The sequence below is a fragment of the Phaseolus vulgaris genome, chromosome 2, assembly GCF_051622355.1.
Source record: "Phaseolus vulgaris cultivar YP4 chromosome 2, ASM5162235v1, whole genome shotgun sequence".
In the NCBI taxonomy this organism is placed as follows: domain Eukaryota; kingdom Viridiplantae; phylum Streptophyta; class Magnoliopsida; order Fabales; family Fabaceae; genus Phaseolus; species Phaseolus vulgaris.
In genome coordinates, this window is record NC_143499.1 from 21,457,071 (window position 1) to 21,529,159 (window position 72,089).

Here is a 72,089-nt window from a genome sequence, read left to right on the forward strand (position 1 = left end):
ATTTTTGTTGAAACATGCAAAGTGGTACCTAAAATGCTAACCTAAGTTTAACTAGGGTTTCCTACTCCTAATTAAACTTAGGTCCAGCCCACATTTAGCCTAAGTGGAGCGTAAGGTTCTAGAACTCCTAGCACATGGAAGAATTCTAGAACCTACCTCACATGTGCTGAATTTAGGAGCCACCTTCGCATGTGCCAACATTTGAATTTCCCTCCAATTCTCTTTTCATATTCAGCCCACTCTTTCTATATATAGAGGATTTTGGGTCATGTAAATGCAAGATTAATACATGAGTGAATTGCTGCCAAAATTGTGCCAATATCACTTTTTGCCCAAAACCTCCTAGGTTAGGCTCTTAATCTTCCTAAATCGTCCCCTTCCAAGTAGAGTTGGCCTCACCACTCTCAAATCCTACTTCTCATGCACCTTCAAGGTCACCACCACTCTTAGGAGGACCTTGTTCCATCTCCAATCCGTGTAGCTTCCGCATTCCATCAACAATTTCAAAAATATGAAGACACAAATCCATCAAAAAGGGTATATCTGCCATCAGTAGCAGAGTCTCATTCTTCTTCAGTCTCCTTGTCATTGACCTAGTGGTTGGTCTTGAGCTTGGCCTTCTGATGTCAGTTGATTTTAGGATTTTTAATTTTATGGTGTGACACTTTACTTAGATTGAGATTTTAGGAATTTAAGAGTGAAGACCTTAGGAAAATCCCCACTAGACATTAACTTCACCAAGTGGTTAAGTAGATGTGAAGGTTCATTTCACAAAGGCAAAAGGAAAAGACAATTATAAGGTGAAAATGATGTTAGCAGATGCGAAATTAAAGAACAAGAAAAAGAAACCAAAATAGAATTGTCGAATGGAAACAAGGAAAACCAAACAAGAACATGATACAAAGAGTAAAAATGGAATGACAATGGAAGAATAAATGAAGGAAGGAGAAAGCTTATCTGATGGATTTGAGAAGTGGATCACGCCACTTGGAGTGTGATTGGCCTCCAAGATAAGTGAAGATAGTCGCCACTTGAAAGCTCTCAATATTCAAAGATAAGACCTAAATGCTAAGAGGAATTCAAACCTCACTAACACCTCACACAATTTGTGTTGAGTAACTCTTCTTCTATTAATTTTATTAAAGGAGAAGAAAGAATAGGATAAATCCCTTGTGTATATTGAACACATAAGGTTATGTTTATATAGGAAAAAAAACATATGCGCTAAGCCCATTACATAAATATGAGATATCTAACAATATCTATAATATCTCATAATATCTCATAATATCAAATATATCTAATTATATCTAATAATATCTAACACTCCCCCTCAAGTTGGTGCATATAGATCATATGTACCCAGCTTCTTACAAATGTAATCAATCCTAGGCCCTCGTAAGGGTTTAGTAAAAATATCTGCTAATTGATTATTTGAATTAACAAACTCAGTCTTGATATCTCCCGATATAATCTTTTCTCGAATGAAATGACAATCAATCTCAATATGTTTTGTTCTTTCATGAAAAACTGGATTTGAGCTAATATGAAGAGCAGTCTGATTATCACATATAAGTGTCATTTGAGTTACCTCTCCAAATTGCAATTATTTAAGTAACTGTTTAATCCCAATAAGCTCACAAGTAACCGAGGCCATAGCTCTATATTCTGCTTCTGAACTAGATCTTGCCACAACACTTTGTTTCTTGCTCTTCCAAGAGATCAAGTTATCACCAATGGAGACACAATAACCAGAAGTTGATCTTCTATCATATGGAGATCCTGCCCAATCAGCATCTGAATAACAAACGACTTTAGTATGGTTATTATGACCATATAACAAACCTTTTCCTGGAGAGCCGTTAATGTACTTCACTATACGAATGACTGCATTCCAATGATCTTCACATGGAGAATTAAGAAATTGACTTACCACACTGACTGCAAAGGAAATATCAGGACCAGTAACAGTGAGATAGTTCAATTTTCCAACTAATCTCCTGTACTTTTCAGGATCTGAAAGAGGCTCCCCCTGATTGGGTTGAAGCTTGACATTGGGATCCATGGGAGTATCAACAGATTTCGTATTCATCAGCCCAATTTCCTCCAAAATATCTAATGCGTATTTTCTTTGAGAGATAACAATACCAGTATTGGATTGTGCTACCTCAATCCCCAAGAAATATCTGAGTTTGTCAAGATCTTTGGTCTGAAAGTGTTGACAAAGGTGTTGTTTTACTTGTGAGATGCCATGGTGATCACTGCCTGTAAGAATAATGTCATCAACATATACTACAAGATAGATACACCCAGCACTCGAGTGACGATAAAAACTGAAGGATCTCCTTCACTCCGAGTCATACCAAATTGTTGAACAACATTGCTAAATTTTCCAAACCAAGCCCTAGAAGACTGCTTGAGGCCATATAAGGATTTGCGAAGACGACATACCAATCCAGAAGACTCCCCCTGAGCAACAAAACCAGGAGGTTGCTCCACATAAATTTCTTCCTGCAAATCCCCATTAAGAAAAGCATTTTTAACATCCAGTTGATAAAGAGGCCATTGTTGAAGAGCAGCCTCAGCTATGAATAAGCGAACAGAGGCCATCTTTGCTACTGGAGAAAAAGTATCACCATAGTCTAAACCAAAAATTTGGGTATAACCCTTAGCCACAAGACGAGCTTTGAGACAATCAATAGTATCATCAGGACCAACTTTGATAGCAACAATCCACCTACAACCAACAACAGATTTCCTAGATGGTAAAGGAACAAGTTCCTAAGTTCCATTATTCTGAAGCGCATTCATTTCATCAAGCATGGCCTGACGCCAACCAGGATGAGCTAAGGCATCACCTACAGATTTTGGAATGGATACAGAAGAAATAGACGAAAGGCAAGTATAAAAGGGTTGAGATAGTCTATGGTAACTCAAAGCAGTATAATGTGGAGAGGGATTACGAGTAGAAAGTATACTTTTATGGATAGCAATAGGAAGATCAGGTTCAACAGTCAGAGGTTCAACTGTAGGAGTCGGAGGGGGATGAGGTGTTGGCACCGGAATAGAGTCTGCTGATGGACGATGAGATGTTTGATGACGACTATACACCTGAAGAGTTGGTGGCGGTGGTGAACGGTTAGGTGCACTAGGCACAACAAGAGGAATATTAACTTGATTAGATGAAGAAATTGAAGGAGAAGGACAAGTCTTAAAGTAAAGGGAAGATTCACTGAAGGTGACATCTGCTGAAATAAAATAACGGTTTAAAGACAGTTAGAGACATTTATATCCCTTTTGTGATCTAGTGAATCCTAAAAAGACACATTTGTGTGACTTAGGAGATAATTTATAAAGACCAGGACTAAAATTATGAACAAAACATGTGGACCCAAAAACTTTGGGAGGTAAAGAGTGGAAAGGGTCATGTGGAAATAAAATAGAATGAGGAATTTTGTTATCTAAAACTGAAGATGGCATGTGATTAATGAGATAACATACACTAAGAACAGCATCACCCTAAAAACACTGAGGAACATCACCATGGATTAAAATAGTACGAGTTGTTTCAACAAGATGTCTATTCTTGCACTCCGCTAGCCCATTTTGTTGAGGTGTATAAGCACATGAAGTTTGATGAAGAATACCATGAGAAACCATAAAATTTTTAAAAAAATGAGAAATATACTCACGTCCATTATCACTGCGCAAAATTTGGATGGAAATTCCAAATTGATTTTTAATTTCATTGTAAAATATTTGAAATATAGAAAACAAATCAGAACAGTTTTTCATTAAAAATACCCAAGTACATCTTGAATAATCATCAATAAAAGTAACAAAATACTGAAATCCTAAATTAGACTTAATACGACTTGGTCCCCAAATGTCAGAGTGAACTAAGGCAAAAGGAGATGAAGCACGTTGTGAGACACTACTAGGAAAAGAACTACGAATGTGCTTCCCTAATTGACACGACTCACATGATAAAGTAGACACATTAGACAAACTTGGAACAAGCTGTTGCAACTTGGCAAGACTAGGATGACCCAACCGAGCATGAATGAGAGATGGAGAATCCATAATTGCGCCAACATGTGAAGAGATCTGTAGTTGATAAAGTCCATGAGACTCACATCCGGTGCCAATCATCCGTCTCGAACTCCGGTTCTGTAAAGTAATAGAATCTTTGGTAAAAGAAATAACACAATCAAAGGAATGAGTGAGACGACTAATGGATAATAAGTTAAATGGAGACCCAGGGACATAAAGAACATTATCAATAGATAAAGAAGAAAAAGGATTAATAGTACCAACACCATGTGATGGTACCCTATATCCATTGGCTATGGTAACCAAAGGTAGATAATCCGTAGTAGATAGGGAAGAGAAAAAAGATTTATTACCAGTAATGTGATCAATGGCACCTGAATCTAGAACCCAAGGGCCATGGGAAGTGAAGTGAGTGAGGCCAACAAAAGATGTACCTGAATGTGCAACAGAAGTCGTGGAACTAGGGTTCTGACGATCCTCATACCATTTAAGAAATTCATTGAAAATAGCAGGCTGGCCTGGGGTATCAATTCAAGTATGGTCCATGGTAGAAGGTTGCACAAGGGCAATTTGAGAAACCGCAACAAATCTAGGAGGACGACCATGTAAGGCATAACATCTGTCAATTTTGTTGCCAAGTTTGCCACAATGGTCACACTTGTGACGCCCTTTTCCCGGCTTGTGAGGGCGAGTACAATCATTATGTTGAGAGACTAAAGTAGAAGAGTCATCAACATGATACGTTATATCAGTAGTGTGTTTACCTAGATATTCTGCCATTGTACCATCAAGACGTTTGGGAGCAACAATTGTGAGAAGATTTTGACACACACCATAAAGACTTTGAGTATCATTGGTGTATAATAATTTTTCTTGTTCCAAAACTTCTGAACATGTCTCATAGGTACGAAAAATTTGTTCTAAAGATGAGTGAATGGTCGATTTGATAACAATGCATAATTGAGCATCAATTTTCAACCAACGGAAAACCTCATTTTCAGCAAGAGTAGGATGAGTAAGATGATCAACATAACCTTGACTCTTAAGCCATAATTTAATATCTGATGCCCAAGTGTCATAATTCGTTCCATCCAATTTGTCAATGGAAAGATGAACATTGACGTAATTAGTATAAATAGATGAATCCGGCATAATGACTGCGGAAGAAGCCACACTAGTAGCGACAGCGGAAGAAGCCATAGTGACAGCGGAAGTGGAAGAAGCCATAGATGACAAGGACAAATTCAGTCACCGGTTAATTGGTGACAGCAACAAAGATGAAGGCTCCGACAGCGTCTCCAGCGGAGGTTCCGACGAGTTTCCGACGACAGCTCCGGCGAGTTTCCGGTGACTGCTCCGGCGGCGGCTCCAACGAGATTCCGACGACGGCTCCGACGGCTGCTCCGATGAGGTAGTGGTAGCTCCGGCGAGATAGTGGGGCGGTGGCAGCGGAAAAAGCCATAGTGGCAGCGGAAGCGGAAGAAGCCATAGACAATAAGGACAAATTCAGTCACCGGTTAATTGGCGACAGCAACAAAGATGAAGGCTCCGACAGCGTCTCCAGCGGAGGCTCCAACGAGTTTCCGGCGGCTGCTCCGACGAGGTAGTGGTAGCTCCAACGAGACAGTGAGGCAGTGGCTGGAAAATTCCAGTGAATAGTGGGTTGACCAATAAAAATTTAATCCTAAACCCTAAACCCTAACCTTATGCTCTAGATACCATATTAAAGGAAAAGAAAGAATAGGATAAACCCCTTGTGTATATTAAACACATAGGGTTATGTTTATATAGGAAAAAAAACATATGGGCTAAGCCCATTACATAAATATGAGATATCTAACAATATCTATAATATCTCATTATATCAAATATATCTAATTATATCTAATAATATCTAACAAATTTCAACTTGTAAAATACACTAGGTAAGCCTCTTATTTATAGGTGAATGAGCCTTGGAGAACAAGCTAAGGGGTAGGATGGGAAAAGGGAAAAAATGGGCAACCTTAGTCAAACTCACATCCTAGGCTTGTCCTTCTAGAAACTAGGTCAAAATGCCTTCCAAAAGGGATACGAACAAGCTAAAATACTACCCACACCCTCTATTATGCTAAAGGCACCTTATTCTAGCCTATTTTTGCTATTTGGACCCCTAAAGTGAGCCCAAATTATTTACAACATATTTGTTTCTTATAAGAAGACCAAAAGGAAGAACTTGAGATGCTCTGGTATTTGTCCATTTCTCCCTCTGGTGAGGTCTTCACTTAAATGTTGAGATTACCTTTCAAAGTGTGCATCCTTGGTCATCTTCTTGTTGTCTTGGTTTGTATCACCTTCTTCCATCATCCCATCCCTCTTGAAGAGGATTTTGTTGAACCAAGTGGTGTTCAATGTTTTGAAGAATCCAAATCCTTTGAAGGATGTTGAAGCCTCTGCTTTGCTTGTTGTTGCTGTGATGGTTTAAGCTTTGTTCTGGGGTAGTTTAATGTTCTAATCCACCCTTAGATTAAATCTCAAGCAATTAGCATCTCAATCTTTATCAAAGTAAAATGGTTTTCAAAGTAAGTTGAAACAACCGATTGTTTTGTCGAAATAACCGATTGTTTACACTTAGGTGTTTTGAGAAAGTTTGAAAACTGTTTTTTAATGGTTAAAACTGTTAAGTAACAAAACAACCGATTGATTCGAGGAAACAACCGATTGTTTGTTTTGTAACCATAACAGAAAAACGGTTTTCTTTGACTGAGCTTTAAATGCTTTAACTGAATGCGCTCCAGTCATTAAATGCTTTGACCAATCTATTTTAAATGCAATTAAGAGTTTGTTAAGATTTTATAACAAACTATATCTTTGTATAATTTCAGAAAAACTGTTTTTAAGGATTAAGAATCTTGAGACAAAGTTTTGACTAAGAGTTTTTCAAAGAGTTCTGAGATTGCTTAAGAGTTTAGAGATTGATCAAGGTGCTGGAATAGGATTCTACTTGTATTGATTTCAGATATTCATCTGTAACAAGTGTAATCTTTGTAAACTGCTGCATAATTCGTTTGTGTGTTTTGCTGAGATTGGCTGTGTGTTCTTGAGGTGTTCAAGATCAGCAATCTTAGTGTTGGCCAAGGAGAGTGTGTTTCTTGAGGTTTTCAAGGTCATTCTCTTGGTTGTGGTGTAAGTGATCAAGTGGTGATTGCTTAGTGGATATCCTCAGGGTTTCTGAGAAGACTGGATGTAGCTCTAGTTTGGAGTGAACCAGTATAAGCAACTATGTACAATCTCTCTATCTCTAACTCTTTAATTTCAGCTTGTTTGTTGTTTGCTGGTATAAACAACCGATTGTTTCGAAGAAACAACCGATTGTTTTTTCTAGTACTACAGTTTTTGCTTGCTGTTTTGGCTAACTGAATTGCTGAACCAATTGGTTTCTGAAATAAATTCATTCTAGCTTTGAAAAGTTTGCGAAAACCCCTTTAAACCATTCACCCCCCCCCCCCTTTAGTTTAAAGCCATCTTTTCTAACAGATTTGTCCTCAAATCACATGCCTCTGCCTCTTCATCTTCACTACCTACAAAAGGTGTTAGATCCATAACATTGAAGGTAGCATGTACTCCATATTCCTCAGGCAAGTCTAATTGATATGCATTATTATTGATTTTCTTGAGGACTTGGAAAGGACCATCTCTCAGGGGACTAAGCTTAGACTTCCTCTGATTAGGGAATCTATCTTTTCTATGGTGAAGCCAAACCCAGTCTCCCTCTTCAAAAACCATCTCTCTATTCCCCTTATTGCTATGTTTTATATACTTCTCTATTTCTTTATGTATTTGGTTTTTAATCCTCTCATGCATTTTCTTTACAAATTTGGATTTTGTTACTCCTTCCTTATACACAAATTCTTATGGATTAGGTGGAGGTCATTATTATTGCTAGTTGACATGCTCGTCGGTTGACTCCAGCGACAAGCTCTGACTCCGCCTATCTCTGTTGGAATCTGCTTTTCCCTTTGTTGTGTTGGAACGCGGCTCCGTTGAGATAGAGGGGGCCCTACCTGTTGATTGCACCCCGATGATCAAGTCAGTACAGGGCTTATAAGAAACAAGAAGTAGTAAGTTTCAGTCTTAGAAACATCGTACCTTAACCTGGGATCTCAAGTCCCTTTTATAGCTTACCTCTTGTAACAACTTTCTATCACGTGAATACAATCTCAACCGAAAGCATACTCAACAGGAAAATATTTTTCTCAAGGACACACCCTTACGGTTGCAACAGAACAGAATCTTTCCTCCAAGAAGTGCATAAAATAATAACAGAATAATCGCAAGGGTACCAACTCATGTACCAGCATCAGGGGTCCAATCTGTTTACGTAGCCACCCTCAGTGTGGCGCTACACTCCTCTTCTGAATACATGCAACCTAGCATTTACGTGCCCTAGCACACATGGGCTTAAGTTTAAAAGAAAATGTTTACTTAAGCTAGACCCCCTTCGCACTAAGCACACCCCTAGGTCCAAAACTACCCCTCGCAAGCCGCCTAGGCCTTATGCACAAAGGGTTATATGAAAAAGGAACTAATACATACATCTGGGACCTAATCACATGGCCCACCTGATATGAACCAAAAATACATGAAGATGACCAAGGATGTTATACTTGAAGGGTCATCTCAACAAGCAAATAAAGACCTCATTAAAAGGAGAAATGGACAAAGCCCAAAGTATTTGAAGTTCTTCTTATTAGTCTTCTCAAAAGATGAGGTCCAATCCAATTAATATCTTTTGTAAATAATATATGAGTAGCCTTAGGAAAGTGTCAAAGAGGAAAATCAAAAGACACCTCTCATGTAAGGCTCTTAGGCGCTACTTTAGAGAAGGAACTAGAAAGACTCTTCCAACTCCTTTCTCTCTTAGGCGCTATTTTAGAGAAGGAACTAGAAGAGTGACTCTTCCAACTCCCTTGCCTTGTATAAATAGAGGTACATGGTGCCTTGTATCACAAGTTGAAAGTTGAATATTGAAATTGAAAGTGAAGTTACTCTATTGAATTTGAGTGGTTTCTTTGTGAGACTTGTTCTCCTTCTCTTTGTCTTATCTTGTGGGTCTTGGGAATCCTCAAGTGGCGGCACTCTCACTCATCTTGGAGCCTTTCACCATCAAAGTGGCGTGATCACTCCCATTGTCTTAAACCATGTAAGTTTTTCAACTCTTCAACTTCTTCTTCCATACCCATTCTATATCAAAAACTCTAAAACATGTTTTGTTTCTTTTTCTTGATTTTCAATCGATCAAATGTTGCTATTGAATGTTTCTAATCAATAGTTTGTCATTGGTTCTTGTTTTAATTGGTTGAAATTACTTGTTGATGTTCTATTTAGTTCATGTTCTTGAAATGGGTTTCCCATGGGTTTCTTGATTTGTGTTCTTGAAATGGGTTTCCATTTGGTTCTCTTGTTCTTGTTATGTTCTTGAATTTCTTGTAGAATCTTGATCCAATTCTTGAAAGTTTCTATTAATGCTTCATCTCTTAATCAACTCACATCACCACCAATTTGGCCCAAGAGTCGAGCTGACCAGTCTACGGCAAGTGTTGAGGTCCGACCACCGAGCGTTGAGCTCTGAGCGCTCTGGTCCAGTACAATAACAAATCCAAAGGATTAAGAGGGTTAAATCCATACACAACCTCAAATGGAGAAATATTAGTAGTCTTATGAACTACTCTATTATTTGCAAACTCAATATGAGGAAAGTAATCATCCCAAGATTTGTGGTTCCCTTTCATGATTGACCTAAGCATAGTTTAGAGAGATCTATTTACAACTTTAGTTTGTTCATTCGTTTGAGAATGACAAGAAGTTGAGAAGTTCAACTTAGTTCCTAGCCTTTCCCATAGAGTTCTCTAGAAATGGCCAACAAATTTAGGATCTCTATCTGAAACTATGGTCTTAGGCAAACCATGAAATCTTACCACTTCTCTAAAGAAGATTCTATAGATGTTGTTAGCATCATCCATTTTATGACAGGGTATAAAATGAGCCATCTTGCTAAACCTATCCACTACCACAAAGATGGAATCAAAACCTCTTTGTGTCCTAGGAAGTCCTAATATGAAATCCATGCTTATATCTTCCCAATGAGCACTAGCAAAAGGTAAATGAGTGTAAAGTCTATGAGACATTATCTTAGAATTAGCTTTTAAACATGAAATGCATCTATGACAATGTCTTTGAACTTCTTTCCTCATGTGTGGCTAAAATAATTTTCCTTTTAAAATCTCAAGAGTTTTATCAACTCCAAAATGGCCCCTGAGTCCTCCTTCATGTGATTCTTTTACAAGGACTTTTCTATGTGTTCCTTAAGGTATACCAAGTTTTCCTTCTTTAAATAAATACCCCTCAAAAACATAAAAACTCCATTGTGCTCTATGTTGGCACTTAGCAAAAGTGGGTGTGAAATCTTGATCTTCTTTATAAAGTTTAGGTATGTTTTCAAATCCAAGTATTTGGGCTCCAACTTTAGAAAAGAGGGTTTGTCTCCTAGATAAAGCATCCGCCATAATATTTGTACTACCCTTGTATTTGATAACATATGGCAATTTCTTAGGAAATTCAATCCACTTTGCATGTCTTTTGTTCAACTTGTGTTTATCCTTCAAATGTTTCAAAGAATCACGATCACTATGTATGACAAATTCTTTTGAAACTAGATAGTGTTCCCATGTCTACAGGGCACTCACAAGTGCATAGAGCTCTTTGTCAATTGAGGGTTGCACCATGAAGTTTTTCACTAAAATGTGCAATGGTGCCCACCCTACAACGACACAGCACATATTCCTACTCTTGATGCATCACACTCTAACTCAAAAGTTTTTGAAAAGTTTGATAAAGCTAGAATGGGTGCATTAGTTAGTTGAGCTTTCAACCTTTGAAAGGCTTGCTCATGCTTCTCCGTACAACAAAATGGAGTGTCTTTCTTCACTAACTCATTGAGTGGTGAAGCTAGACTTAAGAACTTAGGAACAAATCTTCTATAAAAACTTGTGAAACATGGAAGCTCCTAACATCTCCTACATTTTGTGGTGTTGGTCATTCTTGGATGGCTTTGATTTTCTCGGGGTCAACATGAACCCCATTTTTGTTAACTATAAAACCTAAAAACACTACACTATCTACACAAAAAGTGCATTTATCTACATTAGAAAACAAATTATTATTCCTAAGGACTAATAGTGTTGAACCAAGTGGTGTTCAAGTTTTGAAGAATCCAAATCCTTTGAAGGATGTTGAAGCCTTGGCTGTGCTTGATGTTGCTGTGCTGGTTTAGCTTAGTTCTGGGGTAGTTTATATGTTGTAATCCACCCTTTGATTAAATCTAAAGCATTAGCATTCTCAATCTTTGTGAAAGTAAAATGTTTTCAAACTAAGTTAAAACAACCGATTGTTTTGTCGAAACAACCGATTGTTTATACTTAGGTGTTTTGAGAAAAAGATTGAAAACTGTTTTTAAATGGTTAAACTGTTAAGTACCAAAACAACCGATTGATTCGAGGAAACAACCGATTGTTTGTTTTGGGACCATAACAGAAAAATTGTTTTCTGTTTGACTGAGCTTTAAATGATTTAACTGCTTACGCTCCAGTCATTAAATGCTTTGACCAATATTTTAATGCAATTTAAGAGTTTGTTAAGATTTGATAACAAACTATATCTTTGAATATATTCAGAAAAACAAATTTGAGATTTAAGAATCTTTTGACAAGTTTTCTCCTAAGAGTTTTTGAGTTTTTCAAAGAACTGAGATTGCTAAGAGTTTGTGATTGATCAAAGTGTATGGAATAGGATTCTACTTGTATTGATTTCAGATTATCTTCTGTAACAAGTGTAATCCTTGTACTCTGTTGAACAAGTATTCGTTTCTGTGTTTGCTGAGATTGGTTGTGTGTTCTTGAGGGGATCAAGATCAGCAATCTTAGTGTTGGTGTGTTGACCAAGGAGAGTGTGTTTCTTGAGGTGTTCAAGGTCATTCTCTTGGTTGTTGTGTAAGTGATCAAGGTGTGATTGCTTAGTGGATTTCCTAAGGGTTCTGAGAAGATTGGATGTAGCTCTGGGTTTGGAGTGAAACAGTATAAACAACTGTGTACAATCTCTCTATCTCTCACTCTTTAAATTCAGTTTATTTTGTTGTTTACTGGTATAAACAACCGATTGTTTTTCTGGTACTACAGCTTTTGCTTGCTGTTTTGGCAAACTGAATTTCTGAATCAATTGTTTCCTGAGATAAATTCATTTTAGTTTTGAAAAGTTTGCGAAAACCTCTTTAAACAATTCACCTCCCCTCTAGTTTAAAGCCATTTTTTCTAACAAATAGAACCTCCCTAAGGTGACTTAGGTGGGACTCTAGACTTTGACTATATACTAATAGATCATCAAAGTAAAGTACTACATATTTACCTATGCAATCCCTAAAGTCATGATTCATAAGCCTCATGAAAGTGCTAGGTGCACTAGTGAGTCCAAAAGGCATCACTAACCACTCATATAGTCCAAATTTGGTCTTTAAAGCAGTTTTCCACTCATCACCCTCTTTGGTTATTATTTGGTGATATCCGCTTTTGAGATCAGTCTTGGAAAATGTAGTGGACCCATGTAATTCATCAAGCATATCATCAAGTCTGGGAATTGGATGTCTATATTTGATGGTGATGTTATTGATTGCTCTACAATCATAGCATATTATCCACTTGCCATCTTTCTTGGGCACCAACTAAACAGGTACAGCACAAGGACCTTAAACTCTTTTGAACTCATCCCTTCTCCAACAATTCCTGAACTTGTGATTCTATCTCCTTAGTCTCCTCAGGATTAGTTCTGTAAGTCGCACTATTTGGTAAACTAGCTCCCGGAACTAAATCTATTTGGTGTGCCATACCCCTAAAAGATGGAAGTCCAATGGGTCCTTCCTTAGGGAATACATCACCAAATTCTTTTATAAGATTTTTGACTTTAGCATGTTGCTCACTAACTTCAGAAAGTCTAGCAGTGCATGTAAGTGCCCTTTACACATAAGGAGGCCTGAATGTTGTTCAAATAGAATTATTTTTTTAACTTCATTTTTTTCAAATTTTTGTTTTATTTGAATGACCCTGTGGGAAAGGAACACTCTTCTCCCACGCCTCAGCATTGTCCCTAAGGACTTTCTCTTGATTTTCTAATAATTTTTTTTTCATTTTCTAATAATTTTTTTTTCATTTTCTAATAATTTTTTTTTCATTTTCTCTTTTTTGTTTTATTTGTACTTGGTCCTTTACCACTTATGAGGATGTTAAAGGATGGAGTACAAACTTCATTTCCCTATGGGTAAAAGTGATCTCGTTGGTAAGACCAGCATGGGTAGTTTTCTTGTCAAATTGTCATGGTCTTCCCAATAAGATGTGGCAGGCTTCGATGGGTACTACATCACATAAAATTTCATCTTTGTAACTCCCCACAGAAAGACTGACTTTTACCCGCTTATCTACAGTTAAGTCCCCATCTTCATTCAGCCATTGAAGTTTAAAAGGTTTTGGGTGGGGTATAACTTGTAGATCAAGCTTTTCAATCAACCTAGTGCTACTACAATTGCAGAAAGATCCACCATCCACAATGAGAGAACAAGTATTTTCTAAAACATTACATCTTGTATGAAAGATGTTCTCTCTTTGTGTTTCATGTTTCATGCTAGGTTGATTGTTGAAGGTTCTTCTAATCATCAATAATTCCCCCTCACATGGATATGCTCCCTCACTATTCTCTTTCTCTTCTTCCCCGCTAGACTCATCATCTTGGCTGCTATATTCATGCCTCCCTCTTAAGATCATGGTTCTCCTATTTGGGAATTGGGATGTTATAGGACCTCTAGCAAGACTTTTAAAGCATTGTATGTCTCTACTGCAGGTTTGTGGGCTAGACACATCCTTTCCCAGGCTCTTGGAAGTTTCTTTAGATTTATCTTTTGAAAAAAATTCCTCCCTTTCTTTTTTATATTCTTTCTTTGGGATAGGAATTAAAGTAAAAAATCTCCTTGAGATTTGACCTTTTTCTCAAAATTTGTTGTTCAAATTTTATGCAAAGTTGGATCAAGTCATTCAAGTCCATATAAGGCAAGAGTTCCACTTTATCTCTTATCTCAAGATTGAGACCACTAAAGAATCTAGCTATGGTGGTGGTTTCTTCCTCCCTAATAGAGGCTCTCATCATTTAAAGCTCCATCTTTTGCCTATAGTCTTCTACACTCATGCTCTTTTGTTGGAGTCTTTGGAGCTTGTCCATTAACTCCCTTTTGTAGTAAGAAGGAATATGGAGGCGTCTCAAGGCTCCCCTAGGGTCATTGCAATATTCTATGGGAGGATCCTTGTGGAGGTGCCTATCTCTCTCTAGAGTTGTCCACAAATACTTAGCATTTTCTTGAAAGCTTAAAGTGGCTAAGGGCAAAAAACTGTTGTACTTTCATTTCCCAATCTAAGTCTCAACATTTTCCTTCCCATAAAAATAAGTTAGGTCTACCCTAGTCTCTTTAGGTTGGCTTTCTCTTCTAGTTCTTCTAGGTAGAGGTTGATAATATTCATTTACTCTAAGACTTCCCTCAGCATTTGAGTCACTCGACCTAGAACTATATGCATGTGATTTTTTTAGTGTACTAATGTATTGATCTTTTTCTCTAACAATTTTCAATTCTTCTTCAAGTTTTGCAAGATCAACATCTTTTTCTTTCTTTTTTATGTAATTTGATTTTAGGATTGCACATTTATGGGTTGCACTTGTTTATGAGTTTTTGTTTTAAGCAGAATGTGAGAAACCCAAAGAAGATTCTCACTGGACACGAACTTAATCAAATGGTTAAGTAAGTGTGAAGGTTCACTTCTAGAGGGCAAATAGAAAAACACAGATATATGGTTTTATGCTGATGATTGCAGAAATAAATGAACAAAATAAAGAAAGGAATAAAGTGGTGTAGAGCCGTCACTTGAAGTGCACTACACTCAAGATAAGACCCAAATAAAATGAGTACTCAAACTCACAAAACACTCACGCAGAGTTTCTTTACTTCATTCAACTTCAATATCCCATTACATGGGGAAGGCGCCCTTTATATAGGGAGAAGTTTCTTGGAGAGCGAGAAGAGGGGACGGTAGAAAATGAATGAAGAGGGGCGGCCCTAGGGTTTGACCAAGGTCAATGCCGCCCCTTAAACCTAATTTCTATAAGTTAGGGTTTCCCTTCCTCAACCTAGGTGCTCATTAAGAGATGGCACAAGCCCAAGTTACTAATCACACTCTTATTTATGTTATGTAAACCCTAAACCCTAAAATCTATTATTCTGTTTGGACCCCCCAAAGTGAGTCCAATGTTTTACATAACTTCTCTTGTGGAAAGACAAGAAAGAAGAACTTCTGATATTCTGGTTTATATCTTGTTCTTCTTCTGCTAATGCTCTCTTGAGGTTTGGTGGGGCCTAGCTTTGTATACTGAGATGACTGTCATTTTTGTGAAGTGCTTGTTGTGTCCTTAGTCATCCGTTGGTTGCTGTGGTTTGTATCATTTTTCTTCCAAAATTTGAGCCTCATGTTGCAATTGTCTAAGTGATAGTAATTGAAAATATCTAGCAAATTGTTTAAAAGAGATTTTGTATATTTCCCATCACTTTCACTATGACTTGAAGAATGAGTAGACATGTTTAGAGTTATGTGATAAAATTAATTCCCAAAGAAAAAGATAGATGAGTGAAGTAGGTAGATTCCCAAGAAAGGGAGGTGGATCACTAGGATCACTAGGGAGGTTAATTACTTAAGTACCAAGCATGTCCTTTCCAGATACAATCCCACAACACTTTCACAAACCTTTCTCTAAGCAATTTACTTAGAGCACAATCAAAGATGAAAACAAAAATTTTATGCAAGAAATATGTAAAGCAATAAAAACAATTGAAAGAAATTGCTAACTAGAAAGTTTTAAACTAGTTGTTTCCTAGGTAAGGCTTCTTGGCACTTTGAACCTTGAAGACACACTCACCAAACTAGAACGAATTTAATCCACTAATTAAACAATGTGTTGCAAATTACAACTCAAAAGAAATACAATGAAAATTAGGTCAACAATTTTTTATGCACTCCACAACTTGTAGCTCCTTTTTGTTCTTGTATTTTCTGTATAATTCTTGTGAGGTTTGTTTTTGTCCCTTGCTTTGCCTCTTTAAGATATTCAACCTAAGATATTATTTTTTTACCTCTTTAGAAAAGTGGCTTGCAAAAAAAAAAAATTCAGCTCCATAACTTACCAAAGCAAATTAGGTGACTTTCCACCAAGAAAGGTCAAACAAATTTGAAACAAATTTGAAAGCAACAAAACTCAAATTTAAAAATAAGGACTAGTGCAAATGGAGTTGCAATTGACATGAATTGAAAGAGTTTTCAATAAATTGACAACCAAAAAAAGATAAGGCTCACAAGAAAAGGCAGCACACAAATTGAATCCTAGAGAATGGAACTAGAATAGATGAAGAAAACAAAAATTGCACTTCAGAATTTTTGTGTAAACATTTTCTCAACTTGTCGAATTTATGATGGACGAATTACTTCAAATTACGACTTGAAATCTGAACCACAGAAACTTCAATCTTTAAGCTCAATATAGGTACAAGAAATTCAAAAAAAACAATACGCCAAATAATTGCAATAATTTTTTCAAATTCACTATCAATTCAAATATTCCCGAGTCCGGTTTTTTTACACTCTATCTGTTTTGTTAGAATATATGGCCTTAAAAAGAAGGAGGTGAATTGTTTATGAAAGATTTTTGCAAACTTTGAAGGTATAATGAAGTTGAAAGCAGAAGCTCAAATATAGAAATCCAAAAAGCAATCAATCAAAAACTATTTAAGTTGATTATCAGAAAATCAATCGGTTGTTTTTGCGATTCAACCGGTTGTTTATATCAGCAGAGATAAAAAAAACAACTTAAAAGTAGAAATTAAATGAGTTTAGAGTAAGAGAAAAGCACACAAGCAATTTATATTGGGTCACTCTTATCCTAAGAGCTACATCCAGTCTCCAGAAACCATTGGGTATCTACTATGCAATCAAAATCTAGATTACAAACACACCACCAAAGAAGTGACCTTGAACACCTCAAGTCACACACTTCCTTTGTCATACAAACACCACAGAAATCAGAACACCCTCTAATTCTGCACTTACACACCAGTATTCAGAAATACAAGAGATATAGAAAGGATTACACCTGATGAAGATCAAATCAAAATATTACAGCAATCATATTCCACTTCTTTGAGAAAACCCAAAAGCTTGAATGCAAATCTTGAAAAATTAAATTTATTTTCACACTTTCACAAATGTCTCAAAACTGTTATCAAACTTTAAGAGAGTATAACAACCTCTTTAAATACTCCAGAAGTTTTTAAAAACATTTAAAGCAGGAGCCTATTCAGTTAGAAAACATTTAAAGCTGATTTGCAAACATAACAGAAATTATGTTATGGATTTTCAACAAACAATCGGTTGAATTCACGAAACAACTGATTGAATTGGTTTGACAGCAAAGTCAGCCAAGTCAAACAGCTTCAAACCCTTTTCAAAAACCTCTAAGTGATAAACAACCAATTGAAACGACAAAACAACAAGTTGTTTTTCCACTTCTTCATAAAACAATCTTTTTCAAAAAGGTTTTGATTCCAAACTATTTTAGATTCAAACAAAGAGTGGATTACACATCATTCTACCCAAAAACCCACCCACACAAGCAGCAACTCTAGCCTTCCATCAAACACCATGGATTTGGAGACATCAAAGCTTCAAGATCATCCTTGATCAACAATCTCCCCCTATTTAATGAAGACATATCTCTGGTTGCTTGTGTTGATCTGTTTGAATCTTAACCAGCACCTGCAAAACAGAAATTATGCAAACACAAAGCATACATAGCAGCAGGTTATCAAGGCACACTCACTAGTTTTCTGCATAATCAAAACAGCAGAAAAACCAGTCCAAAATAGTGCCAAATCAGTGAGTGTAGCAGTAGCAAAAACATATTGAATGCAGCAGAATATAAACTTCAAAGCAGAGTTTGTAGTAGCAGAATACACAACACATAAACCAACACCTTCTCCCCCTATTTGTCTTCACAAATAGAATGAAGAAAGGGATAAAAACATAATTAAGAAAGAGTTTGTGAATCAAGAACACCTAACTCATTTCTTAAAAAGAAAAAATTGTCCTTTAGCAAAGGCTTTGTGAATATATCAACAAGCTGCAATCTTGTCTCAATGAATTTCATCTCACAATCTCCATTGTTCACATGATCCCTTATGAAGTGATGACGGATCTCAATGTTCTTTGTTCTTGAGTGTTGAATCTGATTTTTTGTGAGATTTATAGCACTTGTGTTGTCACAAAGCAAAGGCACCTTGCTAATCTTTAAGCCAAAATCTTCTAGTTGTTGTTTGAGCCAAAGAATTTGTGCACAACAACTTCCAACAACAATGTATTCAGCCTTTGTAGTGGAAAGAGCCACACAAGCTTGTTTCTTGCTATGCTAAGAAATAAGACTTAATCCAAGAAGATGACAAGTGCCACTTGTGCTTTTCCAATCCAGCTTACACCCTGCAAAATCATAATAAGAATGTCCAATTAAGTGTATAGGAGAGTGAGAAGGATACCATAGACCAACATTGGTTGTCCCCTTGAGATATTTGAGAATTCGTTTTGCAGCCTTGAGATGAGATTCCTTTGAATTTGCTTGGAATCTTGCACAAAGACACACGGCAAACATGATATCCGGTCTACTTGTTGTGAAATAGAGTAAGGAACCAATCAACCCTCTATATTTGGTTTGATCTACCTCTTTTCCATATAGCAACTTGATGGCATAGGTTTGCTAGCTTCTTTGCAACTTTCCATTTCAAACTTCTTGATAATTTCTTTGCAATACTTTGATTGACTTAGGAAAATTCCATCTTTGGATTGCTTGACCTGCAGTCCAAGAAAGAATGAAAGCTCCCTCATCATTGACATTTCGAACTCACCTTGCATGGCAGCCACAAATTCTTCGCATAAACTATCTTTGGTAGCACCAAAAATGATGTCATCAATGTAGATTTGGACAAAGATAATTTTAGAATTTGACTTCTTGATAAAGAGAGTCTTTTCAATCATCCCTCACTCATAGCCATTGGATAAAAGAAAATTCCATCTTTGGATTGCTTGACCTGTAGTCCAAGAAAGAATGAAAGTTCCCTCATCATTGACATTTCGAACTCACCTTGCATGGCAGCCACAAACTCTTCGCATAAACTATCTTTGGTAGTACCAAAAATGATGTCCTCAATGTAGATTTGGACCAAGATAATTTTAGAATTTGACTTCTTGATAAAGAGAGTCTTTTCAATCATCCCTCACTCATAGCCATTGGATAAAAGAAAGTTACTAAGCCTTTCAAACCACTGCCTTGGAGCTTGCTTAAGCTCATACAAGGCCTTTTTTAGATTGTATACATGGTTAGGATGTTGATGATCTTCAAAGCCCGGTGGTTGTTCAATATAGACTTCCTCATTGATGATTCCATTGAGAAAAACACTTTTAACATCCATTTGAAACAATTTTAATCCACTCATACAAGCAAAGGCCAGCAGCAACCTTACAGTTTCTAATCTTGCAACTGGAGCAAATTTTGCACCATAGTATATGCCTTCTTCTTTATTATAACCTTTAGCCACAAGCCTTGCCTTGTTTCTTGTAATCACTCCAGATTCATCCTGCTTGTTTATGAAAACCCATTTGCATCTAATGATGTTCATCTGGTCAGACCTTAGAATAAGAAACCAGACATCATTTCTTGTGAATTGATGCAGTTCCTCATGCATGGCAGCAACCCATTTATCATCCTTGAGAGCTTCTTTAATTGACTTAGGTTCAATTTGGGAGACAAAAGCCATATGCTTGTAGTAGTTAGAGACAGCACTATGTGTAGAAACACCCTTCTAGATATGGCCAATGATGTTCTCCACTGAAAGATCCCTTGTTGTAGAATTTCAACCAGTTTTTCGTAAAATCAATCGGTTGTTTTTCTGGGCAAGATTCCAGCTTCTGCAAAATTATGTTCTGCTCATCTTCTTTTGTATAATCCTTTATAGAACCCTAATCAATATGAACAATTTCATCGAACACCACATGAATAGACTCCTCCACTGTCATGAGTCTCTTGTTGTAGACTTTATAGGCATGGCTAGTTGAGGAATAATCAATGAAGATGGCATTGTCATCTTTTTCATCAAATTTGCCCAGATTTTCATTCCCATTATTCAGAATGAAACATCTGCATCCAAACACTTTTAGGTGACTAATGTTTTGCTTCCTTCCATTGAAAAGCTCATATGGAGTGCTTCATGTGACTCATTTAGGTCTAAATGACCGGCCTCGGTTAATTAGGAGTCTTCTTAATTTAACCTAGGTTAGTTTTAGATGCCGAAATTCAACCTTAATTCGAATTAAGAAAATGTACAAGTAAAATTCCTATTCTAAATTTAGCAAAAATTAAATTCTACTCTAGAAATTCTACACTAGGTTATGGCATTTTTGAACATGTGTAAAAGGGTGTCTCTGCCATCAGTAGCAGAGTCTCAGTCTTCTTGACTCTTCCTTGCCATTGACCTAGTGGTTGGTCATGAGCTTGGCCTTCTTCCATCACCACATTTCTTTAACAAATGTTGCATGTAATTAGAGTTGTGAATAGATAAAAAAAAAAAAGGAAGGAGAGTACCGAAGTGAGCCGAAAGTATTTATTTTTGGGCGGATCAACATTATGGTTTTCACCATGTTTGGGTAGGTGATGAGCCCCATTTTGTTATTTTCGTCATCTTTTTCATGTTTTCTTTTTCGTTTCATTTTTATTTCGTCTTTATTTACCTATTTTGGAGATAGAGGCTTCAATATGATCTTTTGGCCTTTAAAGTGAAAACAAATCTTGTTAGTTAGGCCATCATGTAAATTTTTCCTATCATATTGCCATGGCCTTCCTAAAATAATATGGGTTGCTTCAATGGGCACAACATCACATAACACCTCATCTTTATATTTTCCAATTGAGAAAAATATGAGAACTAGTTTATTAACAATTATTTCACCCTTTTCACTTAGCCATTGCAATTTGTAGGAATGTGTATGAGAAATGGTGGGTAATCCAAGTTTCTCCACCACTCTTGGAACTAAATCAACTATCACTTAAACAAATTCTAATTACTTTGAGTTCTTCACAATTAAAAGCAAAACAAGTAGAATTGATTTAAAGACTCCTAGAACACTAAGAACATAAGACTCAAGCAAAATAGGTAAGGGAAAAAAATTGACACAGATAATTCAAAAGCCTAATTTAAATTGCTTAATGAATAAAAAAGCAGAATTGTAAATAACAAGAATTTAAAGAAAGAATTGAAAAGTGCTTAAAGATAAAAACAATAATTGAAATGTGTTGAAATTTAAAGGCATAAATCAACTCAGAAAAGATAATAACAATTTAAAATCATGCTCTGAATACCACATGATGTGAGTTGATTTTAGAATTCAACATTTTTATGGGTTGCACTTTGTTTATAGTTTTTTATTTTAAGCAAAATATGGTTAGAAACCCAAAGAAGATTCCCACTGGATACGAACTTAACCAAGTGGTTAAGTAAATGTGAAGGTTCACTTCTAGAGGGCAAAGAGAAAACACAATTATATGGTGTAGATGATTACGATGTGCCTAATTAAAAAGCATATAAGGTAAAGAAAGAAGATAGAAACTGAATAGAAAAATATCAACACAAGAACATAAAGGAATGGAAAATAAAAAGATGAAAGGAAAGAGAAGCTTAGGATGATGAAGGTGTGGTCACGCCATTTGGGGTGGGAGGAGACTCCAAGATGAGTGGTGAAGAGTCACCACTTGAAGTGTAGTGCACTCAATATAAGACTCAAATTCTAGGAGACTCAGCTCACTAAACGCTCTGACAAAGTTTCTTTTCTATTCAAAATTCAATGTGTGAAAATACATGAGGCAAGTCACCCTTTATATAGGAGATAGTGACTTGGGGAGCAAGAGTGAGAAGGTAGAGGCGTAATTTGTGAGAAACCTTCAATAAGGTAGGTCAAAGAAACCCTAAACCTAGGTGCACATGTCATGAGAGGTGGATTTGGCACAAGCCCAATTTACTAAGTACACACTACTCTAACTTATTCTTCTATTTGGACCCCCAAAAAGAGTCAAAATTATTTACATAAACTTGTCTTGTAAAAATACCATAAGAAAGAACATCTAATTCTCTGGCCTATGTCCAGTTCTTTTTTTGTTGAGGTTCTTCTGATGTTTTGTGGGGCCTTGGTCTTGGATACTGAGATGACTAACCTAATTCTAAAGTGTTCGTGGTGTCCTAATCATTTACTTGTCGAGTTGGATTGTATCATATAGTGTGTTATTTGGGGTGTTACATTAGTGGTATTAAAGTAACTTGTATTCTTGAAGAAAGGGTGTTCTTATATGTATGCTATATGAAGAAGTTGGTTGCAAGTGTTGATAAGTGAAATTGATTAGAAATTTATGTGTAGTTTTCTAATCTAGTTTCTTTTGTATGTTGAGTGTAAGAATTGATGGCTTAAACAAGAGGGATGGTGAATTGTTTTATGAAAGATTTTCGCAAAGACAATCTAGATGAGCACTTAAGGAAAGCAATCAAACAATACAACAGAAACAATTATCATAATTTTAACCGGTTAAAAATGTGTTTTAATCAGTTGTTAAACCAGCAGATTAAACAGAATTATCAAACAGTTATAAAGAGTTTGTGAGAAAGAGAGATTTACACAAAGATTTATAATGGTTCACTCACACTTGAGCTACATCTAGTTCTCATAAGAACCTCTAAATTGTCATGATACTAAAAATAAAAGTAAATAAAAGTCTAGGTAGTAGCATAAAGACCCAAAAGAATTAAGAAAATTTATTTATTCTAGTATTATATATATAGTATTTTATCTTCACGTGACAAAATTGTCCTTAATTTTATTTCGTTGGCAGTATTTGTCTCTTATGTGACGGATACACACTCTAAAACCTGTATTTCAAAGTTGCCCGACATAACATTAAATAAATTCAAGTTCACTTTTCTTTCATATTACTTGAGCTATGATTCAACGTGCATTTAACTTAAGAATAGCAATCACGTTGTTGATCATCAGAAAATATCATAACCTTGTTTCGTACAATTAATCTCGGAATCATTTCCCCAAGACTCAAAGTGGTTTAAAAACAACACGTTCGAAATAAAGCTCTCAGAAGTTTTGGTATTAGGGAGACCTTTTGGCCGAATCCTCTCATTTCTAATAGGTGTTTATGACTCGCATTCATTATATTTTTTTTATTAAAAAAATCAATTGACCAAACTTAAATATCAAATTCAATTTAATTTTAGTTTGGTTTTAATTTAATATAAAATCAAAACCAATGTCAAATAACTTCTATGATTTTATTCAAATTCATTTTTGTTATTATAAATAAAATTATTAAACATTTAAAAACAGATATATATTTTATAATAAAAAATATCAAATAAATAATATATAAAAAATTGAAAAGGAAAAACATCATATAAACATTCACTACCCAATCACAAGCCAATTACGTAAAATGATACTACATTAAATCCAAAACAAATTTATGTACATTTCCCTCTTATATACGGTTCATTTTATCTATATTTTTAAAATATAAAACTTTAATTCACATTTAAACTTCAATAATATACAGTCGTGTAATAAACTTTTTTGTATAACTATTAAATTTAAGTTTTAACTTCCTCTAATATTTATAAATAAAATACATAATTTTTAGTTAAAAACTATAATATAAATTTACTATCATCCTTTAACAAATATAATACAATAAAACTATAAAAACAACTTTAAAAAAAACACTATATTTATTAATTACTGATTATATTTAAATAGAATAAGAGCCAAAATCCGAACCAAATCATTCAACTAAAAAATAAATAAAAAAGTTAAAATAAAGGATTTATGTATATGATAAAAAGCCTTAGAAATAAATGTGTTGTTGTTTCCCAAGTAGTTGGAAGATGCAATCCAATTTCTTAATCGATGCGAAAAACAATCAACAAAAATTGGATTTACTACTAATCCTGACGCTGCCAGCTGATGCCTGGTTTGCTGCTCGATTGCTTCCAAAATTCTTCCGATTTGATTCCCTTGCAATTCTTGAACCAAACTACAACCAATAAACATATTATAGTCATTCACTCATCTAGTGAAATTCCACCCTCTCCTTTCGTCTCCCTATTATTTCCTCATACGCTACTTTCTTACAAAAATACTCATACATACCAACACATTTTTACAATGCATCCCACCAATCATACACCTCTGTTCACAATTTCACATCTAACAACAAATCTAATAAAAAGGCAGTATTTTTTATATAATTGAACACAATTTTTAATTTTTAATAATGGTTAATATTTATTAAATAATAAATTAAATGAAATACAATAAATCAATTTAAACTTTGGTATTTTGTGAAATAATTTTAACTTGTTTTCTAAAATATAACTTCTTAAGATTTTATATCAATTTTTCTTCATTTTAATTAAAAAATTTACTTCAACTCTAATGTATATGTTCAAAAATTATTCTTTTACATTAAATTATTTTACAAAATTATATGTATTTACTGGAAGAATATTTTGTAAATGGGTACTTACTTTGTATTAGGATAGGCTATCAACTTGAGGTAAGTACTAAATATTTGAAAGTATTTTTCACTTCTAACATAAGGGTACTTTGATCATTTTCTTAATATATCTACTTCATAAATTTTTATTATTATTTTATCACATTAATCGATTCACTTACAAATTTTTCCCTAATTTCTTTTCACTTTCGAGTATCTTTCCCTTAATTCAAACATAATCAGTTACCACTATATTTCTTTTTTCTTTCATCATTTTCCACTCCTTAATCTACGCAAAGGCTAAAAGTGTCCTATGAATGGAACAATATCCCAAAGAGTGGATTAAAAATAAAATTAACCTAGAAGATTTATATTTAAAAATTGCAACTTCAAGTAGCACATTTTCTTTCCTTTGATGGTTTTACGTAGTTTTAGGAATTCGGTGTGTTTTACATCAAGTAAATTCAAGTGTACAGATTCAGAACACACCTGAATTGCTCGTTTCGGCAGAACTGCTGCTTCATATAAACCAAGCAATTTAGCAACCTTCAAAAAATATATCAACTATGAGATTCAAGTTTGGGAATTCATATACGGGGGCCAATTCAAATAAAAAAGGAATTAATTTGGTACATTTGAACATCAAATCCGTGAGTCACCATAAACAAGAACAAATGAGTACTTTTATCTGATAAAATTTAACCAGGATTGGGGGTGTTAAATACATTCCACTGGTATATTGAAACTGATGTCAAACATATTAAGGGAAAACAAATTTCCTGTCGGATCTACACCAGAAGCTTTTTTTTTTCTCGTGTATGGAATGTGGATTCAGTTCATTCTCAAGTTATATAATTTTGCTCTTATTACATTACTAAACACTCGTATCACTAGATTTGCGCAGTCAAAGTGATAAAAAAATATCTTGAGCAAGTGGCAGCTCAGTCAGCCATTAAATGGTCCAACACTAAAACAGTTAAAAAAGAGAAAAGTAAATCATCCAAACTCAACAAAGAAATAGTAATACCTCTCTTAAAATCTTTTTATCACCAATGCCAATAGGTTGATCAAGGTTGGCAACCTCCCACAACGGAATATTGAGCAACAGTCTTATAACATCCTCATCCAAGAATGGAAATCTAGCCTAAAGGAAACATGAGGAAAAAAGGGGGGAAAGATAAGTAACTGGTAGGTCCATATTGATTTTTTATAGACTTTGAACATTACCTCCTTCCCATTATCAGCAATACACCTATCATCTCTCCCTAAATTTCTTCTCCAAATTCTTTGCATATCGAGTCTCATTTCCTCGTGTAGCCCCAGCCAACTGATCAAGGCATACTATGCCATCAGAATACATTAGAAGATAATGCACGTATATTCCACAGTTAATCAGTACTGCACAGTGTACACAATCAGTTAACCTAAGAATTTCAATAATATTGTGATACACCTCAACCCAACAACCCAAGATGGCCCAAGAGATCAATTAGACAACCTAAATGGATGGACCAATATGCAATCTAATAAGTTAGAAAAGGAGGTTATATTATCATAAGAATATATGTTTGTAAGGCCCATAGGGCACCTATTTACAGTATTGATACCAAAATGAATGCATCAAAGATTTTGTGCCCTAATTATATCAGTGTATTCTCTCTTCTCTTAGTATAGCTGTAGCAAAAGCCTAGCATATTGCTTCTCTTAGTAGAAGGGCATTAAACTACCATATAAAAAAAAAGACAAATCTTCTAAATAAATTATCAATCAAGTACTTTCAGTTCAACAAATTCTTTAAGTCAGGGATACAAGGGTCATTAGGTCCTTGAAATATTATGTCATCGATTTAATCCTTCCATAATGTAAAGTGTCATCAATTTAGTTCCCCAATCATGCAAACTGTTGTAAAAGTCGTTCCAAAATTAGTATCAAATAACATTTAATTCTCCCAATTTAACAAAAAAGAGCAATTTGATGACACTTCGAAAATTGAGACACTATATCAAGGATAAATATTTTTAGAGAAAGAAAATGAAAATGCTTTGGAGAAGAAAATTAGGGGTTTCTTCAATACTTTTAGAAACAAAGTTAGCTGAACAACATTTTAAATCTGAGGAAATTTATTAAAGTAGAGTAATTGTAGTATATGGTATATTCTTTGCCATGGAAAAGACAAACTGTCTAGCATAAATCTCCCCTTCTAAAATGAAATTTCCATGAATAATGCAAAGATATAAGAATCAACAATTGAGATGAATATTATAAGATCCAAACTAAAATTAAAAAGGAAACGTTTTATTTATTAAACGAAGATGAAAGAATCAAAAGTCTTGCCATAGTTTATCATACACATAAGGATGAGAATAGCACTAAAATACAATTTACCATTTCCATATTAGTACCTTCCACGTCTATAACTTGTCCTGTGTCTCCCATACCCAGCACACTGCTCATCAGCACCAGAACCAACAAGAAGAATCTTTGCATTCGACTTATACTTAGTCCGTACATGATTGTCGTCATTATCCGATGTATTTGCATCAGATACCCATCCATCGCCACCAGAAGCAAGCCATAAAGCTATTCCAATATTAAGGTCCTGAAAATATAAGTGCAGACCAATCATCAAATAGAAATACTAAAGGTGAAAAAAACTTAGCAATATGGTTTTCAGTCTAAAATTTCTATTTCACCTGTCTCGAACGTTAAAGTCAAGTTACAATTAAAAAAAATTGTTTCATTTAGCATGAAAGAAACTACCAACGCAGAAGCAGGAAGTAGATTGTGGTCAGTGGCAAAAACTTCAATAACTTTTAGATGACTTAAGTGGTGAATCATGGCCCACCTTTTCAATATGATGCCTTTTACTTTCCTTTTCAACACTGTATGCATTGTTTGTTTGTCTCTTCTTGCTACAAGAAATTTACTAAATAACAGCTAATCATTTTTTTTTAAGTCAGGCAATCAATCCCTGTAACTTCACCGAGTTTGAAATTAAGTTCATTTAGTTTTAAAAAAATTAACAAGGTTCCAATAATTTTAATGTTCGGTACCTAAATCTTTAGAAACTGGCATAGTTAAATTTCTGTTATTATGACTTGTCAACATCTAAATGTTTTCTTCAATTCTGTCTCTTTTCCACGGGATATTGTTTTCCCACATTCATTTATCTCCAAATAGCTAAATTGGGAAATGCTTGCCCGCATTATAGACATATGCTATTGACTACCTTGATAATACGCATATCCCCTCTCAACAGGTAACGGTTGCAGTTGGTTGAACATTCAATTTCCCAAATCAACTTAAAATAACTAGAAATGTTTATACATGACAGAATAAAAATTATAAATTTCAGATAGAGAGGATTAATTAGTACCATGTAGGTGTTGGCAGGATTTATGAGTGACACAACATGACTAGTTTCAAACACCAAGTCTGACAAGTCAGCATCAATTTCCACGAGTCTCCACCTGCAATTATAAATTATAGCGCCCTTTCACTTGAACATGATAGATGCTACAATAGATATTTTGACATAAAGAACATATAATAAATAGGTACATGATCTCAATAACCTAACTACATAACAATTCAGTTTAATGACAGAATATATATCAAAATTAAAATAACAGAATAAGAGATTCATCATAACAGGGCAAGTGAGAAATAGATTGTTCATGAAGCCAAGAAAAGGATACTTTTTTTATTCTCCTTAATACAGCCCAATGTTATCACTTAATCTGTGTAACTGACCCTGCATTTGTTTTTGCAGAAATCATACCTAGCCTATGCTAGAGCCTACACATGAAACTAAAAACTAACACAAGCAACATGAATTCACGATACTAATTCATGCAGTATGATATCATAGTAAAAAATGAGGAATGGAAATTGGATGGTAAGACTATTAGTTATATAATATCACAAAGGATGGAAATTTATGTATTTTTTGAACTTTTAGTATTTTGGGGTTATTAGGACAACTTTAATAAATTAGGTCATTTGATTGTTCCAATTATTAGGAAGTGGACTTTAAGTTTAACTCAATCCAACAAAACTAATTTTTAAAATGAGGTTTGCATCCACTTATATACTATAATTTGGTCATATCTCTAGTCGATGTGAGATCTCAGATCCATAATTAAGAATAACTTGGTAATCAAACCCTAAACCCAAAGATCACTCAAGTAAATTGATTACCTCCACCTTGTTATTGGGTAAAGTGTAACTCGATGGAGAAGCCATTAACTCTCCTTCAACATGTGGAGGAATTTTCAAAGACTATAGGGCTGTGGTTATGAGCTGTTTTTCAATTTGTCTTGGTCATCTCATCATAATTCTCTTGAAGCTGAATTACTAGGAGTAATTCATGCTATTAAGATTGCTTGGGGGGAAAATTGGTTTAACCTTTGGATTGAGAACAATTCTACTAATTTAGTAAAAGCTTTTTCTACAAAACCTTATTCAGTGGAGACTTCAGAACAGGTGGTTAAATTGCATGAAGTTGCTCAAGAACATGAGATTGAAAGTCTCTCACATATATAGAAAAGAAAATAGTATATAAATCAGAATTACTACTTGTGTTGATTTTTGTGAAGACATACTTAATTTGCCTTGCTTTAGATTCAGGTCCCCTCATTAATATTGTTTTCTTGTTTTTTAATACATATTTGAGGTATGCTAAAAATGATTGATGTTGATTAGGGCGTCAACCTAGTTCAGATTGCAATCAACATGGTGGTCCTTTTGCATACTTATTTTCATAAAAAAAATGAAATTTGCTCATTAAAGGATTACTGTGTAATAAAATTAAATTGATTTGAGGTTGAATTAAGTATCAATATTATTTTTCTTCACATACAGTACAGCTCTACCCTGTTCTCAGTTTACTTCTTCTCCCCTATTTTCTTGCTTTCTCCCTAAAGGGATGCTCGGTATATTTTCTGTTTGCATTTTCAATTTATGTTCAATGACAACTACAAAACAATGTAGTCAAAACCGCGAGTAAACTCGCAAACTCGCATGAGGCAGCGAGTTTGGAAGACAAACCAAGGTGACTCGATCGGCAGATCGGCATCGGAGTGAATCGTACCGCGGTGCCGCGCAGCTCGGTGCATTGGAAGACGTCATTGATCCGCATTGTAACCTAGTGCGGCACTTTTTGGCCAAAACTTATTTGACCTAGCGCGGCCATTTTAAGGTCCAATGCGGCCCAATACGACCCAAAAGAATATTTGTGAGTGAGTGAGTGAAGAGTGAAACAAGCACCGCAGAACTCCACCGGCATCGTTGTCGCGCTCAGGTTCTCCGCCACCGCCAACGCTCACGGTCGCATTCTCCATTGTTGACGTTCGCCACCGCCACTGTTCGCGTTCGCCACCGCCACCATTCGCATTCGCCATCGCTTCATCCAACATTCGCCATCACCACCGCTCGCGAACGCCACAACAACTGCTCACGTTCTCTTCTTCATTCATTCTCCATCATAGTCACAGTTCTCATTCTTTTCATCTCCAAGACAATGCCTTTTGTAATGGCTTCAGCCGATGTCAGTAAAAAAAAGGAAGTATTAGGAGGATGATGAAGGTCATGGCATAGATAACATTAATGAAAATGAAGATCTTGTAGGAGAGGATGATGATTATCCTTCAATTAATATGAAGGATTTCCTTTGATAGTTTAATTGTATTAGATATTTGTGAACTTAGTTGTTTTTTGTATGAACAATTTATGATTTATGAACCTGTTTCTAGTTGTGTTATGTATTGAATATTATTTTTCATGTGTTAGTAACTCTTACGAGTCGAGTTACGATCTTCTATCTCCTTCCCGATCCTCGTACGAGTTTGACTACATTGCTACAAAATGACCATCTTTTCATAAATTTCTTGTTTCCAAATTTCTGGGAAGGTAATGGTAAAAACATTTTCCATTCATGTTCTCTCCCTTTTTCCCCTGAACACTCTACGTCATTCTTAAATCATATATGGTTCTTTCCACATTTCCACAATCGTATCTATTTCCAAGCCTCCGATCACTTAGTTTTCTAGGCTCCCTTTCAGTCACCAACAACGCATTAGGTGTTGGGGGGGCAGTTAATCAGTGGGTAATTAGTTGGGAGAGACTAGGCTCTTAAACCTTAAACTCATAGTGAGCTGTAATCCCTCTTTCTGTACTGATGTCTCTTTTTCCTTGATGTTTGCATCACATTTCATCTCTGTTTGGGAACATTTCCCAAGAGATCTCTACAGCAATCTTTCATATAGATTTAACCAGTTCTAATCTCACTAGAAAGATGTTTCAGACCATATTTAATACCCCCACAACAATGGAAAATATATTATTCTTGGTGAAATATCTTTCTAACAGGAAAAAGATGTTTCAGACCATTTTCTGTGCCCCACATAACAATAGAAAGATGTTTCAGACCATTTAACAGGAAATAGTTCCGGCTGAAATATTTAATCTGATAATAAGTAAAAATTTCCTCTATTTTTTTCAAATTTTCCATCCCAAATAAGATTGGTAACACCATACAGCCTAAACTTAATATTACTCAAAATATACTTTCATAACAGACTAATTAAGACAACAATTTACTATTGAAAAGGACAGGGGGAGGAAGTCAACTTATGTATTCAAACAAAAAACGATAAACAAAGGAACAAAAAGAACAGAGAAGAACAGTAGACAGCATACTTCCTAGAAGGTGCAACTCTTCTTAGTTCATTCAACCCTGCTTTCGCAGATTGTCTATCAGGAGCTAAATGGCCATCAAAACTTACATTAAGTAGATCGATTTCATCTGTCAATCCAAAATAGATTAAAAATCAGCTTAACAGAAGGTTCCCAAATTAGAACATGTCAACTCAACCAGTTCTCCTATTTTATACATCTCAAAACCAAACAAGAAACTAATTAAGTCTGTATCATATAATTATAATCAACATCGAATTGGCAAATTAAGTCAATTTAGAAGCACTCACAATGGGGATCCAAGCATTTATCCAACAATGCTGCAAGTATCATGGAGTCCAGACCACCAGAGAAAAGAATTGCAACAGGAACAAATTCCTCTTGTCTGATACCAGATATCACTGCCTATGCAAACAAATCCAAAGAGTTCTATCATGTATACCAATAACACTATCAAGTTTCCCACATGTTGTGCAAGCACATTTAAATTTAATTAAATATTATAAATAAAAATTTGAAAGAGAATGTTATATGTTTTCACTATTAGATATGAATAAATTAAAGAGAGAACAAATTTAAAATTGAGGAGGAAACTATAAAAATAAATCATTTAAATCAAGAAACATAATTTTAATATGATGTGCAAAAATTTAAAAAACAAATTCAAATTAGAATAAGATTACAATAATAGTAAACTTCAATTTATCTATAAGATGAAAGAACTTCAATTTGATATAATGATGTTTAAACATTCAGATTTAAAATTGAAATTAATCTTAAGTAATAGTGTTTGATAGGAACAAAAGTATGATAAGAAAATAGATTAGATATTCAATGTTGAAAAAACATGTGGCTTAATATGGGGAAGGAAATTGGAAATAGTTCCTAAATACACTGTCTTTCAGAACTGAGAAGTCAAATTTATAATTTAAGAGTGGGTATACCAAAACACAACAAGAACAGCTCAAAAATAAATTCAAAGGGCATCCAAGAGTTCAAATTCTTTGGCTATAAAAAACTCCAGAAGGGATCCAGATGCAAATAGAATCCATTGATCATTTGAGTACATTTCAGTCACAAAAATATCCAAAGATGTCAGTGGAGACATTGAGTACTTTCAATTTGCATTTAGGAAACACATTTAAGTATTCACAGAATCACAGTTAGTTTCAGAACCCAGCATTGCAACAGACTTTCAATACATTTGGTTAAGCATCCTTGAATAAGCATTACCTCTTGTGATAGTAAAGAAATCCTAAAAGTTTTGTAATATTCACATTCTGTGGTTTGAATTCCCTAGAAAACTTATTCATTAAAAGAATTTTCCAATAAATGAATGAATAAGATTGGTCATAAAGATAATTAAAAAGGGTACAAAAAATACTGCTTAGCTAGACAATATAAGTTCAGCTTTTTCCTCTCCGCTTTCCCCTTTCACCCCATTCATGAACCCACTTTCTTCTTTTAGTATTCATCTCTCTCATTTACCTTCATTTCTTTTTCATAAATTTAATTCTTACTTTTTATACAGTATACACACACATACACTTTAGTTAGTATGCATGCTTTTGATCAACAATAACAAAAGGAGATAATGCTTTGAGTTCTACACAACACAAGGATACATACATATGTTGTGTAATGTAAGTTACACCAATTCTTTTTCATGGATTGAATAACATTTTTAGGTATGACCTACATGATGAGAATATTCTATCCACTGATAATTATGTGAGAAAATCACACAACAAAATGTTATTTAACAGAATAAGATTACTTTATTTCTATTCGAGTCAATTGGTTTTGGAATTTTGGATTAACAAATTTTACAGATATCACGCATAGGATGGGGAACTTACTAACTGGATTTTGTGAGAAAAGCGTCAAATAAGAAGTTATTCAATTGTGTAGATTAATTATGATTATTGTCAAGGCCTATCAGTCCTGCTTATTAGAGTATAGTTTGACAATAACCCTATTGTAAATATACCTTTTTATTTTATCTGTTAAGACTCTTGACAGCTGTGTCTGTAAGATCATCATCTCAGTTAGTTACTCTTAGTGAGTTTAAGCTAAGTCCTCACAAAACCACATTATAAGCTGAAGATTGCATCCCCTTATATATTATAATCTAGCATTATTCCTAGTTTCTAGCATTATTCCTAGTTGATGTGAGATCTCCAACACACCCTCTCACGCAATGAACAGCTCAAGCATGGGATTAAATATTTATGGGTGGTCTAATAGGAGTCCAATAACAATAGCATAATAATTCCAAAGAACATTATAAGGATAGGCTCTGATACCATCTAAGTAAGTGAGTTTAAACTTAACTTATCCTCACAAAACCGACTTGTAAGATGAGGATTGTATTGTAAGGTGAGGATTGTATGGTATCCCACTTATATATTATAATTTGGTCTTATACCTAGTCGATGAGGGATCTACAAAGCTTTCATTCTGTTACAAGTTGTATTGTTAGTCTCTCTAAATCAGCTATATATGGCAGACTTCACTCTTGTAATTGGCCTTTAGTTTTACAGTTTCTCCTTATTCTAGTACTGCTCAGAAAAGTACTTTCATTTTGACAGAAATATGCAGTGTAATCCATCCATTGAAGTTAACCAAAAATCTAGAATACATAATATCAGTGACAAAACTCATTACCAGTTCCAGTTAGGTTGCATACCTGATAAATAGTATACAACGAAGTACGTCGTAACACAGATTCCTTTAAAGCATCAAGCAAAATATGAGCTGAAACTGGAACTGCAGATTGAACTGAGTCTGCATAATGAAGACATGTGCCTAAACCTAGTTAGACAAAGATGCTAGAGCAGAGTTGCCAAACAATGCTAAAGTAAGGAACTAGAATGTATGAGAATAGAAATTAAAGTACAGAACAGAACAACTACATGAAACTTTCTAGCACTATTATACATTAATCACCTGTTTCATTTGGAACTGACTCAGAAGAAGCCTGATATATAGAACGTTGCCCCCTGGATAATTTATGACAGCATGTTTTCAGGTCTTCAGAGCTTGGTTCAACAGAAATTCTATCCCACTTGATAAGTTCAGTTAACATACAGTTTGCATATTCATGCATTTTGACTTCAGCTACCAGATATCCGCCTGATTTTGAAACATCCACATGCAAACTATATATTCCACATGGTAGCTCTTCCCAGTAACTAAGACATCCTATACCATTACGAATTTCATCCTCTGAAGCAAATTAATATTTTTAAGTCATAAACTCATTCTTTCAAAATTCAGTTTACAAACTGACATAACTAACTATAGTTTCAAAACCTTAACCAGGCCAGTAGATTTAAATGTGCTGAATAAGGAAAACCAGGGATAGTTTATAGAATTAAACCAGGACATTCATCTTTCAGATATTTTCTTTTTTCCTGTCAAGATGGGATATTTAGCCAGACCACTAGTCCAGGTTTACAACTATTTGAGTAGTAAGAAAAGCCAAATAATCAATGAGAAGCATAAAATAACTCTATAAATTGATATTACAGATATAAAATCAATCATGAACCTAAATCACAGTTTAAGCTTTAAGCAGAGTTGGTCGTTGACAACAAAAATCATAGGTGAGAAAGAGGAAAAGAAAAAACATTTAAAAAAGTGATATTTAACATTTTTAAAAGACTTCCATCCATTGTTTCTTAATTTTCAATAAAATAAATTAGAGTTCCAATGTTATCAAATAGGTGTTAGGTTCAATCAACCAAAACTGGTACAGCTTAGCTACACTTCCAGCTGCAAATATTGACAGCTTGAACTCAAATGGTGAGCTTATGTTGTTATAGGCTCACATAAAAGCGTCTATTAAAGGAGATACGTGAGTGGATAGTAAAAGGACCATATAGGCTAGGAAGACAATGTTTGTCAAAGATGACATAAGAAAAGATGGTTGACAATGACAACAAATTGGAATGTAACAAAATGGACAGACAGCAGCCCAGTAGAGGAGAAAAAGATTCCGGAGATATGCAAAGGTAGATTGGGGTAAGGGGGGCAGAAGAAAGGACAGTAAAGACAAAATCAAAAACGAGCAGAAAGGATGTTGTTCTCTGGACACTTCTTGGCAGGAAGCACTTTGGCAGTTCTGCCATATTATTTTATTTTCCTTCTGAGAGATCATAGCCTTATCTTTACTGACATTTCCTGTATGTTTAAAACCAGTATCAACAATATTGAAAGAACAAGATGCAGGAGTCATCCAAGCAGCATCATATAAAAAAGCACAAAATCTCCTAAAATCCGCCATACCCTTTCCTGCATGCCTTTCATAATGACACATCCCTCTATAATAGCAAGACCAGACTGAGTGCATAGTTTACAATACCTTCCCACCATCACTAAATTTAAAAAATGATCAATATTTTACTAACTGAAAATAGACTTTATTCAGATCACTCTAGTTCACCAACACTGAACCATAAGAGCAAGATAACCATAGCTGTTTTCGGGTATGCTTACCAGTGGCCTGCTGAACCGGCGAAACAGGTGAAACGGAAGAAAGCAGAAAGGTTGAGTCATCTTCCGTTGGCCAGTGAACAAGGAGGCTCCGCCTACCAAACCCATCTCGACCAAACCAAAGAGTCCTCGAGCTATCCTATAACGGACAAAGAAAGCACCATCTCAGACACAATGTCCAGGAAAATCATGCCGCAAAAGATTCAAACACAAAGAAACTTACCACTGGGTGTTACCTGCCAATAAATGATAGCCCAGGGTCCTTTAATTGTGGAAAGAACACCCACAACGGAACTTTTTCCACATTCGACACAGAGACCAGCTGAACAAGAAGCACAGGAACAACACTCCCCTAGAGTCCGCATAAGAAACTCAGTATCGTTGCAATCACTTTCCAGGTGAAAACCTCCGAAAATCTCACCTAAAAAGCAAAGTAGAAATGAAAACCTAGAATGCATCAAAGAAGAAGAAAAAAAACGAGGGACAGAAAGTAGCACAGAATACCGTTATACACGAGAATATTCCCTGACGTATCCACCAGTGGCTGAATAAGCGGTTGAATTCCCCTGAGCTGCAAGGCTGCACCGAAGAAATGAAGCTTCGCAGTGTGGATGTCATCGGCGTTGTCGCGTTCGGAAGATGACACGCCATCATCTGAGAAGGATGAAATTAGGTTTTCCTCTGATTGGAGAATAAGTTTCTTGGCGCACACGCTATCGGGGCCTCTTCTCCGCAGAGCTGCTTTGAGATCATCGAAAGAGAACAACAACTGTGGCAGATAAAAGGAAGTAGTACGAATTGTTATAACCGCTTGCTTTAGAGTTTTTTTGTTGGTTTCAAAGGATGAGAGTTGCGCTTACTTTCTCGGTTTTCCGAGTTGAGCTTGTTGAATCCAAGGGCAACCATGAGGTCTCAATACGAATGCCTGAGACTATCAACGCGATTCCACACATCGTCTTCTCTGTTCTGGCAGCAGAAGAGTGAGGGTGGTTTTACGGAGGGTTTTGACTTTGAGTTTACTTTCTTTCTAATCTATATTATATTTTAAACAAAATCATAATTAATAATATCTGCTTCCGTAGCATAGTGGTAGTGCGTTCGCTTCGTAAGCGAAAGGTCGCGTGTTCGATCCTCGCCGGGAGCTTTTTTTTAATTTTAATGTCTTTTTCAATTTTTTCTTTGACATGTTTTAACTTTTTTATAAAGTTATTAAATATTAATTGTAAATAATATAAAGTTAACTCACTTTTGCAAGTCAGTTCTATTTTTTAATTAAAATCTCTTTTTAATATTTAAACCAAATTTTTTTTTTATGGTATAATTATTTTATTTGTCATTATATTTAGGGTCAATATTCAATTTAGTACAATGATTTAAAAAAATCAATTTGATTTTTATGTTTTTTTAAGAAGTACTCGATTTGGTAATTTTCATCGTTAAATCTCACCTTACTGCGTCAAATGTTGCTTATGTGGCTGAGAGAAATGGAATTACATGTTGTGTGAGATGGTAAGTGAATTGAATTGACAAATTAGTGAAAAATCAATTGGGAGATTAGGGTTTTTTGAAATGGAGCAATTGGGGTTAGAACTTTTTAATTGCAATAGTGTGGTTGCACCACGCTCAACACAAATTGTCTCTGCAATTTCATGGGCCACAAATGTTAGGAGTGCACCTCCATCATCATCAGAAACATAGCATGAACGTTTCTCAATTGGATAGTTTGCGGCTATGATATCATTTCTTAAAAGAGTGTTGTTGAGTTCCAATCCATAGTTGGTACTGTTGCAATTCAGTCTTTCCAACAAATAAAGGGTCTCGCGCCAAAAGTATTTTTGCATTTACATTTGTGTTTCACTTCCCCGCCTAACAAATCAAAAAAGCACTCCTATTTTTCCCTCAATCCACACTCCATTGAGAAAATTAACAAAAAAGAAAAAGTTTATTGGTGAAGAAGTAGAACAATGGAGGAAGAAGAAGAACGGCAGAAGCTTTCATATATGGTGAAAGAGCTAGTCCACCGCTTGCTCTCCCAAAACTTCCCCTCCAATTCCTTGCCGCTAAATCCTAACTTCCCTAAATTCCATAACTCTCTCTGCTACGCCCTCTGCCTTGCCACCCATGTTTGCTCCACAATTTCACTTATGAGTGTGGGATTAGGGTTTGTGCAGAGGAGTGCTAATATTCAAAAGTTAAAAATAAATATAATTAATAATTAATTATAAATGTGCATAATAGCGGAATGCATCTATGCACAATTGTGCCATATAGTGTGTCACATAATCATCACTTAACACCGTCCATACCAATTTAACAAAAGGGACCAAATTGCATATTTTTTAACAAAACTTGGGACCAAATTGACATTTTTTAAAACCATTATAGTAAATTGAATATTAACCCTAATGAAGATGGTCAATGGACATGAACTTAACCAAGTGGTTAAGTGTGAATATTCTCTTCAAGAGAGCAAAAAGAAAAACACAAATTAAGATGAGGATGATGTTGAACACGAAAATAAAAGAATCTAAGATAAAGGTAATTGGCGGAATGGAAAAGAGAATAAGAGAAAAAAAAGCTTATGGAGATGATGGAAATGGTCATTGAATCACGCCACTTGGAATTGGGAGAGTTCCAAGATGAGTGAGAAGTAGTCACAACTTAAAGTATTCTCTACTCAAGATAATACCTAAAGAAAGTTTGGAAACCACACAAGGAATCACTCTGGCAAAGTGATGACTTTTTACGGCAAGTGCACCGCATTGTCAGAAGTAATAATTTGTCCCTAACGACGGATATCGATCCCATAAGGAATAGTTGAATTATCAAGTACAATATTTGCTAAATATAAAAACAGAATAATAAAAGTGTGTTTGAGAATTGTTATGATGGTAAGAATTAACAAGAAAACAAATCAAAGAGTTGTTGCTTCAATTGGAAAAATAGGGATTAAGTTTTATCTGTCTCACTCTCATGTATTTTGATTAGCATGGTAACATTATGTTCTTCAATTGAAATTGATGCCCGTATAAAATTTATTTATATCGATTCCTCGCATGATCAAATTATTAAGAATGTTTCCCAAATATCGGTTCCTCACATATTTATAAAAACAATTTAGTTACACTGTACAGTTTCTAAAACTTAAACTACTTACTTGTTGTTTCTATAAGTCATGTACTGACTTGATCGTCGGAGTGCAATCAACAGGCAGGATCCCCTCTGTTTCAATGGAACCGCGTTCCAACATCCAAAGGGAAGCACAAGATCCACCAAAGATAGACGAAGTCATCGCTTGTCTTTAAAGTCAACCAGCGACCAGGTCAACCGACAAGACCGTCTTTAAAGAAGGTTAAATAGTCTCTAACACCTAATATTTATAAAATAAATTTAGAAGGTAACAAATTATGCTTAATTTTTTTTTATAAAAAGAATGCATATTTAGTAAACACATGACTTAAAAAAATTGTAATCTTAAAATTCCACACAATTTAATTTACCACTTTTTTATGTTCGAATTTATTTACTAATGATGCAACAAGGAGGGATTATGGTTTAATTTACTTATAAAAGTACAACAAAATTGTTTTTACAAAAACTAAATTTAAAATGAAAATCTATTTTTAAACTTCGGTAAATCAAATCATAAACATTCAAACTTTTTTTTTAGGAAATATGGATTTAAAAGTGAATAATACAAACCAATTATTTGACTTTATATTTATAAAAATTTAAATTAGTTTTTTTACAAACTATGGATTGAATTTACTTCTAGTATATTTTCTTAAACTTGGATTGGATTTCGATTTAATTCAATTCCAATTATTTTGCTTTGGGTGGTTGGATTTTTCAAAAGAAAATTTATCACAACCCTAAAATACTAAACATGAATGGTAAAATCGTACATGATATTGTATCTTTATTCAAATGTATCATAAATATCGATAAATTTTAAAAGAATATCATAAATTCATAATTTTCTCATTAAATATGACTCAATATTTTACATTTCACCTTCATAATTGAAACAATTAAAAAATCTATCACTTTGGGAAAAAATACCTATTTTTGATAAAATTTAATTCTTATTAGTAAATTACACATAGTTATATGTGAAGTATACTATATTGAAAATATATAGAATTTTAAACTAAGTAACAATTTTGAGTCGTAAACAAAGGAAATGATGTCGAAATCTATTGTGAACTTATGAGAAGTTACAATTAATTATATTAGTCCGTAATTTTCTTAATAATTATTTTTTTAATTTTAAAGATTCAAATTTATTTATTCAAAATAGTACTTAAGTTAAATAGTGATATATATTTTATTTCAAATTAAATTATTATTATTAAATTATAAAAAAAAATGTAAATACAAAATATACTATAGGGAAGGGTTATAGTAAATCATATTGAAAACTTAATATAATTTTAGTCAAAATGTTAATATAATTCCAACATCAATAGATACATATATAACATAATTGAAATCACAAAACATCAATATACTTCTAAAATAAAAAACATATAACTAGCAAAAAAATGTCAACATACTAGCACCATAATTACATGAAAGTACATAGTAGTTTATTAAAGAAAATAATAAAATATAGAGACTAATTTGGAATTTGTACTATAATAATGATGTTAGTGTCTTTTTTAGCTACACCAAATTAGATGAGTCGTACTATCCTAAATTCATTGTTTGCATAAAAATAACATTCACTCGAGTTTCTTTCTATCCATCTTAGCTAACATGACCACCTCACTTCACCTTCATTTTTCAAAGTGTGTAGTTTTTATTTCTAAAAGTGTTTGAAACAAAACTTGCATCCAAATACTAATAACATAAATACTTTTCAAAATGATGTCATTGGAAGTTAATTAGGAATATGTGGAAATTGAGGATGAGAAAAAAAAAGAGTTTAAGGAGAAACACATGGCATCATAGGCAAACCAAGTCTTTTTCATGATATACTGATGCAAACACATGGCATCATAGGCAAACCAAGTCTTTAAAATTTTATTTATTTATTTAATACTTAAAACTTCTATAAAAGTTTTAGAAATCTTAATATCTATATATAAATACTACAACTTAATTTTATCAAATATATGGTTAAATAAAAATTAAGTGATTGCATGTCAACTTGTATATTTTAAATATAAAGAGATTATCTTAATTCCTTAATTATCAACAAATCAAGAAGTATTTAGATAAATAAAAACTCAATGTTCCAACCTCAAGCCCGTTGAGATAACATCGTTAGGGTCAATCACCACATCTAAGGTATATTTCATTTTGCAGCTCTATCGTAGTTTTGTTCTTAAAAGGTGCCTTAGAAGGTTGAAGGAGGAAAGTGTATTAAATTTCCCTTGACCTCGAATCATAAGCGATGTGAGACTATTAGACATATGAATGTTTTGACCTCAAAGTCATTGAGAAAACATCGTTATAGTCAATTACTACATCCGAGGTATTGTTTGCTTTGAAGCTCAGAGCTTCGTTACAGGCGAATCAAAGAATAAAGGGAGGAAGGTATATTTAAATTTTCCTTATCCTTAACTTTAAGCGACGTGTTACTATTGAGCATACCAAAACATGACACTGGTTCCGATCTGAAGTCCATGGAGATAGTATCGCTAAAGTCAATCATCACATCCGCTTTGGAGCTTGGAGCTCCATCACAATTTTATCCTTAAATGGTGTCTCACAGGGTTAAGGGAGGAAGGTAATTTAAAGTGTCCCTAGCCTCGACTACTAAGCGATATGACACTATTGGGTGTACAGGAACAAGACCCATAGTTGAGGTATAAAGGGAATAAATGTTCGTTTTTAGAACCACTTTTCCATTCCTCCTAGTTAAAGGCTAAGAGAATGCGAGTTCATCTTTGGAACCACTTTTGCATTCCCATAGACGACGCCAATGTTATGATCTCAAATTCGTTGAGAGATAACATCATTAAGGTTAATCAACCTCTAAGATATTGTCCGGTTTTGGAGCTCAGAGCTCCATCACAATTTTGTCCTTAAAAGGAGTCTCAAAAGGTTAAGAAAAGTGTATTTAAATTGTCTTTGATCTCAACTCCTAAGTAATGTGGGACTATTGGACATATTAGAACAAGCCCCAATCAAAGTCTAAGGAGAATGATGGTTCGTCTTTGAAACCACTTTTCCATCCCCACAAATAACATCAATGACCTTAAGTTCGTTGAGATAATATTATTAGAATCAATCACCACATCTAACTGTATTGTTCGTTTTTGGAGATTAAAGCTCCATCATAATTTTATACGTAAAAAATGTCTTAAAGAATTAAGAAATAAAAATGTCTTTAATAAGATTATTGAAGATGTTGACAAATATTATATTATCAATGTTTCTATTATTATTATTATTATGTTTATATTAGAAATAATAATTTTATTTCAATCACAAAACGAAGATAAAATTTTAGAATTACGAAATAACTAATTTTCCTAATAAAAATGCATTATAATAATAGTTATATTTTATATAAATGGATTTAAATCATCATTACAAATTAAATATTTCAATCAAGTAATTAATTATTAACTATATATATACAGATTTAAATGCATTAAGTATTAATTAATCTGTTTTTACACACGGGCGATAAATTCGCCAAAAAAATCAATGTCGAAATTCACAAAATAAAAATAGAAGGAAACATAAATGTAATAAAATAGTTAATTCATTACAATACGATACTTCCTAACACAGTAAAAGTTTTTAAATTGTAAATTTTTGTACGCTTACTTACTACATAAATTTTCTTTCTATGTTTTTTATTTTCATTAATTTAATTAATAATTATCCTTTATTTAACAGTAGTTACTAGGCTCACATGTATATTATGCTCATTAATTTAATTCATAAAGTCGCATTTATACATTTTCACATATTTTTACACAGTTTCTTGAATAATTATAACCCTTCTTTCTTAGTACACTTGATTTGATGAATATTAAAGACTAACTTTAAATAAAAATAGATTTTTCTTTCACTCTTAAACGACAACTAATGAAGATAGAATAAAAAAAGTAAATGTAATAAGGTGAAATATAATAAAAGTAGCAGTTAAAATTTAAATTGATGAAATTCAAAATTCAAAATCATATATATATTTATATATATATATATATATCCCTTAATAATAGTAATCGTGCAATTTCTTGAAAGGTCCCACGTTGAATTGAAAGATGACAGTTTAACACGGTAGCAAGGAAGAAGGGACAAGAGAATAAGAAAAGAAGCTTGAAACCAAAGGACGTTGGGCCGATAAAAGCACATGTGTGAATTAATAAACCGGGTTTTTGGTCCATCTAAAGAACCGAACCAGAACAAAGGAAACAAAGCTTTATTCCTATGAACAAGAAACAACATAGAAAAGTTCGCCTATATATATATTCAATATTTTCACCTTCGCATTCGACAGAGATCTCACTCAACTCAACCGCCTCCACTCTTACCAAACCATCTTCTCTGAGCCATTCATCGCTCCCTCGGAGGTACCTCTTCCTTTCTCTTCTTCCATTTTCGTTTTAAATTTATATATATATTTTTCTAAGAGACTTTCACTATCGATTTTTCGTATTCTTATCTGATCCATTTTTACCTTCTCCCGATCATTAATCTCTTAGTTCCTTTCCCTTTTTTTCTGTTGTTTTTTTTTTTTTACGTTTTTAGTGTACCATGATGGTTGATTAGGGTTTGGTTGTTAACCTGGTGTGTTTGGGATTTAGGGTTTGGAAATGGGAAAGGTTTAAATAAAATTCGTGGCTCTTAGGTTATTTTAAATGTTGATTTTGTTTTAGCTGTTCTTTTTTGTTTATTAAACAGGCATGATTGAATGTTTGGGATGGTTGTTGGCTGTTAAATGCCTGGCTCGTGTGTTGTGTATGTATTACTTGTTAAGATTGAAGGCGGTGTGTTGGCGTTGGTTTTATGGATGAGGGTTGTGGTTGATAGCGTTTTGGTCGTGTGTGTTTATTCTTTGAATTGTTATTTCTTGTTTTTTCTTTATTGGGGTTTTCTGGAATAGCTGTGTGTGTGCCGTCAAGACTAATCTGTGATGTCGTGTTGTAGAGATGGCAGTGTCGGATGGATCACCAACCCCTCAGATGGTTGGCAATGCTTTTGTTGAGCAGTATTATTCTATACTGCATCAGGAGCCAGACCAAGTTCACAGATTTTATCACGAGTCCAGTGTCGTGAGTCGACCTGAAGAAGATGGTTCCATGACAATGGTGACTACTACTGTGGTAAGTACTAATGATGGAGTGTCAGGTATTGCAAGGACATTATGTAATTGCAGATTTAGCACGGGCTTAATGGAGTTTGTTTTAAAATACTCCTTTAATTTCTCATGTACCAAACTGTTATTGTTTGCTTTTTCTTTTCAAAATGTGGTTACTTGTATAAACACAAATCAATCCAAAATATATGGAAATCACCTTGGGTTGTGTGCATTTCATGAGAAGGGTTGTGCCATTTTTTTAAATTTTGTAGTATATTATTAATTATTAATACCATGCATAGTAAGCAGGAAAAAAATTCTTTGGGGAGTCCTACTACCACTTGCCTGCTTGTTAATTTTACAGCTTTTCCTGTCAAAGGCCAAAGGAGTATGTAACATTCTCTGAAGTATTTGAAATCACGTGCCCACAGTGTTAATTGATAGCCATGCTAGCAATTCCCTAGGTTTATTTGGGTGCATATATTCAAATGTTTTTTTTTACCTGGACTACTGCGTATTGTGTTGTGACAAATGATTTGCATTCCACTCACTCAAGTGATCTTACTCTGCTTTGGTACAGGAAATCAACAAAAAGATACTTTCTCTGGATTACACAAGCTTTAGGGTAGAAATTCTCAGTGCTGATGCCCAACCTTCACACAAGGATGGGGTAATAGTTGTAGTGACTGGCTGCTTAACTGGAAGTGACAATCTGAAAAGGAAGTTTACTCAGTCCTTTTTCCTAGCTCCACAGGACAAAGGCTACTTTGTTTTGAATGATATTTTCAGATATATTGATGAGTATAAGTCAGTTGAAATTGAGTCTGCGCCTGCAAATGATGCTGAGGAAAGTGCTCCAACAGATGCTTTTACCCCTGAGCCTGGTAGATCTTCTATTTACAACTTCTGGTCATAAATATACCCCCTACTCCTGTTGTTTTCATTTCCTTTTTCTACCATTTTAATTTTTCTCGTTATAAGATTGGATATTTATTTATTTATTTTGATTATGAATACAGAGGTCATTCATGATGCCGAAGATGTTCCAGATAGCCAAACTACTGTTGTTGATGATGACATTAGTGTCAGCAAAGATGTCAGCCAGCCACTTGAGAATGGAAAATTATTAGTTGCTGAGAAGGTGGTTCCTGTTAATCATGTTAAAGAATCCAGTCACGTGGAACATCAATCACATGCTGAGAAAGCTGCTTCTAGTAACTCACAGGAGGATACTCCAAAGAAGTCTTTTGCATCAATAGTAAGTTTTAATTATTTGATTTTATGCCATCTATGTACTTTTTGTGGTGTCTGACCATATTTGCATTTATTAATCTCAGGTGAATGCACTGAAAGAAAATGCTGCTCCCTTCCATATGAGGGCTTCCCCTGTGAAAGCTGTGGAACAACCACGTGTTCCCAGTGTGCCTGCATCGGAAGCACCAACCCCTAGCATTGAGAGTCCAACAGAAAAGAACAATGAGAATGGAGGTGGTTCCTATTCTGTGACTAGATTGATTAATTATGATCTGAGTTGATCATCACATCTGATCCAGATGCTATGTGACTTTCGTAATCTCTGTTCCACAGGCAAGGCTTATGCGATATTTGTTGCAAATTTACCCATGAATGCAACAGTAGAACAGCTGGAACGTGTTTTCAAGAAATTTGGGGCCATTAAACGGGATGGAATTCAAGTTAGAAGTAGCAAGGTTAGTCTGTTACTAATTTGTTTTCAAAATGTACTTTGATTACTTCTCAAGCATTGATACAAGGCTTTGCCCTTCTTTCCAGCAACAGGGATCTTGTTTTGGTTTTGTGGAGTTTGAATCTGCTACTTCAATGCAGAGTGCACTTGAGGTACAGACACATACTTGAAATCTCCCTCTTTTGATTGCTAGGGTTTCTATTTAACTTTTGTATTTCATGAAGATGAGTTTCTTGATGATAATGTTGCCTTTTGCAATTACATGCTTAGCCTTTGTCCATATAGAGGTGTTGTAATTGATATGCTGTACATGATTCCAAATTAATTTTCTTTTTGAAAGTCCCTTGCATTCTGCAATTGTCTTTGTTCTTTGGCAAAAACATTATTTATTGTCAGTGTTTTACAGTTGATTTGATGAAGCTTTTTTCATCTAATTATAGTGTAGAGAACATATTTAGAAGAAAATCTGCCAATTGATGGGTTATTGGAGTTTAGCATACTAGGAGGAAAATTGAGGGTTTGAAGTTGTAGTTTTGTGTGTTGGGTCCTATTAACGCTAGTGCTATTAGAATTTGATATTAGTTCTTTACTACTAATCCTTGGGTTGTGTTGCTGTGGGTGCTTTTTGTACAGAAGAGTGTGAGCTGATTTTGCTATAGCTTATCTGCCTACACTTTTTTGGCCTAGTTTTGGATGTTTATTGTTATTTTTGTTTTATTTGTCCTACATCTATCAGCTATATTTCTGTGTATTGTTTCAGGCTTCTCCTCCTGTCACCTTGGACAACCGGAGACTTTCAATTGAAGAACGAAGAGGCAAGCCAGCCTAACATTTCATGTTAAATTTGAACATTTTTAAATCAAGTTGGCCGGTTTTGTTTATTATTTCCCTCGACTTCAACATCTGATTGATTTATGCTCTAACTATGCCGGACTGAAGTTACTGGCTTCCTACCATTTAAGATTCCATAAAATAATTGAAAATATTGGGAAAATTGCTAGAGATAGACTTGTGCTTAAAGTTCTTATGTGATAATGCATACATGGGACAAGCTCTTGGTGCTTACCACTCTTTGTTCTGTGAAACATGTATTTTTGTTTGTTGCAGCTAACAGTGATGGTTATTATGTGATAACGTGTATTCTTGTTTGGTGCAGCTAACAGTGATAGGGGTAGATATTCATCGGGAAGGGGTGGATACCGGAATGACAGAAATGATAACTTCAGGGGCCGCGCAAACTTCGGTGGTGGTGGTGGCCGAGGTGGCTATGGAAACAGGAATGATAATTTTGAGAAGCGTGGTGAGTTCACTGGCAGGCCTAGAGGAGGCAACAATGGTGGTGGGCGTAGCAATGGAGATGTTGTGGCAAGGAGTTATCAGAATGGTGGAGGGAAAGTCACTCGTCAACCACCAGTGAAAGTTCAGTGAAGTACTTCATTTTGTTGGGAATTGAGTGACAACGGCATTTTCTTATATAGATAGCGGCAACTAAGGATTTTGGTTTGCAACTGCATCATTTAGAGTCTTTTTCTTTAATAGCTGCCATGATCCTTTCATATAAGAGTTTTTCGGTTAATTCACATAATTCCCCATACCAACTTCCCTTCTTTACTTTTTTCCAATTTTGTTACATTTTGTATCTATTATTCCGGAATAATTGTTTTGGATTCGGCTACCATTATATGCCATTTTTTTTTATAATTCCTATATGCGCTTGATTGTCTCTGCAAGTCGGTTGTTTGTTATATCTGTCATTTAGATAATGTTGGTTCTTGAGAATTTATCATTGTAATATAATAATAAGGTTTTCGAAAATGCAAAATGCGTTTAGCTGTATAATTTTCTTGAAAATGTTTACGGGGAAAGTTTGATAATTTTGGAAATTTCTTCAAGTATTTTAATTCTCTGATGGAACCATCTATTTCGAAACATTGAACTGCTTATCGGTTTGTGTGATCTTCGGCACTTTGTGCAAATTAAGATTTTTTTTTTGCCATTCAACTTTGTTTCTTTCTCCTATAAGATTTTTTCCAGTATTGAGAAATATGGATACTCTGCAACTGTAAGGGTTACTTTGGCTTTTAAATGTTTGAGAATTACTCAGTTACGTGCACCACATAACATAGGGTAAATGTTACGCGTTAATGAGCGATCTTTATTTTTAATTTATCCAACTTCAATAATCACTAACACTGTCTAAAACGATCCTGAACATGTTCTAGTATTAATTATTCTTTTACTAAGGAACAAAGTTGGCTTGAGAAAGGGTTACTGATCTCATCAATGAATAAACAAATCTGAAATGGAATGAAACTAAGAAACTTGTAGAATAATTAAGCAGCTGAATTCGAACCTTATGAATTGGATTCATGATGAATTAAACTCTAATAATGGCAAACAAGTGCAAAAGGAAAAAAATATTATATTTGACAGCGCACTTCCATCAATAATTGACTGTACCAATAGGCAAACTTACAACAAACTTTCACCTAACATAATCAGATAACCAATAAAATAAAATCCTAGAATCTCATAATGAGAAAGAAAATTAGTTGTGTCGCAAGGGTCCTCACTTCCCACGCAAATGACCAATTATGGCCACTAACTTATAAAAGAAGGGAATTTGGTTAGTGTTTGCCAAGAGAAGTTTTATCAGCTTTTTTTTAAGCTATGTTGGACAGTTCATTGAACAAAGCTTACTGTTACTATATCGGGTGCATTTTCATCGTTGCCTAAACTATTTTCCATTTTACAAAACCGTTTGAGGAATAATTTTCACAAAAACACAAATCTACCATCTTATTTCGATAGATAATTTCCACAATTAGCTGGAAAAAATTAATTCAAACAAAATTTTATCAAAAAATAAAGTTTTTAATTAGGAACACATCAAGGTAAATTATTTTAAGAGTTCTTCAATTATAACTAACAATAAATTATTATTTTTAATTAAAATATAAAATTGCATAATTAGTTTTAGTTTCAAATTAGACTCTAACCCATATAAACTCAAATTAAAGTGGATTATGCCTTCAAATTGATCAATTTTATGTATAGTTTAGTGTTTCTTTGAGAACCTGAAAATGCTGAACATGATAGTAAATTAAATATCATAAATATATAATAAAACTTCCAACTTAAAAGTAATTATCAAGGAGTCATTGAAAATAAAAAAGTTATAAATAATATTTAAAGTGGAGTATGCATTCAAAATGATAAATTTTATGCATAATTTAGTGATTCTTTGAGAACCTGAAAATGCTCAAGATAGTAAATTAAATACCATAAATATATAATAAAACTTCAAACTTAAAAGTAATTATCAAGGAGTCATTGAAAATAAAAAAGTTATAAATAATATTTAAAGTGGAGTATGCATTCAAAATGATAAATTTTATGCATAATTTAGTAATTCTTTGAGAACCTGAAAATGCTCAAGATAGTAAATTAAATACCATAATAATATAATAAAACTTCAAACTTAAAAGAAATTATCAAGGATTCATTTAAAATAAAAAGAGTTATAAGAAAATGAGCGATATAAAGAAGAAGAGATTATAGAAAGATGAACCGATTATAAACAGAAGAAAGATAAGAGTAATATATGTGTAATAGCATATAATTTTTCATAAAATCCAATAGTCATTTGATTAATAGTTGGTATAAATGATGTACAAAAGTTTATGTATATGTTAGGAGCTATATTGAACTTCGCAATTTTTCTATTAATATAGAATTTCCATAAATAAAATTCTAAACTACCCATGTATCCACATTTGATGAATGGTTGATGAAAAACATTTATTTATGAAAACAAATGCTTTGAAGAGGGATCAAGAGTGATCAAATGCTTTGAAGAATCCAAATCCTATGTGTTTGATGCAAGACTGGTGTTGCTGTTGTGTTTAGGGAGAGATCTGGGTAGAATAGAATGTGATCTACTCCTTTGTTGAATCTAAAACTGATGTGATTTAAAACCTTTTAGAAAATAAAGTGTTTTTCCAACTAAGTAAAAAAAACCTATTGTTTTGTCGAATCAACCGCTTGTTTTACTCTTAAGAGTTTTTGAAAAGGTTGAAAACTATTTTAGTTTGGTTGACTTAACTGCCAAACCAAACAAACGGTTGTTTCGTGGTTTCAGCCGATTGTTTCTTTGAAAATCCTAGCAGAATTCTGTTTTGGTTGTTGAATGTGCTTTAAATGATTTCGAATTGAATACACTCCTTCATTAATTGCTTTGGCCAATCTTTGGAAAATATAAATGGTTTGTTTATGTATTCAAACAAGTAAGAGAAACAGATTTGAGTTGTTTTTTAGTTGTGACAAAGTTGATCTTAAAGATTTGAACATTCACATCAAGCTTTGGGTTTTCAAAGAGAGTGAAATAGGATTGCAATTGTATTGATTTCAGTTTGTGCTGTAAACAAGTGTAATCCCTTCTCAACCTAGTGTATTTCTGGTGTTGTGTTACCAAGGAGTGTTGTGTGCTCTTGAGGTGGTCAAGATTAATACTCTTGGTGTGTTTTGCCAAAGGGAGTGTGTTTCTTGAAGGGTTCAAGGTGACTTTGGTGGTTTGTGTGTTGTAATATGGTTTGATTACTTAGTGGATTACCCAGTGGTTTTCTGGGGACTGGATGTAGCTCTTGGCTTAAGAGTGAACCAGTATAAATTGTTGGTGTATTTCTCTCTTACCCTCAAGCTCATTTAAATTATGTTTTAAGCTTGACTGGTATAAACAACCGATTGTTTCGAAGAAACAACCGATTGTTTTTCTGTTGCTTTGCTGTTTTTTTGCTTATGTTCTTGGCTAATCTGATTTCTGTTCTGGATTCACTCAATTTTTTTTTAAACACCTAAATTTTTTTAAAAACCTCTCTTAAACAATTCACCCTCCTTCTCGTATAAGGCCATATATTCTAACAATTGGCATCAAGAGCTTGGTACTTGAAAAATATTCAAGTTTGATCCTAAAATCTTTTTTCTATGGCTGAAAAACTACCTTTTAGGGAGGGTGCCTCAATTAACATGCCACCTTTGTTTTGTGGTTTGAATTATCAGTTTTGGAAAGTTAGAATGAAAATCTTTATTGAATCTCTTGATAAAGGAATTTGGGATGCAATTGAAGATGGCCATTTTATTCCTAAATTTGAAAGGGATGGATCTTCTATTGAAAAACCTTGGTCCCAATGGACCGATGCTGAAAATAAAAAGGCCAAGTTTGATTGTATTGCCAAGAATATCATAGCCTCTGCTTTGAATTCAGATGAATTTTTCAGGATCTCACAATGTGCATCGGCTAAGGAAATGTGGGATACTTTAGAAGTCACCCATGAAGGAACAAATGATGTGAAGAGAGCTAGGAAACATACTCTAATACAAGAGTATGAGATGTTTAGAATGCTCAAGGGAGAATCAATTGCTGAAGTACAAAAGAGATTCACTCACATCATCAACCATCTAATGAGTCTTGGAAAAACCTTTGACAAAGAGGAGGTAAACATCAAGATTCTCAAGTGTCTTGATAGATCTTGCCAACCTAAAGTCACGACAATTTCTAAATAAAAGGACTTGACATCCTTGACTACAACCTCCTTGTTTGGAAAGCTTAGAGAACATGAGTTGGAACATTGTCTTGAAAGCTGCCAAGCACAAGAATAAGCAAGATTCAAGTGATGAAAGTGAGGAAGAAAACCTTAGCTTGCTTTCCAAAAAGTTTAGCAAATTCTTGAAGAGAAATCGCAACAAAGAATCCAACAAAGAAAGGTATGGAAACAAGAAAACTAGTGATTTCAATTCTAACAATTATACTTGGTTTGGTTGTGGAGAACAAGGGCATATAAAAGCTGATTGCCCAAATAAAGAAGGCAAGGAAAAGAAGTCAAGCAATAAGGAAAAGAAGTCAAGCTATAAGGAAAAGAAAGGGAAATAAAAAAGAGCATATATTGCTTGGGATGAAAATGAAGTCTCTTCATCAAACTCCTTATAAAGTGAAGATGAAAAAGCCAATCTATGTTTAATGGCAGAAGGAGATGATGATTCAAGCAGCTCAAGCAATGTAAGTTCTTGTGCTTCCTTAAGTGCTGAAAATTATAGCCAATTACTTCAAGCTCTTAAAGAAACTCATGAAGAAGCTAACCGATTGATTCTCTCAAACAACCGATTGAAAGGGTTGAAAACCCTAAACCCTAAACCCTAAACCCTAAACCCTAAAGGGTTGAATAACTGGCTTGAAAACAGAGTCAAGACTCTTGAAGAAGAATTAGAAAAGTCAAAAATTGATTTTGAAAAACTTGAAATGCATTGCAAAAATTCTTCTCACTTGAGTGACTCCAAGATTTGTAAAAATTATAAAACTCTTGAGAGTAAGATCCACTATCTTTTAAGAATTGTGGATAAACTTTCAAAGGGTAAATCCAACTTTGAAAATGTCTTGGCATCCCAAAAATGTGTTTTTGGAAAATTTGGTTTGGGGTTTTATCCTCAAAACAAGAAAAATGGGATTTCAAAGCCTTTTTCAAAAGTGCCAGAAAAACAACCGATTGAAAGATCGAAACAACCAGTTGTTACATGTTTTTACTGCATGAAGAGAGGCCACTCAGTTAGATTCTGTAAAATTAGGAAATATTCTGTTCCTAAAGGTATTTTGAAATGGATTCCCAAAGGTTGTGAGGTTTCAAATGATAAAGATGAATCAAAAGGACCCACATTTGTAAGGGGACCAAATCTTGTTGCTTGAATTCATTATGATGCAGGGATACTAAGAGAAGCATGAAGTCTTGAGTTATCTGATCAAGCTTTTGGAAGAAAAGAAGTGTGTCTGGAACTGAACTAAGGGTATGTACCAGTCCAAGATGTCTTGAAAGCCAAAAGAAGCATTCTTCATCACAAACAATGACTCATTGAAGGAACTTCATATATAACAAAAGGATAAAACCTTCCCTGTCTTTGCTTTTCAATTATAAATTCATATTAAATTCTTCATCTACATATGAAAAATTGCATCTGTTTTAAACTCTTCTCAATTTCTACTTAAATTTCATAAACTGTTGCTGCGGTAGAAAAACAACCGATTGTTTTCTCGAAACAACCGATTGTTTCTTCTATGACAACACTGCATAAATGGATTTAATTTCTTTATGCATTCGATCTTTTGCAGATTTAAATCTTAAAGAGTCTTTAAGTCAATAAAGCAGTCATGAAAGTCTAATTTGGTTACAAAGGAAGTTACTTCTTGTCATAAAGGAATATATTCCATATCTTGGAAATTCAAGATGTCTAGTCAAAGTCACATGTGCTGACCATGTGTTTTTCTGCTCTGTGCTGACGCTGTTCTGTGCAAAAGTTGGACCAATTTTCTACCTTGAAGATTGAAACCCAGTTTAACCAAAGGATCAAAAAGGGATTCTGTTTTGCTATAAAACCCTCTGCAACTGTTTTCCTTCACAAAAACAACCCATTGGCTCATCTCTTGCTGCATCTCATACTTTCCTTTGTGTGTGTGCCTTTTCTCATTCTATTTTCATGGATTCCATTCCTCCTACATAAAGAAGGATTAAAACTAGGGCTGTGAGATCATGAGGACGTCTTGAGGGCTGGTTTTCAGGAGACAATGAATTGATTGAGAGATATCGCTTTGAAACAAGTAGAAAAGTGATAAACAACCCAAAAGTTGTCTCTTTTGACTGGTTGAAGAGTCAAAAGCTGGATGATGTGAGGAGGCTTCTCAAAGAACAGTTGTTGAAGAGGTTATTGGAGATGAAAGGAAACATCTATCCAGATCTTATTCGGGTTTTCTACACCAATTTGAAATTTGAAGGTAACAATCTTGTTTCTCATGTCAAGGGTGTGGATATGGAGATCACTCATGAGGTGTGGGCTACTGTGGCTGGTCTTAAGTATGTTGGGTTGAGAATCAACAAAGGAAACATTGGTGTGGTGGAAGACTTCAACAAGATTCAATATTACAAAAGCTGTTTGAAGAATCCTTATGCACAATGAATCTTGAGGGTGAAACATCTGAGTTGGTGAAGTCAACATTTGAAGTGAATAATGGATCACTAAGCAAGATAGGTTTTACCAAGATCAATGGAAAATGGGTGAGTAAGGATGGTGGAAAAGGTGGTTCCTCAAGTGGCCTTCATGCTGAACATGGTGAAGAAGATCAAGAAGATGCTGATATGGTTTTTCCAGATGCAGAACAACCTGCTACTGATTTTGGTGTTGGGACAAGTGTTGGACATCAAGGAGATATGACTCCTTCAATGTCTTCCTTTGAGAGCTACATGGTGAATAGGCTAGATGGCTTTGTGGAAAATCAAAGGAATCTTCATGATCTTTGTGTTTCAAACTTTAAGAACTTTGACAGTAGATTTCAAAGCATGGATACACGGTTTCAAACGCTTGATGAACAAATTGAAGCTATTTAGAATCAGATTTTTGAGTTGCAGTATGGAAAAGAAGACTGAAGAAAAACAACCGGTTGATTTCTTGAAACAACCGATTGTTAAGCTTGAAAGTCAAGGCTTTGTTGTTCTTTCTATCTTTTTGAACTATTCTATTTAATCTCTTTCTAAAGTCTATTTATGAAGACAAATAGGGAGAGAATATGGTGTTTGTGTTGTCTTACAAACTGTTATAACTTTGCTATTATTCTGTTTTTAATTTCTGCTGCATTATTGGTTTGTATGAAGCTGTTTTTGCTTTGTTTTTGGCTGGTTTTTTTGCTCTTGTGTTTATGCAGAAAACTAGTTGATGTATGATCATAACCTGCTATGAGAGATGCTCTGGATTGCATAGTTTTTGTTTTGCAGGTACAATTTCAGATTCAATCAAGATCAACACAAGCAACTAGGGATTTGTCTTCATCAAATAGGGGGAAATTGTTGATCAAGAGTGATAAAATGCTTTAAAGAATCCAAATCCTATGTGTTTGATGCAAGGCTGGTGTTGCTGCTGCGTTTAGGAAGGGATCTGGGTAGAATAGAATGTGATCCACTCCTTTGTTGAATCTAAAACTGATGTGATTTAAAACCTTTTAGAAAATAAAGTGTTTTTCCAACTAAGTGAAAAACAACCTGTTATTTTTTCGAATCAACCGGTTGTTTTACTCTTAGGAGTTTTTGAAAAGATTGAAAAATGTTTTAGTTTGGTTGACTTAACTGTCAAACCAAACAATCGGTTGTTTCGTGGTTTCAACCGATTGTTTCTTTGAAAATCCTAACAGAATTATGTTTTCGTTGTTGAATGTGCTTGAAATGATTTCCAACTGAATACGCTCCTTCATTAGTTGTTTTGACCAATCTTTGGAAAATATAAATAGTTTGTTTATGTTTTGAAACAAGTAAGAGAAACAGATTTGAGTTTTTTTTTCAGTTGTGACAATGTTGATCTTAAAGATTTGAACATTCACATCAAGCTTTGGATTTTCAAAGAGAGTGGAATAGGATTGCAATTGTATTGATTTCAGTTTGTACTGTAAACAAGTGTAATCCCTTCTCAACCTATTGTGTTTCTGGTGTTGTGTTGTGAAGGAGTGTTGTGTGCTCTTGATGTGGTCAAGATCAATACTCTTGGTGTGTTTTGCCAAAAGGAGTGTGTTTCTTGAAGGGTTCAAGGTCACTACTTTGGTGGTTTGTGTGTTGTAATCTGGTTTGATTACTTAGTGGATTACCCAGTGGTTTTCTTGGGACTGGATGTAGCTCTTGGCTTAAGAGTGAACCAATATAAACTGTTGGTGTATTTCTCTCTCACCCTCAAACTCATTTAAATTCTATTTTAAGCTTTACTGGTATAAACATCCGATTGTTTCGAAAAAACAACCAATTGTTTTTCTGTTGCTTTGCTATTTTATTGCTTATGTTCTTGGCTAACCTGATTTCTGTTCTGGATTCACACAAAGAATTTTGTTAAACTCCTAAAAGTTTTCAAAAACCTCTCTTAAACAATTCACCCCCTCTCGTTTAAGGCCATATATTCTAACATAAGCTGGATCGAAAAAGCACAAGTGACACTTGTCATCTTCTTGGATCAAGTCTTATTTTTTGGCATAACAAGAAACAAGCTTGTGTGGCTCTTTCCGCTCTTTCCATTGCAGAGGCTGAATACATTGTTGCTGGAAGTTGTTGTGCAGAAATTCTTTGGCTCAAACAACAACTAGTAGATTTTTGGCCTAAAGATTAGCAAGGTGCCTTTGCTTTGTGACAATACAAGTGCTATAAATCTCACCAAAAATCAGATTCAACATTCAAGAACAAAGCACATTGAGATCCTTCATCACTTCATAAGGGATCATGTGAACAATGGAGATTATGAGATGAAATTCATTGAAACAAGATTGCAACTTGTTGATATATTCACAAAACCTTTCCCAAAAGACAAGTTTTTTATTTTAAGAAATGAGTTAGGTATTCTTGATTCACAAACTCTTTCTTAATTCTATTTTTAATCCCTTTCTTCATTCTATTTGTGAAGACAAATAGGGGGAAAAGATGTTGGTTTATGTGTTGTGTATGCTGCTACTACAACCGTCTGTAGCCCTTAAAAGAATTTCACTCCATAAATCAACAATTTCACATTGCATTTCAAGAGCCTGATTTGACAATTTATTAACAATCCTGGGATATTAAGTAGAAAAATTGATAGACGAAATTTGTAATAGTAAGAATAAATTATGTAAATTAATAATTTAAGTAAGCAATACCTCATCAAGTGCTTAAGAGAATCATCATGTATGAACTTTAATAGTACACAACCGTTTCTTCTGATAAGGAAATTCCTTTAAAACATGAAATGAAATTAAAAAAACTATGACAAAGGTATTTCAGAATTAAATCTATCACATTCTACAATTGATAAAGAATACGTGCCATACTTTCAAGACGAACATCAAAATATTTTTCGATAAAATAAGGTTCATACAGACTTTTGTGACACAAAATCAATGGTTAAACCTGTTAAAAACAATGTATATTAGTTCTTAAATTCATGTTCATATATTACAAAAAAAAAGAGATGAGAAATAAGAATATTTTTCAATTAATTAAAGAATTTTCATACCTCATATGTATGGCTGTAAGAATATACTTCAAACATTTTCGAATATTTCTTTATAAACCACATTAATAGTTAAATTAATGGTATTACCATTATCATAAAAAATCAATATCTTCAACCCTTTCTTAGATTTTACTTTGGAAAGAGCAACATATAATTGTTTGCATGTAAACACTGGACGTGCTAGATATAAACCAACTTTATTGAGTGTTTGACCTTGGCTTTTATTTGTTGTCATGGAAAAACACAAAGATATTGGGAATTGCCGTCTTTGAAACTTAGAAGCAATAACATTGGCCCCAGTAATAACCTTGACACCTATAACATTCTTCCCCAAGTGAGTTACCTATAATCTTGTTCCATTGCAAAGTCCATTGGCTTGATCAATATTTATTAGAAGCATTATTGGAACTCCAACTTTTAATTTAACATAATGATTGGGAATTCGAGAGCATTTGATGTCATTCAAAAATTCAGTTGTAAACAACTCAGCTTGAAGATTTTCGTGTTCTTTAGATTCGTATATGAACTTAAATAAGTAACTTCATTTCCTGGGATTAAGGATAAAATGAACTCATTCACTTGATCCACACATTCTGTAGTAGGACATAATATTAAACACCATCAAAAGAACCATCACAGGTCACATTGTTTATGTAGGAGGGATAAAAAAATTAAAACAACTGCAATAAAGGTTGTTCAACATCTAAAATTAAAAATGTCTTCCGATATTTCAATACTTCCTTGTCCTAACTCATTTAAGTCCATAACTCCATCTCCATGTGAAGTATCCAATCAACAAACTCTTTTATTTCTGTTGGACTTTGCATTGATGTATGACTCTTTAATCTCATATTCTTTGTATGTTTTAGGACTTTGCAATTTTCCATAATTATGAGTAATTTACCGTTGCCTTCACAATGTCATATCTTGATTCATTTTTACAGCAGGTAATATCTACTGAAAGTATCCTCCTAATACAATGACTTTACCACTAAAAGGTTTAAGAGCATTTTCTTCACTTTCAGCTCTCATGACATCCCTTAAAGTTCTCTCCAAGGCTTCAAAACATAACCTATTAATCATCGGGGGCTTCATCCCATATTATTAGTTTAGTTTCGATCAACAATTTGGCCCTAAGACTTCCTTGAGGTATATTGCAGGTTGACTTTTCATTTATTAACAAAGGAATGCAAAAAGTAGAATGAGTTGTTTTTCCTCCTGGAAGTAACAAAGAAGCTATATCGCTAGAAGCTACATTCAGTACAATCAACCCTTTTGATCTAACCGCAGTGAACAAAGTTTTCTACATAAAAGTTTTTCCAGTTCCTCCATAACCATATAAGAAAAAAAAACCACCAACCTCTGGCAAGACTGCTGTCATTATATTCTCATAGACTTCCACTTGCTCCAGAGTAAGAGATTGAAAAAGAGAACAATGCATTTCAGACATTTCTATTTTGTCATAATTCAATTAATCAATAATGAATCTATTTTGATAAATAAAAGAATATGAATGAATATGTTATGGAAGACTTGGAAAGTCTTTCAAAGACTTACCATTTCGAGAAGTTTGACACCAAAATTGCTTACTTGAGTTCCCTGTAGTTTGACCTAAAAAAAATAAATTAATGAGTCATAAGTGTTGACCTTAGTACTATAATTAGAAATTTCATTGAATGACATATTGCGAGAGTTAAATGAAATAAAATATCATTGGTACTACCTTTTCTTTGGTCATCATTTTTGCGCAGATCATAAATGAAGTTTTTCCTCTTTACCCTTGCATATTTGGCAACACTTGATTAATATAAACAAAAAAAAATGTTTCCACAAAAACAATATAGATAAAAATTAAAATGTTTATTGATGTAGTATTAGTCTAAATTGTAATCAATATAACTAATAATACGTTCTTAACTAACCTTGAAACAGTTCTCCATTACTAACTGTACCCATTGATGACAATACTTTGGTTGTTGAATGCATTAATTCATTTTTAAGAGTAAGCTTCTCATAAATAGGGATATTTTGTTATCATAATTCCTGATGCTGGAGAACCAAAATCGTGACATGAGTTAGGAGTACTTTCACATACAACAAAAAGTTCAGAATGAGTGATAAGATAAGGTACATGAATGACAAATTACTATATAAAAACTTATAAAATATTTTACATCAAAGTTAAACTTTGAAAAATGTATCCAATAACTTTAAGTTTTGAATATCTTCAAAATGTATCTATATCTTGAATATTACTACGTATTTTTTTTACACATTCGATATCAATTGAAAAATAATTTTAATTCTATTTGAAATATAAAGATATATAAAAAAAGCTAATTAGGTTTCACTACCTGTTGTTTTAACTTTTTTGTTGCGCAGTTAATACAATATATTTTTTTATTTTTCTTCTGGCATATTTTCCATTATCAGCATCGAGAACTAAAAAAAATAAAATTACAAAGAAAATCATACATAAATAAGATACAATACTTTGAAGTAAAGAATATACTTAAAGTTATGCTTACCATTGCTGGATTCAGATATGCATGTTGTGTTTGGATTTTGATTCTCTAAAACCCATGTAAAACAATAGATCAAATTATATATAGACACTAAAGTTGTTAAAAACTATAACATACCATCTATTTTTTTTTATATTTTTACCATAAATTGCGCTGAGAGTTCATTCACTCTTACATCATAACAAACTATTAACTTATTTTATGAACCTAATTTTTAAATATATATATGTATATATATAAATAAAAGAATTACATACCATTAAAATTAAGTTGATAGAATTATGTGAGTTAAGTGTATTCCATTTGGATTAACATGTTTTCAAAATAACAATACAAGGATAAATTTTGACATGTACTATTATTAAAAATAAAAAAGTTAGTTATGTTTCACAACCTATTGTTTTGACTTTTCTGCTGCGCAGTTCATACAATATATTTTTTCTTTTTCTTTTAGCATATTTTCCATTATCAACATTGAGAACTAAAAAAAAGAAATTACAAAAAAAAAAAAAATACAAAAATAAGATACAATACTTTGAAGTATAGAATATACTTAAAGTTATTCTTACATTGCTGGATTCAAATATATGCATGTTGTGTTTGGATTTTGATTCTCTGGAAAATAAAACCCACGTAAAACAGTAGGTCAAATTATACACAGACACTAAAGCTGTCAAAAACTATAACATACCATCTATTTTTTTTTATTTATATTTTTACCATAAATTGTGTTGTGTTGAGAGTTCATTCACTCATACATCATAATTGACTATTAACTTGTTTTGTGAACCTAATTTTTAAATATATATATATATATATATATATAAAACTAAATAAAAGAATTACATACCATTAAAATTAAGTTGATAGAATTATGCGAGTTAAGTGTATTCCATTTGGATTAACATGTTTTCAAAATAACATACATAGATAAATTTTGACATGTACTATTATTAAAAATAAAGAGCATTAATTTCGTGTAAAAACAAATAAAGAATATAACAATGATTTAAGTAATTGGTAGCATAAAACATTTATCATTGTTTTGTTTAAGAAATAATATTTAGGAATATACCTAAACTGATTTTCATCTTCACGAACAAAATTTAACAATATATATGACACTTAAAAATTTAAATATAAGTTGTAGTTGTTGTACTTGATACATTAGAATTTGTTTGAGAACGACTAACAATCCTATTTCTTCTATTAATATTTTGCTTGAGTTGCTCCATAACTATTGCAAGCTGAATGACTGAACTTCAGAGAGTATTGTAGTAAGAACAAATATTTCCAGCTATAAAAGTATGTACTGATTTGAGGACTAAGTGCGTACAATATATTGTTCACACTATTTTTGTTTTGGCACCAATTTTTACGGTACATGGTGAGGAACACTGCTTCCTTATATGTTATTACTTTGACATAATGCAGTTATTAAATATTAAGATATTTAACGAATAAAAAGGTTTAATATTTTTATATAATAATGATATTTAATACTTAAAAGTGTTTAACCAATAATTTACCTTTCAAAAGGGATACCACTTGTAATTTTTTTCTTCATTTTGCATAATAATCAAATGAACTTCGAAATGTAACGTAATTAAAAAATCAAATAATAACAACCATAAAATGAATTAGCAATTTAGGTAGTATCAGTGTTCAATGAAGAAAGCTCATGCAATGCATGTCTAGAAGTTGTTGTGAAAAAAAGGTAACTTAACTTTTAAGATGTGAAAACAAAATTCTTGTTCCAGTCTAAAAGAACAACCTTCTACTTTAAGCATTGCCATTAATGAATATTTGGTTGACTTTTGAAAGAGCAAACCTGCATGAAATATACTTTTCAAATTGTATATAGTAATACATTTGATCCAGCATGTATTTAAAAACAATCATCTTAAACCACAGAAGAATGAAGAACTGTAAAAAAACAGAAACATAAAGTACGTCAATTTAAAAAAAGATAGCATGATCTGATAACCCTAATAAGCAAAAAATGGTAACTTTGGCTAACTTTCTTTTGCACAATTGTAGAACAACTTTTTTGTTGAACAAAAAAAAAAAAAAATGAATCCTTGCATTGGAAATATCTGAAATAATAGATTGCTAGGAAGAACAGTACTATTTGTATACCGCGAAAAAAAATTAACATTTTACTTACACTTCGTTTTCAGATATGCTCATTTTGTAGTTCTCAATTTGACTAAAACAAAAATAAAACAACAAAAAATATAAATGAAGAAGATAATGGTAAATAAAATGATTATAACCCCATTTTTTTTTATGAAATGCATACACTTTAAATTTGTGAACTAAAAACATTTAAAAATGGAAACTTTAATTAATATTTATGCTCAGAATGAAAAAAGATCCAAACTTTAATTACCTTTTCCATTCCATGGATACCTCTACAGTGTGTATGGCTACCAAGTTCTATATTGGCAACTCACAGTAGAAGAGAAACAGTTTTTATGTCTTAAAGCTTAAGAATAGAGAAATAAGAATTAAGTCAAAATGAAAAAACAGAAACCACCTGTGGTGAGTTTTGTGACACGTGTAATTTCTACAACGTGCCACTTGTCACTCCCAGAATCAAGCCGAAACAGAGTACACAATCTGGTAGAATGGACAAAAAGAAGTTGCCTAAAACAAAGAATAGAGCAGAGGCATTTGCAAGTAATACTGTTTCCAAACTGTAACAAATATCAATTGGCTTATGAATTTCGAAGAAGATGATAAAGGGAAAATGAATTTGCACTAATATTAGCACACCCAACTTTATTTTCTTTTCCAGAAACTTCCTCAGTCATGTGTTAATGATTTATTGTGAAAATGATGTTATTAAGTTATTTTTAATTTGCACTAATATTTGTTTTTCTTTTTAATTTGACTTCGAAATTTGTACTCAGTGTGAAAGTAATGATGAGATGAAAGTTCTCGAAGTGTTAAATATTATTTTATCCAACTTTTTTTTCTTGGAAAATAATACAAATGTCATTTCTTGGGCTACTTTAATTCTTCTTAACAATATTTTTATGCTATTCCACATTTTAGCTTTTTTTTATTGCACTTTAAAATTATAACTCTGGCTAAATATAAAAATTGTGAAATTGAGGAATTGAAATTAAATATAATACATAAAGAATTCAACATTAAAATTACACAATTTTACAATCTTAACGGTCCATAAATTATATGTAAAAATGAACGAATAATCTTTTTTCCATAACTTGTACATTACAATAATTTGAACTACTTTAAATTAAATAAAACGCTTTCTAGTACTACGTTCCCATAAGACATATACATGAAAAATGAAGTATTAAACACCAACTTTCTTCTTTAAGTTCAATTTGCAAAAAATATTCCACAATAATTATTGCAATTAAAATTATAATTCATTAGATTATAGCAAGTAAAGTTTTTGTAAAACTAAAAAAATGTGTTTATTCCAGAAACAGATTGTAGGCAAATTCATATTGAAGTATGAAGTCACCTTTTGTCATATAAAATAAATTCAAATATAATACAACAAATATTTATAGGATGAAATAATACTCATACAAATAACTACAAATTTAAAAAATGATACAACAAAAATGAACATATATGCATCAAAATGTTTCGAGATAAAAAAACATAACTTAATACATGAATGACTAATTAATAATAAACAATATATATAAAATCAAATTTATATATGCATTCCATAATTTAGAAGAAATATATAAAATAGAAAAATAATATGAAACAGGTTTATGATTTTAATATACTGACAATTGTTATAACATTGATCATATTTAGAAATGCCAACACATTATTAGTATGCCAGATAATAAATGAAAAATTAAAAACAGTATGTATAGATATTGCAAATTATGGAAACAACAAATACAAAGAACTAAAATGAGATAATTAAACATAATCAGAATAAAATAAAAATAATTAGTAAACCAAATAAATTGTTCTGGTTTCCAACAAAGTAGAAACTCGATGCTTACTAGCAAAGGAAGAAAGCAATACTTGCAAAATAAACCAACTAAAAAAAAGAGTAATGTGGTTCAAAACAATAAAAATGATTATTCTAAAAGCTTAAGAAATTTAATTATACACTAAGTCTTTTGTAGTGACTCGTTATCAGTGGTAGAACCCAGATATCAGAAGAGGGCTTCTTCTTATGACATTCAAATATAATTTTGTCATCTTCATGGATAGAATGAAGACGAAAAAAATGTTTCCACCCGCTACCAAGTGTAACGCTTTTGGAAGGAAACCTGGACTTGAAAATGTTGCATTCCACATCTTGTACCGATCCATGTAGAGTAACCTTCTTGAACCTCCCTCTACGAACATATTCAGCAAAAGGAGAAGGCATATCCTTCAACAATAACCAAATAATTAGTTAATAAAACAAATAGAATATAACAATAACCATTTAAAAAGAAAGGATGGTAAACTGACCACATAACCTCCATAGACCTGTTTTGAAGACAACTTTAAGCTAAAATGTATAAAGTGGCCATTGTTGAGCGACTCCCTCCCTTGAACATCATTCAAAAAATTTCTTACAACATTATCACATAACTCTCCCATATAAATAGTTATATGGAAGGAGTTATTACCCACGTAACGCAAAAATATACTGTGTCGACCTTTAAACCCATAAAAATCACTCAGATTGGACCATTCATAGAAAATTTGGGGAAAAAGTATATCTTTGTTATAATATACTATACACACCCGTGTGATATTGCCTTGATTGCCGCTGAGGGTTCATTCCTCACCCAGTTCGTTTTCAAACTCGATGGCGAATGCACGATCTACGTGCCCATTCTATCCATTTTAAAACCATAAAAATACTCAAAGAACTGAAAAAACTATGAAAAAGTAGGAATATGAGAAAAAAAATATACCTCTGCACGAATGTTAAATGTTGTAAACAGACCTCGAGTATCAAGTTTTACGATCTCTTCATTAATGACAGCCATGACAATGAGAAAAAGAAAGATGATGACGATTGAAGTAGGCAAGGGTAATTTAAGAACTTACAAAGAAGAAATCATTAGGATTGTGAGTAATAAAAATCCCTATGTTACTTATTTATAACAAACATGTCTTTTCAATCACAAATCTACGATAAGTTTTTTTCTGAAACATGTCCTTTCAATTCCAATATTAAATAATAATAATAAAATAATTAAAATCCAATAATGATACAAAAAAAATTAATAAATAATAATAAATTAAAGACTAATAAATACGAAAAAAAAATTATGAAAAGCAAAGTAGATGAGTATGTCACCTGTAATTATTCTTTGACGTTTCGATTTTCCATTGTCTTATACAACATGATCTTTTGAGTTGAAGTAAATTATTAACAAATAATTAATAACAAATACAACAATTTTTTATAGATAAATAATAATAATATTAATGACACATATGATTAATTAGCATTATATAATAATAAATTAAAATAGTGAACATAAAACTGTATTATAATTTGTCCAATATATATATATATATATTAAATATATATATATATATATTAAATATATATATATATATATATTATAATCAAATATATAATAAGGAAATAAAAGAATATCTAAAAACTTAAATAACCTTCCAGTAATTAAAATTTAAAATTTAAAATCTAATTTGATATTAAATTTAAAATATAATACTTTTAACTTTTGTAATTATTACTTCTTGCCATAATATGTAATTAATTTAGGAAGATGAAATGAATACTTTGTGAAAAGTGTAAAGGATACAGAAGGGACAAAGTTTATGTAAAAAATAAAAAATCAATTGATGCCTTAATTGTTGACAGGTATTTAATGCAATCCTATATATGCGTTTGAATCTTTAGAGGTTTAGTGTAATGTGAATATATTTTTAAAAAAAAATATATTTCATAAGGACAAAGATAACATTAGATAAATTTTTTTTATCACATAGTAAGGTATTATCTATAAAAATTGAATTGACGAAAAAACAATACCTGTAATAATGGAACCTTTGAAAGGAAAACAATATTTCAATAACCTTAAAAAAAACACATTATAATTTATAAAATATTATATTATTCTATATAAATTCATGAATTAAAGAAAAACTAAAAGCCGATTCTCTTACCATTACAATTATGAGCTTTCATGAAAAAACCATTGTTACGAAATACAGTTACAAAAAGTAATCCATTATATGAATTACACAAAAACAAACTCATTAAATAAATTAAAATGTACACATAAAATTGAAAAACAACAAAATATAACACTAAAATTAACTATAAGGTCATTACATACCTGAAACATAATGTCAACATATGAAACAACAATATTACATAAACAGATTTAAAAATATAATTGTACTAATACATTATAATATGTTCTACATAGAAATTAAAGAAAGTTTACAATACATGAAAATAGATCATTCAAGTTACAAAACATTAGAGAAACAGTATGAAATTATACTACTCCCTTTTCGATCTTGATATTTTTCCTTAATATGCTTAGTGGGATATCATCATTGGGTGTGTGCGCAGGTGAAGCAAAATCTCTTATAAGCCGTGGAACAACCACTTTAGTAGGTAAGAGACTATCACTGCCTAAATCAACAATTTTAGATTGCAAATCAACAACTTCATTGGAAAATTTATTAAATAAATCCTGTAATGATAACAAAACATATTAGTAAGATTAAATTATTGAATTTTTTAAAATAATACTTTAAATGAAAATTACTTGAGAAAGTGGTACAGAGGAATCATCCTGTTCGACATCTTTAACAGTCCACAGTCTTTTCTTCTGAGAATGAAGTTCCTTCTCAACATGAAAATTAAATTAAACTAAAACACTATAGATAAGGATTTCCAGGGTAAAATGTAAGTCAGAATAGACTGAAATTAGAAAACATACCACATTTTCCACACGACCATCACAAAACCTTTGTATAATACTATCATCAATACACATTTTTTGACACGTAATGATTGGTCAAACCTAAGAGTTTGATCTTTAACACAACCAACTTTAAACAACACAACTTTGTCAATCAAAAGATCAAATTCTTTTGGTAGTACACCATAATCACTATTCTAAATATTGAAATACAAATATCAATTAATATAATAACCTTTTCTTATATGCATAAATAGACATATGCACGGTTGGAAAATTTACCTTCTCATAGCTTTGAAATAATTTTGCGCAAGATTTATTGATCAGTGTAGTGACATCCCTGTCAAATAGAACAAAAGTAGTGAAATCCGTTTCATCAATTACTCGCACCTTTAGCTTATACCTGAGATATAAAATAAAAAAAGGTTTACAAATTCTATCTATAATTTAATGAATATAATTAATAATTAATTAATAGTTAATTATTAACACAATAATAATAGGTATTTAATATAATAATACGATAAGTAATAAGTAATGAAAAATAAATTCAGGCAAACACAAAAAAACATGTTTTTTTACATTTCTCACAAAAAAACATTTTTGAATCCGGGTAAACAACTTTACCACATAAGCAAGCCGTGTACCACCAATCGTCACCAACTACAATATGTTTTATTGTAGCTAAGATAACAAAAGTGCTTTCTTGTAAAAAGAAAAGAAATTGATCTTAAACTATTAATAATACATTTCAATAAACTGTTAAAACATAATATTAATACTTCTTTGCAATCTTTCAGGTCTTGAATAGTATTTCATCCTCAACAATCTGTTTTCCAGAATCACACAATTGATTGAGTCCCTGTGTAGGAGAATTTGTACTTTCAATCATCCTACATATGTAAAAGTTGTGGTTAGAAAGGATCATACCTTTTAAGTATCGAATAACAATGTATTAAACTAACCTCTTCTTGAGTTCGGTTGCGTCTTTAGACTGAATGTTATATATTATTTTCGTACAGTCCAAGCAATTTTGTAGACAAACCTTGTCTACATTGAAATATAATGCATTGTTTTATAGCAAAAATAATGTAAATACAATAAATAAAAAATTAAAAAATTAAATTAAATTACACATTCATCACTTCACATACCCTGAAAAATCTTTACTTTAGCAAACTGCACACTGCTGACAATATTTTGCAACTCTCCACATGAAAGAAATGCATTGGGCTAATCAACATAATTACCAAATAAAGTACACTCCATGCGGTAGCTGTTGTAAATTAAAATTACAATTGTAAGAAAACACATTTTAGATTCGTTATGGTACACAATATTAGCTTACCCATCAACTTCAAAAGAAATCATATTTAACTTAGTTGATGACCTTGATCTATTCATCTCTCTTTCAGTTCCCACACCAGTTAATATTCCAATAACATCTGTAAAAACATATTCATTTAAACACATGTCCAAAGAAATCTGTTCAAGTAAAAGAATATTACTTACCCACTAAGTAGTCAATATCAAAACCAGGGGCCCTTAACATAGACATTGGAGTGTACTGAGGTATTGCACATGAAACCAGATCATTACCAACACAAGTTACTTTGGTTCCAAACTGAAAATTTATTTTGTATTGGTGACAAGTAGTGCGATAAGATCCTGAATTAGTAGACACACTAAATAAATTGAAAGAATAAACTTTATCCTCAAAAATATCATTTTGAAATTTATAAATTAGTGTTCTTCTAACGGAAACATGAATTCTATCACTCTCAAAGATAGCAACAAACATTAAGCATGATTAATAAAAATTACATACAAAAAAATATGAAAGAAAATGATAAAGTATTTTACATCTTTGTCTTGTATCACCATTTACATGGAGAATGGAAACTTTGTTTTCTTGAAGTCAGAAACAAACCACAAACGTATAACCCTTTCTATCCGGATCCAATTTTCACTTTGTGGATTAACATCTTTGACACAATTTGTATTTTGTCTTAACACAGACATTGTAAGGGTGACCTTTGAGTAAAAGGAAAATGTAGAATGCAATGGTCAATGTGAAACACAAACATACCGATATATATATATATATATATATATATATATATATATATATATATATATATATATATATATATATACTGAAGAAGTGGTACAAAATTATTTTCAAAAGTATCAAAAAACAACTTTACAATTTCAAATTGAAATAGCTAGGAATAGTTAGAAAACATAATAAGAGTATTGTGACACAAAAACAAACATTGAAATTTTCAAATGGGAAATAGTTTTACCTAGGAATAAACATGACTTTAGTTCAAATATGTCATAAGACAAAAATAATCATACATAACATGAAAAAAAATATAGGTAATGAAAAAAATATTAAGTTTTAAAATTCTCAATAAATGACAAAAACAAAATTAAACATGTCAGGTTACATATAGAAGATATTAAAAATCGAAACTTTAAAACGTCCAAAAGAATTTGCTTTTAGATTCAAAAGAACATGTTTCTACTTTATTTTTTATTTTTTTATTGTATTATATTTAATTATGTAGTTTTATTTTAAATAAATATTATTTGAGTTTAAAATAGAAAAAAGATAAAAAATTAAATTAAAAATAATTAATTATAAATATATATATATATATATATATATATATATATTTAAGACTTTCTTTGCAAATCTCTTATGAGAAGGGAAGAAAGTCTGAGGTTAAAAAGTGTTCTTGTTTTGCGTGATGATTCTCTTATTTTGCATGCTTTCTTTAGAAACAGTAAAACATTGCATTTTCGCCGTGGGATACAAAGAAGCCCTAAATGACTAAAAATTAGAATGAATTTGATAAGGTTTTAGAAGAGAGTTTAACAATAGAAAGGAAATGTCTTTCGGATGAAAAATTTGAAATACATTTCAAATGTCCAAAAATACAACTTTAACTCAAAAGAATTTAGTTACATGAAATAAATAGAATTTTAAAAAATAAACAAAAACTAAAACATATAATAAAGTTGAGGAAAATAAATGTGACTTTAGTTCAAATATGGCATAAGACAAAAAAAATCATAAATAACATGAAATAAAATATACATGTAATGAAAAAAAAGGAAGTTTGAAAATTTTCAATGAAGGACAAAAAAAGAAATTAAGCATGTCAGGTTTTATACAGAAGATATTAAGCATATAAAAAATCGAAACTTTAAAACATGCAAACAATTTTTCTTTTAGATTCAAAAGAACATGTTTCTACTTTCAACATTGCGATTAATGAAATTGATGTTTGACTTTTAAAACATGAAAAGTGCAGGAAATATATTTTTCAGGTTGCATGAAGAAAACATTTGAACATACATGTATGTATAAACAATCACACTAAACAATTCAAGGTCCAAGTAATGTGTCTAAAAAGTGAAACACAAAGTACAACATTTTTGAAATTTCTAGCATGATCTCAAAACCCTACCATGCAAAAAAATGGGAATTTTAGGTAGGTTTGTTTTGAACATTTGCAAAAGAGGCTTTTTGTTTAGCAAAAAAAAGAACCCTTGCTTTGAAAGTTTTGAAATAATACACAGATTGCCAAAATACACAGATACAAAACATAGACAGAAAAAGGTGGAAACCATAAACGACTAAAAATTATAAGGAGTCAGATAAAGTTTTAGAAGAGAGTTTAACAATAGAAAGGAAATGTCTTTCAAATGAAAAATTTGAAATACGTTTCAAAGGACAAAAAGTCGAAACACTAACTACCAAAAAAAAAAAAACTTAATCCATTAACGATTAAAAAACCCAAAAACCCATAATGAAAACAACCATGTGTACAGAAGAATGAAAATATAAAAGAATGGAATCCATAATCGGGAAATCTTACCAATTTCATTGAACCATGCATTCTTGCTTTCCCATGCGTACAAAAGAAGGAAAAAATCTTACCTTGGTGCTTGATATACTGTGGAATCAGTTTGAAAACATGAAAAATCAAGAAACAAAGCTATAAAAGTAGCGACAACGTTCACAGATTACTGAAAACGTAAAGAAATCAAAAGGAGAAAAAGTGAGATAGAAAGTGCATAGATAAACATTAATGACTTAACATAATCAGGTAATAAAAACAAAAGAACCAAATGTAAGAAAACCGATAGAAGTATAAAATCAGATCTAACATTTCTGAAAGTACAAAATGGCCCATGCCAGATCCAAAATTTTAAGAGAATGTGTTTTGAAAAAAATACGAAATATTTGAAAAAATGAGAACTTTTTAACACTTCCTTTGCGAAACATGAAAATCAAGATACAAACCTATGAAAGTAGCGGTGGCGTTGTGATACAAACCCAAAGATGACCAAAGACACTACAAGCAAAATCCAAAAAGGGAAGTTATCTCAAAATACAATGCTGAGGCTCACCAAACATCAAGACAATATCAGTAGAAGAAGAAGCCATGAGCCAGAACATCTCAAATTCTTCCTACTAGTCTTCTTAGTGAGTAGGAAATGTTGTAAAAAAGTTGGGCTCAATTGTAGGGGCCCAAATAGTAGAATAAATAAAGAGTAGGATTAATAGACATAAAAGGGAGGTGTGGATATGAGTTTAGGGCTTATGAGAAGAAGAAACAAAGTCACACCTTCCATGTGACATAGGTTTAGGCGCCAAATTCAAATGTGTTTCATTTGAATTTTCTCACTTTAATTTCAGCCCTCTCACACTATAAATAGAGGTGCCATGATCATGTAAATTCAGATTTGGAATTTGAAGAAAAGTTAGTCTACTCAAATTGGGAGAGATTTGTGTGAGACTTGTTCTCCTTCTACTAGTCTTATCTTGTGAGTTTGGGAAGCTCTCAAGCGGCATCATCTAGCACTTATCTTGGATCAATCACCATCCAAGTGGCGTGTTCTTTCATTCTATGGCTTCATTCACATAAGTTCTTCTTGATTTCATCTTCCATTTCCATTTCCGTTCCATACTTCAATTTCTATTCGGTTATGTTGTCTTGTTCTTCAATTCTACCGATTGTTCTTGTTGTTCTTGTGTTTCCTTTTCAATTCTGCACTTATTTCTTCATTCCAATTAGTTCATTTGCTTTATATTGTGCTTATATTTGGTTTAATGTGTTAATCTTGCTACCCTTTCAATTTCTGCATTATATTGTTGTGTAAGGATATGACACTCATGCTCTATGAGTTTGGTTAATCATTTGGAAGGAATTGAACTCCATTGATGTTTCCTTAAGCCTCCTTATTATGCTGCACCTTGTTTTCTTTTAGTCAATTCCTCATCATGTTCTTAAAGTGTCACAATATTAATGAATCTCAAAATTCTATTCGGTCAATTGTGTTTGTTCTTCATTTCTATTTGGTAGTTTGTGTTCTTGTTTAATTCAATCGGTTCAATTTCTTTACGTTGTGTTTCTAATCAGTTCAATGTCTTGTTCTTGCCTTCTTTAAGTTTCCGCACCAAATTCCATTGTTCTCTTGTTGTTCTTGTGTTTTTACTATTCAATTGTTGTGTAAGGAGATGACACTCATGTTCATGAGTTTGGTTCATCATTTGGAAGGCATTGAACTTCATTGATGTTTCCTTAAGCCTCCTTATTTTGTTC

At 32.8% G+C, this 72,089-nt stretch overlaps 2 protein-coding genes and 1 non-coding gene across 14 annotated transcripts; 2 read left to right on the forward strand and 1 right to left on the reverse strand.

Annotated features, from left to right (window-relative positions):
• Positions 1–24,024: 24,024 nt before the first annotated feature.
• On the reverse strand, positions 24,025–36,998 carry LOC137810900 (Asparagine synthase family protein). 11 transcript variants are annotated; one of them, XR_016518506.1, is made up of 14 exons: positions 36,864–36,998; positions 36,508–36,772; positions 36,240–36,424; positions 36,007–36,142; positions 34,456–34,734; positions 34,196–34,293; positions 31,797–31,907; positions 31,510–31,615; positions 28,187–28,280; positions 27,213–27,409; positions 26,038–26,137; positions 25,838–25,954; positions 25,300–25,356; positions 24,025–24,348 (listed from the first exon to the last, which is right to left on the reverse strand). XR_016518506.1 is itself a non-coding variant. In XM_090298351.1 (14 exons), the coding sequence occupies exons 1-14, from the start codon at positions 36,954–36,956 to the stop codon at positions 24,235–24,237; spliced, it is 1,932 nt and encodes a 643-aa protein (XP_090154477.1). In that variant the 5' UTR covers positions 36,957–36,998; the 3' UTR covers positions 24,025–24,234. The 11 variants fall into 11 exon arrangements, 5 of the variants coding, with proteins under 5 accessions (XP_090154477.1, XP_068468494.1, XP_090154479.1 ...); XR_016518507.1 differs by having other exon boundaries at positions 31,797–31,911; positions 34,456–35,691; XR_016518509.1 differs by having other exon boundaries at positions 26,038–26,151; positions 31,797–31,911; positions 34,456–35,691.
• Positions 36,999–37,075: 77 nt separating this feature from the next.
• TRNAT-CGU (transfer RNA threonine (anticodon CGU)) lies at positions 37,076–37,147 on the forward strand. Its single transcript has one exon. It is a non-coding gene; the product is annotated as a tRNA-Thr (tRNA).
• A 6,121-nt stretch (positions 37,148–43,268) lies between these two features.
• On the forward strand, positions 43,269–47,701 carry LOC137810901 (nuclear transport factor 2). Of its 2 annotated transcripts, none has more exons than XM_068612396.1 (9): positions 43,269–43,538; positions 44,116–44,291; positions 44,847–45,150; positions 45,286–45,524; positions 45,604–45,754; positions 45,854–45,975; positions 46,058–46,123; positions 46,732–46,786; positions 47,128–47,701. In XM_068612396.1, the coding sequence occupies exons 2-9, from the start codon at positions 44,118–44,120 to the stop codon at positions 47,397–47,399; spliced, it is 1,383 nt and encodes a 460-aa protein (XP_068468497.1). In that variant the 5' UTR covers positions 43,269–43,538; positions 44,116–44,117; the 3' UTR covers positions 47,400–47,701. The 2 variants fall into 2 exon arrangements, with proteins under 2 accessions (XP_068468497.1, XP_068468498.1); XM_068612397.1 differs by having other exon boundaries at positions 46,064–46,123.
• Positions 47,702–72,089: the final 24,388 nt, after the last annotated feature.

Bases quoted from the DNA above. Each gene is read 5' to 3' on its own strand.
- LOC137810900 (XM_068612393.2), bottom strand. From the start codon at position 36,956: ATGTGTGGAATCGCGTTGATAGTCTCAGGCATTCGTATTGAGACCTCA. The intron at 28,281-31,509 runs GTATGCTGTCTA...TTATAATTGCAG, and splicing joins AGAGTTGCACCTTCTAGGAA to GTGGAGACTCGTGGAAATTG. The intron at 27,410-28,186 runs GTACTAATTAAT...TTATATTTTCAG, and splicing joins ATCCTGCCAACACCTACATG to GACCTTAATATTGGAATAGC.
- LOC137810901 (XM_068612396.1), top strand. From the start codon at position 44,118: ATGGCAGTGTCGGATGGATCACCAACCCCTCAGATGGTTGGCAATGCT. The intron at 45,525-45,603 runs GTAAGTTTTAAT...TATTAATCTCAG, and splicing joins AGAAGTCTTTTGCATCAATA to GTGAATGCACTGAAAGAAAA. The intron at 46,124-46,731 runs GTACAGACACAT...GTATTGTTTCAG, and splicing joins CAATGCAGAGTGCACTTGAG to GCTTCTCCTCCTGTCACCTT.